The sequence below is a fragment of the Geotrypetes seraphini genome, chromosome 1, assembly GCF_902459505.1.
Source record: "Geotrypetes seraphini chromosome 1, aGeoSer1.1, whole genome shotgun sequence".
Taxonomy (NCBI): Eukaryota; Metazoa; Chordata; class Amphibia; order Gymnophiona; family Dermophiidae; genus Geotrypetes; species Geotrypetes seraphini.
The window spans coordinates 115839549-115911477 of NC_047084.1; the positions used below are offsets into that span (position 1 = coordinate 115839549).

At 44.0% G+C, this 71929-nt stretch overlaps 3 protein-coding genes across 7 annotated transcripts; all 3 read left to right on the forward strand.

Moving 5' to 3' along the window:
• Positions 1-4912: 4912 nt before the first annotated feature.
• Positions 4913-25164, forward strand: CCL19 (C-C motif chemokine ligand 19). Its single transcript, XM_033929245.1, has 4 exons — positions 4913-5107; positions 17534-17657; positions 22624-22717; positions 24084-25164. Exons 1-4 carry the CDS (start codon positions 5038-5040, stop codon positions 24111-24113), a joined length of 318 nt encoding a protein of 105 aa, XP_033785136.1. The 5' UTR covers positions 4913-5037; the 3' UTR covers positions 24114-25164.
• Positions 25165-39497: 14333 nt separating this feature from the next.
• On the forward strand, positions 39498-45960 carry LOC117356772. 5 transcript variants are annotated; one of them, XM_033936436.1, is made up of 5 exons: positions 39498-39700; positions 42476-43058; positions 43518-43610; positions 43752-43820; positions 43917-45960. In XM_033936436.1, the coding sequence occupies exon 5, from the start codon at positions 43935-43937 to the stop codon at positions 45315-45317; it is 1383 nt and encodes a 460-aa protein (XP_033792327.1). In that variant the 5' UTR covers positions 39498-39700; positions 42476-43058; positions 43518-43610; positions 43752-43820; positions 43917-43934; the 3' UTR covers positions 45318-45960. The 5 variants fall into 5 exon arrangements, with proteins under 5 accessions (XP_033792327.1, XP_033792319.1, XP_033792344.1 ...); XM_033936443.1 differs by lacking the exon at positions 39498-39700 and adding an exon at positions 40797-40813; XM_033936428.1 differs by lacking the exon at positions 39498-39700 and having other exon boundaries at positions 40770-43058.
• Positions 45961-51974: 6014 nt separating this feature from the next.
• On the forward strand, positions 51975-55584 carry LOC117356786 (extensin-like). Its single transcript, XM_033936474.1, has 2 exons — positions 51975-54813; positions 55070-55584. Exons 1-2 carry the CDS (start codon positions 54234-54236, stop codon positions 55432-55434), a joined length of 945 nt encoding a protein of 314 aa, XP_033792365.1. The 5' UTR covers positions 51975-54233; the 3' UTR covers positions 55435-55584.
• The last annotated feature ends 16345 nt before the right edge of the window (positions 55585-71929 follow it).

Sequence of the window (71929 nt, forward strand, 5' to 3'; positions counted from 1 at the left end):
TATAAAACGTAAGAATAGCCTTACTGGGTCAGGCCAACGGTCCATCTAGCCCAGTATCCCGTCTTCATGGAGGTCAATCCAAGTCACAAGTACCTGGCAAGAACCCAAATACAGTCAAACCTCGGTTTGCGAGTAACCCTGTTTGCGAGTGTTTTGCAAGACGAGCAAAACACTCAGCAAACTTTTGACTCGCAAACCGAGTGTTGACTCGATTTGCGAGCACCCCCCCCCGATAACCGGCATCGCTTCCCCCCCCGCTCGCAAAGGCCCCCTCGCTCCAACCTTCACCCCCACCCCCACCGCACGAACCAGCCCCCCCCCCGCCAGTACAACTTAAATTTACCCACCTCCCCATCTAGCACCAGCACCGGCACGCAGGCACAACTCGTGTGCCTAGAAGATCTTCCGGCTTCGGTTCATAGACAAAGCGTGCCTTTGTCCCGGCGCGCTTTTGACCTGACACCTCCGGCTTCTGCCTGCCTGCCTTGAGCATGCATCTGCGCATGCTCAAGGACTTCTAATTCTCCCTCTCGCCGAGATTCTCGGCGAGAGGGAGAATAGAAGTCCTTGAGCATGTGCAGATGCATGCTCAAGGCAGGCAGAAGCAGGAGGTGTCAGGTCAAAAGCGCGCCGGGACAAAGATACGCTTTGTCTATGGAACGGAAGCCGGAAGATCTTCTAGGCACACGAGCTGTGCCTGCGTGCCGGTGCTAGACGGGGAGGTGGGTAAATTTAAGTTGTACTGGCGGGGGGGCCGGTTCGCTTGGTGGGGGGGGGAGGTGCCGGTTGGAGCGAGGGGGCCTTTGCGAGCGGGGGGGGGGGAGCGATGCCGGTTATCGGGGGTGGGGGGGGGTGGGAACGTATCAAAGCGAGTTTCCATTATTTCCTATGGGGAAACTCGCTTTGATAAACGAGCATTTTGGATTACGAGTATGCTCCTGGAACGGATTATGCTCGTAATCCAAGGTACCACCGTAGTAGCAGCATTTATTGTATTGAATGAAACCGATGTCACCCTATGACTTTCATACTGCTATATAGGCAATGGTTGATTGTTGAGGCTTGACTACTGCAATGCCCTGTACCTTGAAATAACTAAGACGAGGTGCAGGGCATTGCAAGTAGTACAAAATGCAGCGGCCAGATTGATAACGGGAACGTCGAAATATGTTCACATCACACCTTCCCGTCAACAATTGCACTGGCTGCCAGTTGCATTCAAAATTCAGTACAAAGCAGTGATGATTTGTCGTCAATTTCTATATGATATGATCCCTGAACTCTTCAAGAGTAAGACGGCCAATTACCAACCGAAAAGATCATTGTGCTCTGAAAATTCAGTTCTCTTAGAGGCGAATGTCAATCCAAAATAGCTCGTATGTTGAAACCAGCGCAATAATCTTTTGTTGTGAAGGAGTAAAATTATGGAACTCCCTTGTAGGGCAAATACGGAAATGTGGTAATAGAGGTACATTTAGGAAACTGCTTAAAACACAATTGTTTGTAAATGTCTTTTTTTAGGCATTGATTTTTCATGATTGCTGATTTTATGAGGATTTGATTATTTATGTTTATTTGTCTTTTAATTTGTTTTAAACCTATGTATATAATATTTTGTAAACCATTTAGGCTTTAGACGGTATAGAAATTTTTAAAATAAAAGTTCCACTGATCCAGTGGCTTCTCCCATGTTTGTCTCAACAGCAGTTTATGGACTTTTCCTCCAGGAATTTGTCCAAACCTTTTTTTTTTTTTTTTTTTAAACCAGCTACATTAACTGTTCTTACCACAACCTCTGGCAATGCGCTCCAGAGCTTAACTATTCTCAGAGTGACAAACAATTTCCTCCTATTGGTTTTAAGAGTATTTCCCTGTAACTTCATCGAGTTTCCCCCTAGTATTTGTCATTTTTTACCGAGCAAAAAATCGATCCACTTGTACCCGTTCTACTCCACTCAGGATTTTGTAGACTTCAATCCTATCTCCCCTCAGCTGTCTCTTTTTCCAAGCTGAAGAGCCCTAACCTTTTCAGTTTTTCCTCAAATAAGGGGAGTTGCATCTTGGTCGCTCTTCTTTGAATTTTTGTCTAGTACAAGACACAGCAAATTCAATTCATACCTGTATATTTGCTGTTTGCATTGCTTGCGAAGGAAGCTAAAGTCACTTGGCTAGCCGAGTCTTCCGAAGGGAACCATCGAGGCTGAGACCATGCTTACATTACATTGTACTTGTTAACCGCATTACCAAAAGTTCTATTCGGTTTACAAAAAATTATTAATTATAACATATTCCATAGAAAGAATGGATTAATTAGTCAAATATTTAAGGAAAAAATAGTTTTCAATTTTGTCTTGAAATGTTTGTAAGAATCAGCGGAAAGCAGCAATGAATGAAATTCCTTTTCACGCGAAGCACCCTGGAATGCTAGAACATGATTAAGGAATTTCTTACTTTTACAGGCAGAAAGTTAAACAAAGGATGTGTTTTTCTACTATTTTTATGTATGGCTATATAATAAAGCTATCAGTCAAATAGACTGGAGCTGAGCCCTAGAGAACCTTGTGACAAAAACAGCCCAGCTTAAACAAAATCCGAGCCTCCACAGGCAACCAGTGAAGTTCATAATAGAACGGTGTTACATGGTCGTATTTTTTCAATCCGTAAATCAGTCTAACTGCTGTATTTTGAATTAATGATAGCCTTCATAGCTATTTCTGATAAGTAGACGATATTACAGTAATCAAGGATACTCAATATAAGTCATTGGACCAGTAGCTGTTGTTTGTCTGCTGTCATTTACTGTGTTAATCTCCTATTCCTAGTGAACTGTGTATGCTGAGAATAACAGTGTGGGTGTTTTAAATTAAGGATCATCTTTACAGTAAAAATCCCCTGGTCACCTAAGTATGTGCAGCTTTCCTTTCCAGCTGTTTGCAAGGGATCTTTTAGCCTGAGTACAAAAAAAAAAAAAAGACGTATAGGACCACACAGGTCACTTCTTCGAAGGTCTGCATGAAAGCTCCTTGTCTAATGCGTGTAACCTTTGGATGACTTGAAGGCCTAGTTATCAATCTGAGCTACCATTAAGATGTATTATTTTACCGTTACCTCATGTAATTTTATGCCATGAAACCTACTTTTTTACAGAAAGGGCGGTAGATGCGTGGGACAGTCTCCTAGAAGAGGTGGTAGAAAGAGACTGTGTCTGAGTTCATGAAAGTGTGAGAGAGGCACATGGATTTCTTAGGGAAAGGAGGAGATAGTGGATGTTGCAGATGGGCAGACTGGATGGGCCATTTGGCCTTTATCTGCCCTCATGTTTCTATAACCATAAAGCTCTATGACCTCACAATGCAGGTGTAAAGAGCCTTAGCCTATAAGAAGAGGAGATGCAAATGTTAAGAGCCTTAGCCAATAGGGAGAGGAGGAGACGGTGGATGCTCTGGATGGGCCATTTGGCCTTTATCTGCCATCATGTTTCTCTAACCATAAAGCTCTATGACCTCACAATGCAGGTGTAAAGAGCCTTAGCCTATAGGAAGAGGAGATGCAAATGTTAAGAGCCTTAGCCAATAGGGAGAGGAGATAGTGAATGCTCTGGAAGGCCCATTTGGCCTTTATCTGCCATCATGTTTCTATAACCATAAAGCTCTATGACCTCACAATGCAGGTGTAAAGAGCCTTAGCCTATAGGAAGAGGAGATGCAAATGTTAAGAGCCTTAGCCAATAGGGAGAGGAGGAGATAGTGGATGCTGCGGATGGACTGTATGGGCCATTTGGCCTTTAACTGCCATCATGTTTCTAAGAGGTTCTTTTATCAAGCTGCGGTAGGGGGGGTCTAACGTGTGTAATACCGCGCATTAAACCGCCTGCTGCGCTAGCCGCTAACGCCTGCATTGAGCAGGTGTTAGTTTTTTAGCCGACGCACTAAGCCCGCTAGGGCGGCTTGATAAAAGGAGCCCTAAGTTTCTAGTTACTAATAAGATGTGTTAATGGTAGCCCATGTGGATAACTTTCCCCTTTCGTATGAGGAGTTTCAATCTCTGGTCACCAGAGCTGCAATTGTGATGTCATAATGCCTCATTCCACCATCCTCAGCTGTGATGTCATAATGGCTGAATTGTCCTATACTTGTTCACTTTTATTGCATAGCAGTGATTTCACTTTCAAGAGACATTTTTTTTCTTTAAGAAGGGAGTTATCAACGTTGGCTGCCATTATGATATGTTATTTTACAGTCAACTCAGATTCCATATTATGCAATGAGACCTAGTTATTAATAACTTGGGTTAACAGTAAAAAAAAAAAAAAAATATATATATATATATATATATGTCTTAATAGTAGCCGACATTGATAACTTTTCCTCTTATTTTATAATTCAACTCCCCAGCAGATGGTAACATTCGGGGGCTGCATATTCCTGGTATGATATTTCTCATCCAGCTCTACGAGAAAATGAGTGATAATAAATCTGGCAGAGTCTTTTCTTAAATTAAATCATTCCAATTAGGCAATTATTAACCGTTTGGCTGATTATTTTCGGAGCAGTGCTCCACTGGATCCTGGAAACTGGGTCATGTTTTCCTAATCTGATCAGCTCTACTGTAAAAACCGTGTTTGAACAAGTACAGGCAATCCAGAGGGGGGAACTCTGTTTCCCTTCACATCTGGATCGCACCCAAAAGGGTTAACTGGGTGTGGGATGCTGGGAAACCGCCTAGTAGGGGATATGTTGGACTCAGTTCTCAGACAGCTCTGTGCAGAGTTATACACCTATGGAACGCTGCCAGACACTTGAAGTGTTTATTTTTGCTAATTTCCCCTCCCTCTGGCTATGCCCCCCCCACCCCCACCCCCAAGCAAGCTAGCAAGAAATGAAACTAAGAGCAATGCTCAGGCAGCATAAATAGAGGCAGGAGTTGCACACACAGCTGAGTGTCGGAGAGGCCAGCCAGGAAAGTCACAGATAAAACCCCCCCAGGCATCCTGCATCCCTTGCTCCAGCTGCCTCACCAGTTAGACTAGGTGCCAGCATGGCTCTCCGATTCTCCGTCTTCTGTCTTCTGATTCTTATCATCATCTGCTGCTGGAAGACCTTGCAAGGTAAGACTGGAAAGGATTGGGCTGGGAAGGGCCTCAATTGGGAACTCCACTAATATGGAACATGAGTGGCCAGACTTTAGGGTAGATATCCTGCAAACAGGATGGTTGGATAGGCTGGCGTGAGCTTGGCATTTGGAACCTAGGACAATCCCAGGTGGACTTTACAGTCTATGATCCTGAAATAAACTAAACTAAACCTTGGGTTTATATACCACATCTTCTCCACGGTCGTGGAGCTCGGCACGGTTTACAGGGGTTGGGCTAGAAAGGAACTCCAAGGGATTATAGAGATAAGAATAAAGAGAGTTTAGAGGGGCTTAGTGTACCAGAGAGGGAAGGAAAAGTGACATTTCTGAGAATAGCCAAGTTTTCAGATGCTTACGGAATAGTTGGAGGGAGCTCAAGTTACGAAGCGGGAAGGTAAGATTGTTCCAGAGCTCAGTGATTCTGAAGGGGAGGGAAGTCCCTAGTTTACCAACGTGGGATATACCTTTTAATGAGGGGAAGCATAGTTTTAATTTTTGGGTGGATCTGGTGGAATTAGGATTTGAGGAATTCCAAGATAGTGGAATAAAAGGAGGAAGGATGCCGTGTAGGATCTTGAAGGTTAGGCAGGCACGTTTAAAGTGGACCCTGGAAATTACTGGAAGCCAGTGGAGTTTGGACAGGAGTGGTGAGACATGGTCAAATTTACTTTTTGCGAAGATAAGCTTAGCTGCGGTATTCTGGATTAGTTGGAGTCTATGGAGGCTTTTCTTTGTTAGGCTTGAGTAGACAGAGTTGCAATAGTCCAATCTGGAAAGGATGGTGGATTGTACGAGGACGGCAAAGTGTTTTTGATGGAAGCAGGATCTCACTTTCCTCAGCAAAGAAGAGACAAGTTAATCTAATCATGTATTTTTAAAAATGAGTATCACTTATGGGCAGACTGGATGGACCGTTCAGGTCTTCAGCTGCCGTCATTTATTATGTTATCTGGCACAAACTCAAAGAGTTGCAACATTCCAGAGCTGAGATTGTGATGTCATAATGCCTCATTCCACCAATGCCTAAGAGCCAATCTCAGCAGTGATGTCACAATGGCTTGATTAGATGGCAACTTCCACAGTTGGAACCCAGGACAATCCCAAGTGGACTTTAGAATCTACGGCCCAGAAATATCAAAGAAGAGACAAGTTAATCTAATCATGTATTTTTATTGGGTATAACTAATGGGCAGCATGGATGGACCGTTCAGGTCTTTATCTGCCATCATGTACTGTGTTACTATGTTAGGGGGCTGCTGGCTGCAGATAATAATCCAAGGCTCTTATTCGAAATGCAAATGTTTGGGGACCAGAGAGCCGTCATGTCTTTTTGCTCCTCAATAGCTGCGGGGAGGGAATTTTTCAAGGACTCAGGTGTTCAAATCGCTACATCTGGTCAATCTAACTAGGTAGAGTTTCACAGGTGTGCAGACTTGATTTTCAAGTCTACGCGCGCCTTCTGCAACATGTTCTCGCCCCGCAGGAACAGCAGCTACAAGACGCGAAGCCTTTTCTGTGCCTCGCGCAACTCGTAGCCAATTTCCATCGTGAAATGACCCACTGCTAGCGCTGCTGTCTTGTACAGTATAGGGTTACCGGAACGTCCGGATTTCCCCCGGGCATGGCCTCCTTTTCGAGGACACGTCCGGACGGCTTTTCAAAACCCGGCACTTTGTCCGGGTTTTGAAAAGCTCCCTTGAAATCGCGTTGGGCAGAAGGGCATCCGCGCATGTGCGGATGCCCTCCTGCCCGACGAGAGCAGGCAGTGGGGGGTGGGGGAGGGGGGGGCGCTAGGGTTTGATTGGGGGCATGGATGGGTGGAACTGGGTGGGCCTGGGGGGATCCGGATTTTACTAAAGTAAAATCTTGAAACCCTAGTCTTGTAGCACTACTAGAGCACTAGACAGCCCCCTTAATAATCTATTAAAGAGCTACCAGGTGCCAGAATACAAAAATACCCCACACAAAGGGGCCCAACGCAGGAGCCAAGCACTGACAGCTTAGCATTCAACTTCCTAACACATATTTTGCTTGCCGTATATGAAAATAGACCTTGCATAAAGCGAGTGCATCAGATTCGTGCACGCACGGTTCTGTGCTAAGGGCAGCTAGAGATGCGTGCGGTTTGGAATAGAAAAACAGTACCGGTACACGTCTGTGCATGTGCATAACATTTTTACAATCCCTACTATTTTTGCGCAAAATGTGTGCTGATACTTTTTTTTTTTTTTTTTAGCTCAGACCTGGGCCCAGCTCTGGCTGCCCTTAGCTCAGCACCTGCTTCCTCATGTTCTTCACGGAGATCAGAAAAATGTTGTGGGTTCTGTATGTTGATAGTTAAAAAAAAAAGAAATGGGCATGAAACACTCAGAAACACCACCACAGGAGATAGGTCCGACTTTGCCTCCTTACATTTGGCATTAAAGCCCTGGCACTGTGCCATGCTTTGCTGCCTTCTGTGCACTCATCTGCATCTTTGCATCCCAGCTAATTGCCTCATAACCACCATTGTAAATATGTCAATCCATTTTTCATCCTTTCCAAAAGCAGAAAAACCAGACGCCACTCAATGAAATGATATGGAAATACTTTGTTTAAAAACAAAATAGTTAAGTTCTGTAACATGTTACCAGAGGATGTGATTGCAGGGGTTAGCGTAGCTGGATTTAAGAAAGGTTTGGACAAGTTCCTGGAGGAAAAGTCCATAGTCTGCTATTGAGACCGGCATGAGGGAAGCCACTGTTTGCCCTGGATCGGTAGCATGGAATGTTGCTACTCTTTGGGCTTCTGCCAGGCACTTGTGACCTGGGTTGGCCACTGTTGGAAACAGGATACTGGGCGTGATGGACCTCCGGTCTGTCCCAGTATAGCAGCTCATATGTTCTCACACAAATCCTCCGTATACAAAGTCTATGACATAAATCCTTTGAAAATAGATGTATATAAGAGGGTTCTTTTTTTAAAAATAATTCTTTATTCATTTTTTACATCAAATACAAAGTGCAAACATATGAACAATCAAGTAATATAACCTACGGCACTCTATTCCAACAAATAATATTTATTTATTCAATATTCTATACCGTTCTCAAAGGGGAGCTCAGAACGGTTTACATGGATTTATTCAGGTGCCCAAGCATTTTTCCCTGTCTGTCCTGGTGGGCTCACAATCTATCTAATGTACCTGGGGCAATGGGGGGATTAAGTGACTTGCCCAGGGTCACAAGGAGCAGCGTGGGTTTGAACCAACAACCTCAGGGTGCTGAGGCCGTAGCTTTAACCACTGCGCCACTCTAGAAATCAAAATGTAGTGAAAGTGAGCCAAGTATAGGACAATCAAGCCATTGTGACATCACTGATGAGGTTGGCTCTTATTGGTGGAATGAGGCATTATGATGTCACAATACCAGCTCTGGTTATCAGAGGCTTTAACTCTTTACACTTTATTTATTCACCTTTCTATATCATTCTCCCAGGGGAGCTCAGAACAGTTACATTAATTTATTCAGGTACTTAAGCATTTTTACCTATCCTGTCCTGGTGGGCTCATATTCTACCTAATGCACCTGGGGCATTAGGTGACTTGCCCAGGGTCACAAGGAGCAGCGTGGGATTGAACCCACAACCTCAGGGTGCTGAGGCTGTAGCTTTAACCACTGCACCATTCTAGAAATCAAAATGTAGTAAAAGTGAGCCAAGTATGGGACAATCCAGGTTGGCTCTTATTGGTGGAATGAGGCATTATGATGTCACAATACCAGCTCTGGCTATCAGAGGCTGAAACTTTTCACACTATTTATTTGTTCAATTTTCTCTACTGTTCTCCCAGGGGAGCTCAGAACGGTTTACATGGATTTATTCAGGTACTCAAGCATTTTTCCCTGTCTGTCCCGTGGGCTCACAATCTATCTAATGTACCTGGGGCAATGGGGGGATTAAGTGAATTGCCCAGCTGTGTTTGGCTCCACTATATTGCTCTTGCCCACCAAGGTGCCCCTCAGCTTACAGCACCTGGTATTCCCAGGTAGTCTCCCCTCCAGCCTCTGATAGTAAGAGCATGCCTACTCAGGGCGGCCAGGCCATAGGTGGCATTGGTAGCACCATTTTGTAAAGGCTGCAGATTGCGCTCCTCTAGGAAGCGAACACGGGAAGAGCGGCAGAATTCTGGGATTCTTTGCCTAGTGAAATACCGGGCTTTTTAGGAAGGTGCTAAAAACATAGGTCCTCTTTTACTAAGGGCTCCTTTTACGAAGCCGCATTAGCCGAAAAACTACCGCCTGCTCAAGAGGAGGCGGCTAGCGCGGCCGGCAGTTTAGCGCACGCTATTACGCGCGTTAAACCGCTGACGCGGCTTCGTAAAAGGAGCCCTAAGCCACGGTAGAGGTTTCAGAAATATTTTTGATTAAGCTGGGTGGCTATTATGATTCTATTTAACTCTTTGTAAATGATTTGTGGGTATGGCATTACCTTTTCTTGTAACCCGCTTGGAACTTTGTGGTTAAGCGGGATATAAATATGGAAATTAAATTAAACGTTTGCATATTGTTAGCTCCTATTAAAAAAATCCTTTTCAGCATCTGTGCGCCCACCAGATTGTGCAGAACAGCTGTGCTAACCCTGCACAAAGTCTCAAACACTTTATTGCATCGGATCCAAAGTGTCTTTGAATTTATTGATGTTTTTTGCGCTACTGGGTATATCAGGGTCGTTTCAAAAAGCTATGAGTGTAGTTACAGTATATCTATGGAAAACTATATCTATGGAAAACCTCTCATATACTGACAGACTGAAAAAGCTGGGGCTGTTCTCCCTGGAAAAGCGGAGACTTAGAGGAGACATGATAGAAACCTTCAAGATCCTGAAGGGTATAGAAAAAGTAGACAGGGACAGATTTTTCAGATTACGGGGAACCACAAGTACAAGGGGGCACTCGGAGAAATTAAAAGGGGACAGGTTTAAAACAAATGCCAGAAAGTTCTTTTTCACCCAGAGGATGGTGGATACATGGAACGCGCTTCCGGAGGCTGTGATGGGCCGGAGCACGTTACAGGGCTTCAAAGAAGGTTTGGATAGGTTCCTAGAGGATAAAGGAATTGAAGGGTACAGATAGGAGTAGCGGTAGGTTATAGGGATAGTCTGGGACCACTGCTCAGGCAATGGGCCTGATGGGCCGCCGCGGGAGCGGACCGCTGGACGAGATGGACCTCTGGTCTGCCTCAGCGGAGGCAACTTCTTATGTTCTTATGTTCTTAACTTGGGTGCCAGCATTTACGCCTGGCTTCAGCAGGCATAGATCTGGGACCTATAGCTAGGCATAGGCATTGCCTCTAAGAGCAATTCAATAGAGGGGGTGCCTTATAGAACATAAGCAATGCCTCCGCTGGGTCAGACCTGAGGTCCATCACGCCCAGCAGTCCGCTCACGCGGCGGCCCAACAGGTCCAGGACCTGTGCAGTAATCCTCTATCTATACCCCTCTATCCCCTTTTCCAGCAGGAAATTGTCCAATCCTTTCTTGAACCCCAGTACCGTTCTCTGCCCAATTACGCCCTTTGGAAGCGCATTCCAGGTGTCCACCACACGTTGGGTAAAGATGAACTTCCTGGCGTTCGTTTTGAATCACACTCAATGCTATTTGTTTTCTGGAGTTGAATTTTGAGCGCTATTCGTACATTTCCCTCCTAGGTGTATAATGTGTGCGTGAATGTTCGTATTCTCATCATGTGGACTCTGTATCAATGTGGTATCCCATCTCCAGACTTCCTTAATTCAATATCATGTAAGGAGTTACAGATAGCAGAACTGGACACTCTGCTGGGGTCTCAGCAAAAATGTATATATTATCATCTTTTCCTGGGGGGGGGTCATACCTTTTCCTTGCATCATTATGTTCTGGTTTTCACCATTGCCTTCTTGTCCAATCTTGTCCTCATCCATTAGGATCATCCCAGGTTCAGTCTCCTAATTGGCACCTCATCCCCTCCCCTCCAGGCAGACATTACTGGGTCAGACCAAAGGTCCATCTAACCTGGTATCCTGTTTCCACAGTGGCCAATCCAGGCCAAAACCCTAATAGTAGCAGCATTCCCCCATGTCTGTTTCAATAGCAGACTATGGACTTTTTCTCCAGGAACTTGTCCAAACCTTTCTTAAACCCATCTGTGTTAACTGCTGTCACTACGTCCTCTGGCAACGTGTTCTAGAGCTTAATTATTCTCTGAGTAAAAAAAAAAATATATATATATATATATTTCCCCATTGGTTTTAAAAGTATTTCCCTGTACCTTCATCCAGTGTCCCCCACTCTGTAATTTTTGATGGAATAAAACTTTGATTCACTTGTACAAGTTCTCCGACACTCAGGATTTTGTAGACTTCAATCATATCTCCCCCCTCAGCCATCTCTTTGCATTTCGATTCTTCCAATGCAAGACTGCTGTGTTTTGTGTTAAATATATTTACCAAATTCTTCAACATTCGTCATGCTTTCTTACAGTTCTAATTCATGGCGAACCACCTGTAATATGTCAGATCTTTCCTTTTACTTGAAATCTTTTTTTTATTGGTAAAGAGAATAACAACCCACAACCACACGTGACAGATAAGAATTGACACTTTTCCAACAGTATACAAAAAGAGGGTCACCCCCCCTAAAAGGACTGGACTCTGATGTCCTACTAGGTTACAAAGGGACCCAACCCCCCTCCTCCTCAAAGACCCCAGAGCAAAAGGAAACCAGGGTCAGACAGGGGGGGACAGGATGCAACTGCAGTCTGTTCAAAATTCGACTCCGACTCCTCAGAGACCAAGTTCGAACAAAGTCTCTTTCCTTTTAATCCTGAGATATCGCTCATGAAAATGCTGAATGGCACTTGGTTCAGATCTAATCCCTGAAGCACTCCGTTGATAACCGCTTTTCCTTGGCGTGGAGTTCATTTGCTTATAACAACCAACAGCTGTTAATTTTCCAATTTTTTTGTGAAGCATGAGGTCTTTTGTAATGTGAGGTCCTAAGCTGTAGCTTTGTTTAACTTAGACATAAATCTAGCCCTGACCCTAACTTCTGGCTGAACAGTGTAGTCATTTCATATTAGGCCCCAAATGGTTCAAGAACTATTAATCTAAACAAATACATTACATATTTTCATTTCTTTCATCTGTTGAATTATCTGCCTAGATGCCACGTGTACGAGATTGGTATGAACCATGCACATTCCCACCTTATAACTTAAGTGGCTTGTTTTAAAAATGGTCTTCACTTTGATATGACCCTCCTTCCCAGCCCACAGAATCTGATCGTAGATTGGAAATAGGGCCAGCTTTAGGGTGGGCACACAATGGCAGAAGAGACCAGGCCAGAAGAGGTTTGGCTCACTGGCAGAGTTGCTGCCTCTTCAGCCAGAGGTTGTGCGATCAAATCCCGGTGCTGTATCTTGTGACCTTGAGCAAGCCACTTAATCCTCCAGTGCCCACCGCTTTGAACGTCAGCTTTGAAATGCCAAGACCACCAAAAGGCAGTATTCAAGTCCCCAATCCCGTTCCCTTTCATCAAGTCCAGTATCCTGTTTCCAATAGTGGCCAACCCAGGTCACAAGTACCTGGCAGAAATCCAGAGTAGCAACATTCCAGAGCTGAGATTGTGATGTCATAATGCCTCATTCCACCAATGCCTAAGAGCCAACTGCATCAGTGATGTCACAATGGCTTGACTGTCCTATACTCAGCTAACATAAGAATTGCCATACTGGGACAGAGTGAAGGTGTGGCTCATTGGTGGAGCCAGAGGTTGTGAGATCAAATCCTGGTGCAGCTCCTTGTGACCCTGAGCAAGTCACTTAATCCTCCGCTTTGAACGTCAGCTTTGAAATGCCAAGACCACCAAAAGGCAGTATACAAGTCCCCATTCCCTAAACCAGGGGTCCCCAAAGTCCCTCCTTGAGGGTCCAATCCAGTCGGGTTTTCAGGATTTCCCCAATGAATATGCATGAGATCTATGTGCATGCACTGCTTTCAATGCATATTCATTGGGGAAATCCTGAAAACCCGACTGGATTCGGCCCTCAAGGAGGGACTTTGGGGACCCCTGCCCTAAACCTACCCAAAGACAGTACAACTGGCTGTCAGGTTTAATTTTTTTACTAGATTTTTGATAACCCACCTTTCTGTGGTACAATCAAAGCAGTTTACGTATCACACACAGGTATTTTCTCTGTCCCTAGTGGGTTCACAGCCTCAGGGGTCCTTTTACTAAAGCTTAGCTTGGACTGACTGATGTTAACATATGCCAAATGCCAGATAGCCCATAGGTATAAAATGGGACACATAGAAGGGTATTTTCAATAGGATGTCTATGTCTAAGATTGGATGTTTTAGGAAAGACGTCAAGAAATCCAGAAGAGAAAATGTCCATTCTCAAAACAGCAAGAAATCTTTTTTTTTTTTTTTTAATGACCTATGAAGAAGTTTTGGTCCTTAGTAAGTCTATCCTTTTTGGCCATTTTCAAATATAAAGCTGTCCACATGAAAAATGCACAAAAGCAAGTTTTCGTCTAGGCAGCCAGCAGTCTTAGCAAACTGTTCAGACAGCTGAGTATAGCAGAAGGGCTTTTCTAAGAAGGTCACGGTACTGAAGGGGATAGACTTGGTAGATAAAGACAAGTTGTTCACCCTCTCCAAGGTAGAGAGAACGAGAGGGCACTCTGTAAAATTGAAAGGGGATAGATTCCGTACAAACGTAAGGAAGTTCTTCTTCACCCAGAGAGTGGAACGCTCTTCCGGAGTCTGTCATAGGGGAAAACACCCTTCAGGGATTCAAAACAAAGTAGATAAAGACAGGTTGTTCACCCTCTCCAAGGTAGAGAGAACGAGAGGGCACTCTCTAAAGTTGAAAGGGGATAGATTCCGTACAAACGTAAGGAAGTTCTTCTTCACCCAGAGAGTGGTAGAAAACTGGAACGCTCTTCCGGAGTCTGTCATAGGGGAAAACACCCTTCAGGGATTCAAAACAAAGTAGATAAAGACAGGTTGTTCACCCTCTCCAAGGTAGAGAGAACGAGAGGGCACTCTCTAAAGTTGAAAGGGGATAGATTCCGTACAAACGTAAGGAAGTTCTTCTTCACCCAGAGAGTGGTAGAAAACTGGAACGCTCTTCCGGAGGTTGTTATAGGGGAAAACACCCTCCAGGGATTCAAGACAAAGTTAGACAAGTTCCTGCTGAAGCAGAACGTATGCAGGTAAGGCTAGTCTCAGTTAGGGCGCTGGTCTTTGGCCAGAGGGCCACCTCGTGAGCGGACTGCTGGGCACGATGGACCACTGGTCTGACCCAGCAGCGGCAATTCTTATGTTCTGTAGTTAATTTCACATTAAAAGTCCCAGGTACAGATGTCACAATATCTTGCTTATATTGTATGGTGAGCCCTCCAAAACCCACCCAAAATTTACTGTACCCACCTGTACACCACAACAATAGCCCTTATGCCTGTAGGTATCATCTTTAGAGATTCTTAATATTTTATCTATGTAACTTAGATAAATCGTTTTGGAAAAAATTGGTATAGAAGTTTTGAAAATAAATAAATAATGTAGATGCAGGAGGTTTTGGAGGGTAGACCATAGAATATACTGTCAGCAAGATATAGTGACATCGGTGCCTGGGACTCTTAATGTGAAATTCTCTGCAGTAACCCTTAGAACGCCCCTCTGCACTCTAGGCTCAGATGCCCGTGTTACCATCTGACGCTGCTTGGGCTGAGAACTTTTCAGCAGCCCCTTGTAATACAGGCTAGAACAGTGGTCTCAAACCCGTGGCCCGCCAGGTCCTATTTTGAGGCCCTCGGTATGTCTATCATAATCACAAAAGTCGAATAAAACAGTTTCTTGATCATATGTCTCTTTAGCTATAAATGACAATATTATTATTAAGACTTAGCCAAAAGGAAAGATTTAGAAACTATAAAGTTTTACCACAAGCAAAATTGTCATTTCTTTACAAAGACATTAACTATTTTTTTTCTGAGGCCCTCCAATTACCTACAAATCCAAAATGTGGCCCTGCAAAGGGTTTGAGTTTGAGACCACTGGGCCAGAATGTACTGCTCTTTTTCACATCTTTCGGTGGTGAGAGGGGGGTCAGTGACCACTAGGGAAGTAAGGGGGTTCAGTTTGGGTACCTTGTTACCATTTAGATCAGGGGTCTCAAAGTCCCTCCTTGAGGGCCGCAATCCACTCTGGTTTTCAGGATTTCCCCAAAGAATGTGCATGAGATCTATGTGCATGCACTGCTTTCAATGCATATTCATTGGGGAAATCCTGAAAACCCGACTGGATTGCGGCCCTCAAGGAGGGACTTTGAGATCCCTGATTTAGATGCTTTTAAAACAGGTCTAGCTCCAAACATCTAAAAAAAAAAAAAAGCCCAGGACCTTTTGTTAAAAAGTTTGATTATGCCTGACAGGCGTCTGTGTCCTAAGCCCGTCCTAAGCCCACCCAAAACATGCCTCTACCATGCCTCCTTAATATTTGGATGCACTGGAGACAAAACAACCAGAGATCTAGAAAGTCTGTTTTGCGAATGCCCACTGGGACAGACAGGGAAAAATGGTTGAGTACCTGAATGTAAACCCACTTAGGCCAGGGGTAGGGAACTCCGGTCCTCGAGAGCCGTATTCCAGTCGGGTTTTCAGGGTTCCCCAATGAATATGCATGAGATCTATTTGCATGCACTGCTTTCAATGCATATTCATTGAGGAAATCCTGAAAACCCGACTAGAATACGGCTCTCGAGGACTGGAGTTCCCTACCCCTGACTTTGGCTATAAGTGGTATATAAATACTTACATTAAATAAATAAATAAATCTTTTATGGCCATTTGCAAATATAAAAACATCCGAACAAAAAACCTATAAACAAGTCATTGGGATGTACAAGCAGCCAGCATCCTTAGCAAACTGGCCAACATCTGAGCAGAGCAATGTTTCTCAACGCGGTCCGGGAGTCCTCCTTGCCAGTCAGGTTTTCAGGACATCCAGTTAGAAGTTACCCGCACAGCTTGGTAGGTGCATGGCACAAAGTGTTATTCTGTGTATTACTAGATTTCACAGTTATTATATCTATATATTCTATTCATTAATAATTGTGTATCTAAAATTATTACGGTGATGTGCTCAGACCTATAACCCAATAAGTAGTGAAGTCACTACAATGAGTTTAACAAGGGGACCATCATTGCAACCACCTGTCCCCGACCCTCCCTAAATGAACTTGAACTTATTCAGATACTATATTTGTACTTATCTGAATGGAGAGGTTTTTGTTGTTGAACTTGGTCTAGTTAAATCTCAATGGTGACTGTGTTCTAACAGATAAAGTGGCGATTAAAATCCAAAGGTGATTATTTTTATCGTCATCAATTCCCGTCCCCCCGACTCGAGTTTCTTCAAATATAGTATCTGAATAAGTTCAAGTTCATTTAGGGAGGGTCGGGGACAGGTGGTTGCAATGATGGTCCCCTTGTTAAACTCATTGTAGTGACTTCACTACTTATTGGGTTATAGGTCTGAGCACATCACCGTAATAATTTTAGATACACAATTATTAATGAATAGAATATATAGATATAGTAACTGTGAAATCTAGTAATACACAAATTGATAGTTATTCACAGAGTAACACTGTATATTTCCCCATTATTGTTCAATACAAAGTGTTATTCGCCATGTCCAGTGCGCAAACCTACAAGGGGGCCATGGCCAGGGGTGGATAGTGGGAATTCCTAAAAGTTATGCGCGTACCAAATGGTCGGCGCATAACTTAGGGACAAGCATTTAGGCCTATTTTATGATGCACTGGCGCTAAACCTTTGCTATAAGGTGCACGCAGCTTCACGCTTAGCGTTAATTTTTTTATGCGCCATATACAGAATCAGGTCCTAAGTGTACAGTAAACTTGGCACTTCAGACCAGGATATTCCTTTTAGCATTTCCGTTCTATTCCTCTCACCAACGGCAGCGTGGACACCGCACACAAGGCTTCTCCTTCGATGCAAAATGGCGCCTTTCAGGTTAAAACCAAAGCTCTTGACCATCAGGAGTGTGCTAGTAGGAACATAAGAATTGCCGCTGCTGGGTCAGACCCGTGGTCCATCATGCCCAGCGGTCCGCTCACGCGGCGGCCCCTAGGTCAAAGACCAGCGCCCTAACTGAGACTAGCCATACCTGAGTACGTTCTGGTTCAGCGGGAACTTGTCTAGCTTTGTCTTGAATCCCTGGAGGACGCCTTCAGTATTTAGCCAGAAATTCACCAATCCTGACAAACTCTGCCTAATACAAACATCCTACATATGAGCCAGGGATTCAAGTCTTTTTTTTTTTTTTTTTCCCCATTTTCCATGTTTTTCTTTTAGTTTCTGGGAACAACATCACTCCAGATTGCTGTCTGAGAGTCAGCCCAACAGAAATCAGCGCTAATAGGGTGAAAGACTACCGACTTCAGACTGCAGAGAATAACTGTAACATCAATGCAGTAGTGTAAGTACCGACATATGTCTGCTTGTGCGTCATTGCGAAAAATGGAACCGATTCAGTGCTCTGGGCTGGTGAGAGTCAGGCCAATAGAACCTAATTAGGTCACTATTGAGACTCGGGAGGGAACGCTTTAAAAAGTCATAAATGTTTAGTGCCACTAGCCGGACATGCAGCGGTGGTGAGTAGAAGTGGAAACCACTTGCTGTTGGTCACAGCAATAGTCATTGCTGGGGTGGGACAGGATTTGCTTATTCTCGAATGGACCTTAGGTGACTGGATTCCTTCACAGAATACCTACAGTGAGTGGTATAGCGAGGGTATGAAGTACCCTGGGTGGTGGTGCTCCCCCGCACACTCCTCTCTGCGCCACACTTGTGCCTTCCCTTTCCCACCCCTGTATCTCTTAAAATCTTCGCCAGCCCGAGCAGCTTCTCCAGCCTGCCGCTCACGCTGGGCTTTCCCTCTGACCCACGACCCGGAAGCGATTTCAAAGGGAGCCAGGAGGGCGCGAGCATGGCTTGGGGAGTGGAGAGGTGCCAGTGCCCCCACCACGATGGTGTCCGGGGTGGTCTGCTACTACTCCTCTCTGCCCCATCTTACTAGGCAACTGCCTACAGTATGTGTTCGCAATTACGCCGACCGACTGTTGAACTTGCAAACATCTAAACGCAACAAGAAATGCACTAACTACACACAGCGGTGGGAATGCCATCTTTGTCCCACCCATGCACCGCCCTTGTGTAATAATAATAATAATAACTTTATTCTTCTATACCGCCATAGTCGAAAGACTTCTAGGCGGTTCACATTCGAAGAAGGCTGGACAATCAGCGAAGTACAGGATGTAAGAAGAGAGTTACATAAGAAATACCGTGTTTCCCCGATGATAAGGCAGGGCCATCAAATAAGACAGCCCCCCTTTTTAGAAAAAATTGTAAAATAAGGCACCCCCCCCCGCAAATAAGCCACCCACCGATACCTGCGCTTACCCGAATCGGGTGGTACGGTGGGTGACTCCGTGTGGTCCCTCCGTCTACCGCGGGGGTCGGCAACCCGCGGCTCCAGAGCCGCATGCGGCTCTTTTCCACCTTTGTCGTGGCTCCGGTAGTGTGTCACGCAGGCATGCAACTTACAAGTCCGGCGTCGCGGCGGGAAATAGCCATGCTGAGCAGTGAGCTCAGCACGTACACAGATGAAAGCCTTGCTTGCTGATTGGTCCGGCGGCCGTGCCGCCGGACCAATCAGCAAGCAAGGCTTTCATCTGTGTAGTGCTGAGCTCACTGCTCAGCATGGCTATTTCCCGCCGCGACGCCGGACTTGTAAGATGCACGCCTGAAAAAGAAATCATGCTGGCCGGGGTCGGTGTCATGCTCCGGAGATCTACAGCCTTCCTATCTCCCTCTCCCTTCTACCTGCTTCCGGCCACATCCCCTGCTCCGCGGCTCTCTTCGGCAACTCAGCAGCAGCGATCGACACAAGCTTCTGACGTCGGGGCCTACCCTCTGCGAGTCCCGCTTGTTTCAACTTCCTTTTTCCACAAAGGCGGGACTCGTAGAGGGAAGGCCTCGATGTCGGTAGCTTGTCTTGATCACCGCTGCTGACAAGTTGCTGAAGAGAGCCGCGGAGCAGGGGGGTGTTGCCAGGTGCAGGTAGAAGGGAGAGGGCCAGATGCAGGACTCGTGGGTGAGGGAGCAGAAGAGAGAGAGAAAGAGAGAGGGGAGGGAAACAAAAGGAAATATTTCATACTGGGCTGGGCCGGAGTGGAGGGAGGGTGGAAAGATTCTAGCTACAGGGTGCAGTAACAAAGGAAAAGGGGGGGGGGGGAAAGCTGAAAATGGAGATAGTGACACAAAGAAGAGAAAGGGTAAGCAGGACCTACTGAATAAGGATAGAGATACAGAGGGGACATGAAAGGGTAAATAAGGCATCCCCCCGAAAATAAGCCCTAGAGCATATTTTGGCCTTCCAAAAAAAATAAGACAGTGTCTTACCATCGGGGAAACACGGTAGATAAAAGAACAGCAAAAACAGCAAAATTACATCAGGGGAGAGAGAGGGAGAATATATCATTTAGAGGCTTCCCTTCAAGATATGCACCATGCAAGAGAGTCAACATGTAGGCGGTTCGCTGGCTTTGATGCCTATACATAGGCGCCTAGATTGGCGTGCCAGACCAATGTAGGTGCCTATATTGTTTAAAAAGCTTATTTGGTGCCGATAATTGCCAATTAACTAAATAATTGTAATTGATGTTAATTGCACTTCATTGGATGGTAGGCGCCTACCAGAAAGTAGGCGTGGTTAGGAGGGCAGATGTGGATATGTTTTTCATGTAGTTGCCTGTTTTGGACGTAGGCGCACTTGTTTCGGCCAAGAAAACCCTGACATAAGTAGGGTGCGTCTAAGGCAGTGGGCTCCTTTTAAAAAGGTGCGCTAGCGTTTTTAGTGCACGCAGATTAGCGCGCGCTAACCCCACACTACGTGGCTAGAAATAACACCAGCTCAATGCTGGCGTTAGCGTGTAGCGCTCGCTATTTTGCACTAAATGCCCTAACGCAGCTTAGTGAAAGGAGGCCAGGGTCTCTCAAACTGTGGGCCCCAAAGAGATTCCAGAATTTGACTTTATTTTTAAAAATTCCTTTCAGAAGTATACACTAGAATAGAAGATATATACATCACATACACAAGAAGAGTCTGTCAGTGTTGCGCACATCAGTGTGTGGAAGGATATAACTAGAGAAAACCAAAAAAACTCTGTGGAGTGACGACGTTCCTAAATGAACTTTATTTGAAAGTGTCAAAGTTCCAAAGGTCCACTGAAATCATCCACATAAAATAGTTCCATCCACATAAAAATAAATCATCCACATAAAAGCCTTAAAGGACCTAGCCCGCTAGAGATACAGGACCCAGCTCGGTCCGCGTTTCGACAAAAAGTCTTCTTCAGGGGTCCCTGGGAGTCCTATAAAGGTGAGTACGTGGGAAACAATTGTGTGGTGAGCCGGAAGTGAGACACTGCTTGCATTTGCAATGGAAATGCACTTGTCTGGGTAGTTATATCCTTCAAAAAACAAAAGGAATTGACCCCGAAATATCCACAAAGAAGAAAATCCAGAGAAAACCAAAAAAAATTCTGTGGAGTGACGATGTTCCTAAATGAACTTTATTTGAAAGTGTCAAAGTTCCAAAGGTACACTGAAATCATCCTCATAAAACAATTTCATCCACATTAAAGTAAATCATCCACAAAAGAGCCTTAAAGGACCTAGTCCTTTCCATTGCAAATACAAGCAGTGTCTCACTTCCGGTTCTTTTTCTACTTTCTCTCTCTCTCTCTCTTTTTCTCTCTTTTCCTTTCTTTTTTTCTCTCTCTTCCTCTCTTTTTTTCTCTCTCACTCTCTCTCTCTTTTTTTTTTCCTCTCTCTTTCTCTTTCTCATTAAAAGGCGTCATGTATGCAGGTAAATTAGGGAAATCCCATTTCTTCAAATTCACTGAGATTTGGAACAACCTCCCTGCCCCGCTGCGGAACCTAGACTCATTCCAATTATTCCGAAAGCATCTGAAAACCTGGCTTTTTTCCAAAACGTAAAGCGATCTATTTAAAATGTAAAGCTAGCTATCCTCTTCATAACCTCTAATTTCTTATTATGTCCTTCCCTCATTTATTGAATTACCTGTAAACCGTGCCGAGCTCTATCTTTATGGAGATGATGTGGTATGCAAACGTAAGGTTTCGTTTCTCTTCCTCTCTTTTTTTTTCTTTCTTTCTTTCTCTCTCTCTTTTCTCTCTCTCTCTCTCTCTCTCTCTCTCTTTTTTGCTCGCTCTATCTCTACCACTCTCTTTTTTTCTCTCTTTTCCTTTCTCTTTTACTCTCTCTTCCTCTCTTTTTTTCTCTCTCACTTTTTTTTTCCTTTCTCTTTCTCATTAAAAGGCGTCATGTATGCAGGTAAATTAGGGAAATCCATTTTCTTCAAATTCACTGAGATTTGGAACAACCTCCCTGCCCCTAGGCGGAACCTAGGCTCATTCCAATTATTCCGAAAGCATCTGAAAACCTGGCTTTTCTCCAAAACGTAAAGCGATCTATTTAAAATGTAAAGCTAGCTATCCTCTTCATAGCCTCTAATTTCTTATTATGTCCTTCCCTCATTTATTGACTTTACCTGTAAACTGTGCCGAGCTCTATCTTTATGGAGATGATGCGGTATACAAACTTAAGGTTTCCTTTAATTTAGTTTCTCTTCCTCTCTCTTTTTTTCCTCTCTCTCTCTCCTTTTTTTCCTCTCTCTCTCTTTTCTCCCTCTCTCTATCTCTCTCTTTTTTCTCTTTCTTCCTCTCTTTATTTTCTCTCTCTCTTCTTTTTTCTCTCTTTCTCTTTCTCATTAAAAGGTGTCATGTATGCAGGTAAATTAGGGAAATCCCTTTTCTTCAAATTCACTGAGCTTTGGAACAACCTCCCTGCCCCTAGGCGGAACCTAGGCTCATTCCAATTATTCCGAAAGCATCTGAAAACCTGGCTTTTCTCCAAAACGTAAAGCGATCTATTTAAAACGTAAAGCTAGCTATCCTCTTCATAGCCTCTAATTTCTTATTATGTCCTTCCTTCATTTATTGAATAACCTGTAAACCGTGCCGAGCTCTATCTTTATGGAGATGATGTGCTATGCAAATTTAAGGTTTTGTTTAGTTTAGTCTATTGCATGGTGCTTAGAATCGCTTAATGCGTAAATGGGCGTTTCTGTGGGCAGAGTGTGACTTAAATGCCGCTAAGCGCAATTCTCCCCAAACTGGGAGAAGAGTGTAGAAAATTGAATGAATGGAGACCATAGTACTACATTTCTGATATGAAGCTGCATCGTTAGGCTGAATTGCCAGCTTTTTGGAAATTGTCCTCTCAGTGTTCAAAACTTCATTTTCTTCCAAAGTGCTCTGCTTCAATCTTGCTTTTATATTTCTTTTGGGAATAGGTTCATTACTAAAAGGAACATCCGTATCTGTTCACCTCCTAATAAGAAGTGGGTGCAAAAGCTGATCGAGAAACTGAACATTCGCAAAAAAAAGGTAGGCATTATCTTCCAAAGATATCTTTCTTTTTGTCACTTCATCGTGCTGCGAATTGTCCCACCTGCCTGCAGCTTTATAACAGTGACTACCAGGGGCACAAAAGGCCTGGGCCCCCAATCGCCTATCAAAAGTGATTAAATGAGACAGAAGTTAGGGCACAGTGGGTCCCCCTCCTGTTGTGGGCCCTCGGGCATTGCCCTATCGTCTCAGTGGTCAGTTCTGATAGTGGTTAAAGCTCCAGCCTCAGCACCCTGAGATTGTGGGTTCAAACCCCACACTGCTCCTTGTGACCCTGGGCAAGTCACTTAATCCCCGCATTGCCCCAGGTACATTAGACAGAGTGTAAGACACTGGGACAGACAGGGAAAAATGTTCAAGTATCTGAATAAATTCATGTAAACAGTTCTGAGCTCCCTGGGGAGAACAGTATGGAAAATTGAATGAATAAATAAGCCTTCTTGTCATGTGCAGGACCCGGACCATAAAAATCCACCTGGCGCTATTCTCATCGGGGGAAGCCACTGCTTGCCTTGTATCAGTAGCATGGAATGTTGCTACTCCTTGGGGGTTCTAGAATCTTGTTACTCTTTGAGATTCCAGAATCTTGCTATTCTTTAGGATTCTGAACTGAATGTTGCTACTCCGTGGGTTTTGCCCAGGTACTAGTGACCTGGATTGGCCACCGTGAGAACGGGCTACTGGGCTTGATGGACCATTGGTCTGACCCAGTAAGGCCATTCTTATGTTTTTATGTCTTTGATGTCATTCTTTTTTGGAACTCTGGGCTCCAAACAGACCAGTGATCAAGTCTTTGATGCCACCATTCATATTGTCCCTGAATCCTGGCACCAAAGAGAATGGGTTGTCCCAACTGAGGCGGGCCTCTTGCAATGATTGTCCACTGCTTGCTTTGATCAAAGTGGGTCTCAGATATCTTCCTCCTTGGCACATTAAGTTCATTCTGTATAAAACAGGGATCTCAAAGTCCCTCCTTGAGGGCCGCAATCCAGTCGGGTTTTCAGGATTTCCCCAATGAATATGCATTGAAAGCAATGCATGCACATAGATCTCATGCATATTCATTGGGGAAATCCTGAAAACCCAACTGGATTGCAGCCCTCAAGGAGGGACTTTGAGACCCCTGGTATAAAAGAATTAGAACCGTATATCTGATAACTCAGGTTAACAGTAAAATAATATTTCTTAACGATAGCCGGTATTGATAACTTCCTTTCTTTTATTCACTACAGTTAATATAAAACTTCAAAAGTGTGCTCTACCATGTGAAAAGTATAAATCCAATGAACAGTAACCTTGTTGTGGAAATAATAACATCTGTCTCTATTTCCTTTTGAATTTTAAGAATGCACGTCATCATAAGAAGACTTATTGAAGAGGCTTGGGTTTACAAGGGAAGTGACGAGTGCTAGACGTTTCAGCGGAACATCTGAAGCCTTCGTTCATTTTAACTTGTCTACAGCGGGCAGCTTAAAGCCAAATCCATTGGAAATGTGAATGCATATACTTGGTGACAAGGGACTTGATTATTTCTTTAGCATCTTATCTTCTTTGGAGCTTTTTGTGACTTTTTAACTTTCTATTTACGCTTTCCAATTTAACATTAAAGGCCGCATTTGGGTTCAGAACAGAGAGGCACCACTGCAAATTTAAACAAACAACTACGATCTGGTAGGTAGATGTATATATGTAGAGAGAGAGAGCTGTCAACTCCGGTAGATGAGGAGGGTTCTCATAGGAAGAAAATTACGCCCTTAGAATGTGTGGCATCACAGTCTCAGATATTGGAATCAACCCATGATAGCCATTACGAAGAGTCACTTATTGAGAAGGGGTTAGCTGTGTAGTGCAGTAGTATGAGGAATCAATAAATAATTCTGACAAAATATTGGTATTAACGCATTAGACAATCACACTAAAACCATGTAAGTTCATTGGGATTAAGGGCTTCCCTTCTAATGACTATCTGAGTTTATACCGATTAGATACTAGACTGTTTTCTTACAACTGTTAGATGTAGGAATTTTCTGGGCGAAGGAGGGCTCGCCAACAATTTGCATTGGTTTCCAAGGAAGTGAGAAGGGCACATAACATGATTTGGAAGAGATTATAAGCAACAGCGCCCCATAAATTAATTTAGGAAACAGGCCCAGAAAGTTAATGGTACCATACCTCTCTGGGTTAACCCTTGGATACAGGAGCTAAATCTGCCCCTTTAACTCAAGAATCTTCACTCCCTTCCCTCTTCCACTACAAACATAAACCTCTTTACATGATGTTGAAGTCTCCAGAAACTGACTGTACTTCCCAGTAGTGCTGCCCGATTCAGGGGGAAAAAAATTGATTCGATTCGATTCAGCCTATTGAATCGATTTTTCAATTTGATTCGATTTTCCTGCCCAAGTGGATGTTTTTTTCAAATATCCTAGTGGGTTTATTTTATAGCCTCTTCACCCCTTTTATAGCCTCTTCACCAGCTTTGTCCTCTCCTACCCACACTGGCGCTGTGGTGTAAACAAAATAAACAAACAAAAAAGACTTTTCCTCTCTCTCTTAAATCCTAAGCTCACAAAATAGAAAATAAAATTATTTTTTCTACCTTTTGTTTCTGATCATTATTCAGATCTTATCGGTCTCCGGCTCCGGTTGTCTTCTGATAACTTGCTTACCAGGGTCTCCTTCTTTCTTCTTTCTTCATGCTAACCATCCATCTGCCATCTCTGTCCTCCCCTTCCGTTTCCCTTCTCTCCCCCTTTTTTTCATCTCCATCCACAGATCCATCTTTTCTGAATTACCCTTTCATCCTTCATCTCTCTCTCCTTCCTCACCACCCCAGGGTCCACCATGTCTCCCTTTTTCTTCCCAACTACCTCCTATCCAGTATCTCTATCCCCCCTCCACACCATCCCTTGTGTCCAACTTCTCTCCCTTCCCTCCCTAAATCCCATTGTCCACCATCTCTCTCCCACTCCTGTTTTTAGATCTTTATTTCTTCTATCCTTCCCCCCATCTCCGGCAGGGTAGTGAATTGCATTCGCTACCGCCGCTTTTGTCTGGCCAGGGAGGAGAGGAGAGAGCCTTGCTGCCGGGAAGGAGAGAGCCTTGCTGCCGCCGATCTGCACAGAGATCCATTCGGGCTTTCTCTCTGCCACCGGAGTCTTTGCTTCGATGTAACTTCCAGTTTTGCAACTGAATCGATTCGAATCGCGAATCGGGCAGCACTACTTCCCAGTGACCATCAAGAGTCACATTTACATTACTGAAGATTATTCTGGTTCCTTTTAGTACTCAAATTCACGTGCCAGTATTTGGCATGTAAAGGATAGAGTTATAAAACTGGACAATGAAAACACTATCCTCTACCAAAAGTCCAGTTCACCTCTCGCCACTCTGGTAAAGAGCGACTAAAATGCCAATCATCGTAAACAGCCCATGAGCTCAATAAACCCCAGTAGGTGAACTGTGACACCTCTTTATGCTAATTTGTTGCTGCTTTCTTGCTAAACAAGAGACAAGGAAACGGCTTGACTCTACCATACCCTACCAATACCATACAATTGCTTGTATTCCGCATTCTTCCAGAAATGATTCAACGTGAATCGCAATAAGAAGGTAACTCAACAGTAAGAGTAACGGAGATAGCAAAAATATTACAACTGATTCTACACCGTACTTTGTATACAAGAATGTTTAAGACTCTTATCAATCTGCATTTTGTTTACAAAGTTGCCTTGATCAAAAATCAAAAGCCTATAACTTGGAACCAAAGAGCGAATGTAATGCTAGCACGTAAATGAGTATCAGTAACTGGTATTTATTTACCGGCGTAAGATCTAAGGCGCCCTGCTACCAAGTACATGTCAAAGTCATTTAGAGTCCAATTCTATATATATATATAGCACCCCAAAAAATCAGTGCCAACTAGAATAGCACTTCATGCACTCCTATAAAATGCACATGCCATATATAGAATCATGCCTAACACCAGTGCGTGTCATACTTGGCCAAGGAAAACCAGGCTTAAATACCTGCACCTAAGTTGTGCACGGATTGGGCATGGATTCTATAACAGTGCGCACCAATTTTACGAACGCCCATGATCCATCCATGTTCCTCCCCTGGCCACTCCCCCTTTTCAGATTTATGCACTGGAAGTGATGTGCTCTTCGTAGAATGCGCCTATCATCTCCACAGGCGTTCTAATTAGTACCAATTAACGTCAATTTATAGGCTGATTAAGTTTGTTAAACAATCAAGCTCTGCTCACAAATGAGCTGCGTGCACAATTTAAGGCACCATATACAGAATTGGGGGGTTAGCGCATAACATGTGGGCAGAGCATGGGCAGGCCATGAGCATGTCGCCAAGCGACGAGCTCAATTTGTGGAAAACTATCATGACACATTGAAGCACGCCACCTCACACCAACCATTGGCCCCCCCGTAAGTGGCAGGGTCCAAATTTTGGCACAGCTACACAACTTTTGTGTCAGTATTCTAGAACAGCTTAGAGGCACCTAAGGGGGAAATTCTATAAAAGGCACTTAAAGTTAGACGTCTAACTTAATAAGTAACTTAATTGGCTTCAATAATGAGTTTTAACACGTTCATAATTGAAAAAAATAAAATTTACTTGGGAGAGAAGAACATAAGCATCGCCTCTGCTGAGTCAGACCATAGGTCCATCATGCCCAGCAGTCCGCTCCCGCGGCGGCCCTTCCAGGTCAATGACCTATAAGTGATCCTTTACTCAAAAAACATTTTGATCTGTATAGTATCCCTCTAATTATACCCTTCAATCCCCTTTTCCTTTAGGAAATCGTCCAATCCCATTTTGAATCCTAAAATCGTACTCTGCCCTACCACCTCCTCTGGAAGTGCATTCCAGGTGTTCACCACCCTCTGAGTGAAGAAGAACTTCCTAGCATTTGTTCTGAATCTGTCTCCTTTCAATTTTTTTTTAGTGCCCTCTTGTTTTAGTTGCCCCCGCCAGTCTGAAGAATCTGTCCCTCTCGACCTTCTCTATACCCTTCATGATCTTGTAAGTTTCTATCATGTCTCCTTTGAGTTTCCACTTCTCCAGAGAAAAGAGCTCCAGCTTCTCTAGCCTTTCATGATCTTATAAGTCTCTATCATGTCCCCTCTGCGTCTCTGCTTCTCCAGGGAAAAGAGCTCCAGCTTCTCCAGCCTTTCAGCGTATGAAAGGTTTTCCATGCCTTTTATCATTCTTGTTGCTCTTCTCTGGGTGCCTATCTTCTTAGGTAGGATTTTAGAAAAGAGGCGTCTATTGCATGAGGCCTATTGGCACCTAACCACAAAGTAGGTTTGTTTAGCAGTGGAGAAAGACTTAGGGCTCCTTTGATCAAGCCGTGTGTTAAACCGCCGGCCGCGCTAGCCGCTACCGCCTCCTCTTGAGCAGGCGGTAGTTTTTTGGCCAGCGCGAGGGTTAGCGCGTGATGAAACGTCGCACGCGTTAACCCCGCTAGCGCGGCTTGATCGCCCTTAGTCGCTGCTAAACTCGATTCTCTAAAGGACTTCGGTACCTATAATGTAGGCTTTTAAAACCCTGGCCTACATTACAGGTGCCTAAGTTTTAAGTTAGGCGCCGCTAAGCGCGATTCTGTAATGGGCGCCTAAGTGTGATTGACATGTAACAGACGCCTAACTGTACATAAGAACATAAGCAATGCCTCCGCTGGGTCAGACCCGAGGTCCATCGCGCCCAGCAGTCCGCTCACGCGGCGGCCCAACAGGTCCAGGACCTGTGCAGTAATCTTCTATCTATACCCCTCTATCCCCTTTTCCAGCAGGAAATTGTCCAATCCTTTCTTGAACCCCAGTACCGTACTCTGCCCTATTACGCCCTCTGGGAGCGCATTCCAGGTGTCCACCACACTTTGGGTAAAGAAGTCGCCTATATGTTTTAGGTGCCCATTACAGAATCTGGCCCTAAATGCCATTATAGAGTTGGCACTAAACATGCCCCATTGAATGCCTACACCTTGGCACCAAGTTATAGAATTGCCCCTAATGTCCTTACAATTGGTTCGCCTTCTCACCTGGAGAAACATACGCTGCGAGCAAATTCTACTCCTGATATTTTGCTTGTCTAAATTAAAAACGGATATGCCTCATATCAATTTGGATTAAGCCCTGTCTTAATTTCAATCTAATCTCCCACACTGCTAGTTGGTGACTCCAGTAAAAAAAACGGGACCTTTTTGTTGGGAAGAGGGTTGGATTCAGTCAGAGCGGCCGAGCTCTCTGGCTATGCACTGTTGCATGATTATTAACCCTGGCTGAATGACAATCGTTGCAGAGTTAATAGCAGAAACCCTCCTCAGCCCTGCTAGGTCAGACAACAGAGAATATGCTTTGCCAATAAAACAAGTGGGCATTTGCAAGAGTTTCCTTTACATACTGTATTTAAGCTTCATGCTTGTACTTCAGTTTTTTAAAAAAATTTCCCATTTAAAAATATCACTTTTCTAATTTTACAAAAATTTAGACTTTACTTTACATTGTGCCCCAGTGTTTCTGCAAATTGACGGTAAAGCCAAAGAAGATAACGTAGCAGTCTTGACTGTACAGGTATTTTGGCCCCTATACATAGCAAACATACAGCATTACACACTTCCTCAACCAGGTCACAACTACATCAGCAGGGGAAAAGTTTAAGAGGTAGACTTAAAAGAGAGGATGCGTTCAGGCACATAGGCGGCAGGAAGAAATTTCAGCGGAGCCTTGGGTTATCAACGGTAAAGGTGAAGAGGCACAGAGGGATGGCTGTGTCCACCTGTTTTAATTTATGCTTTTATTCTTCGCTGGTTCCGAAAAACTGCTGCTCTGTATTTGAAAAATCAAGCTTTAAGAAGAGTTTAAGCTTTAAGAAGGGGAAGGGTTAAAACGCGGACCTCACGGACCTGGCGGATCTAAACCCGCACGTCCTTAAAAATCTGAGGTCCGTGCTGCTTGTAGTTACTTTCTGGCTCTGACAGACCTCGGTGACAATTTAGCGCTGACGGATCCGTCTCAGCATAGGGAGGGAAAAGTATTAGGATCCGTCAGCGCTAAAATGTCACCGAGGTCTGTCAGAGCCAGAGACTAGTGCTAGTGCTGGAGCGGCTCCAAAACGAATCATTTAAACTGGTTTCCTGCAGCCCCTGTAAATCGGTTCTGACAGACCTCGGTGACATTGTAGCGCTGACGGATCCTAATACTTTTCCCTCCCTATGCTGAGACGGATCCGTCAGCGCTAAATTGTCACCGAGGTCTGTCAGAGCCAGAAACTAACTACAAATGGCACGGACCTCAGATTTTTAAGGACGTGCGCGTTTAGATTCGCGAGGTCCGCGTTTTACCCCTTCCCTTTAAGAAGAGTTTAAATCAGATTTAAGAAGAGTAGACTAATATAACAGGGAAAATCCAGTTCAAATCGCACTCCTGTTCTATGAGATTTTGGTCAAGTAGCTTAACTGCACTGCCTCAGTCCACAAACTTGGACTATGAACCCTCCAGGCACAGGGAAATATCTGGCCTAGCTGAATGTAATTCACCTTGAGCTACCACCAGAAAAGTGTGAGCTCCCTTTCAGAATCACTGAGCTCTGGAACAACCTTACCTCCCCTCTTAGGAATCTGAGCTCCCTCCAAATCTTCCGAAAACATCTGAAAACCTGGTTATTTTCAAAAATGTAACTCTTCCTCTCTCTGGTTACTCTGTCCTAAATTTTCTCTTCATTTTGTCTTTTCCTTTCACTGGAGTTCCTTTCTACCCTAACCCTTGTTAACCGTGTCGAGCTTTGCGAATGTAGAGATGATGCCGTATACAAACCTAAGGTTTAGTTTAGTTTAGCTATATCCACATAAATAAAAATGGAGCTCTGTAGCATCTCATTTAAATTTTCATTGGAGTCAGATTTCCGAAGCAGTTTTTCCCTCCATAGACCTTAAACAGAAGATAAGCCTCTATCGGACAGGCCCTTTTTCTTGGTTGCCTTGAGCTTGCTTGAATTAGGATCTCTTTGGTAAACTGATTGAGGCTCATTTTCAAAGCACTTAGACACATCAGTTTCTATTGTTAAAGCTATAGCCTCAGCTCCCTGAGGTTGAGGGTACAAACCCACGCTGTTCCTTGTGACCCTGGGCAAGTCACTTAAACCCTTCCCTACCCCAGGTACATTAGAAAGATTGTGAACCCACCGGGACAGACAGTACCTGAATAAGTTCACATAAACCATCCTGAGCTGCCCTGGGAGAACGGTATAGAAAACTGAATAAAGAAATGAAATTTGTGTTTCTAAGTGTTTTGAAAATGAGCATCTTAAGCTATACTCAAGAGATTGCAGCTTTATTTTCGTTTTAAAAAAAAAAAAGTTGTCAGCTGTTTTAGACTAGACTAAGACTAGATCTAGCTTAATTTAAATGAATAGGAAAGCCAGTGAGAGTAACGCTGAAGCACTTTCTATGTAGTACGAGGTACAATATGTGAGATCTCTCACCTGGCTTTCGCAGGGTGTTTTATTGCGGTGTACAAATCCTCCTGCCTAATCTGTATATGTGGAGCTATTTGAAAAGCCAACCCTTTGGGACTCAACCAAATCGGAGTTGATGTTCACTGGGCTATGCAGGAGATAAGGCTTGAATGTAAGGGTTAACCATGCCCATGCCAAGGCAACTCTAGTCACATCCCTTGAATGAAAAGTGATTATTCAACATCTCCCACGAAACCTTACAAGATGTAAATATCAAGAAGTATAGGAAATAATCTATAATCTTCACTAGTATACATAAAAAAAACACAAAGAATGCAATCTTATAAAGGTCTATAAATTCTGCAGTGAATAGAATTTGCTCATTCGTTCCTGGGAATATATTTGTCTAAAAAGCATGGGGAAAGCAAGATCTGATTTTCTAAGCTTTTCCCCAGACAGTATTGGACGGGAGAAAAGCCTGGTGACTCAAGCCCTTAAATTTAAATAAACCACTGTTTTTGTCTCTCTGTATTTTGAAATGATTTTTCCTTGTACGAGAAACGATTTTGTATGCAAGATAAACGCACAAATATTATCTATATATTTTATACTGTGACCTACAGTCATTTTTAATAAAAGTAACACAAACCAAATAAAAAGCTGGAACTGTGGTTTTTTTTGAGTGGTAGCCAACGACATTCAGTTTTCCATCGTTTTCGCAGTACCCAGAACTAGAACATGAGTCAGGGAGGCTTCTGTTGTCGGTGTGCTGGAAAAGGCCTTAGGTCCAGATTCTAGAACTGGCGCCAATTTCTTAGATACCAGTTGGTGCCCATACTTCCATTAAAAACGCCACCCAAACGGCATTTTTAATGGAGATTTAAGGCATATATCTGTGCTAGAATCACACCTATGTAGGTGCTTTACATTACATTCATTTCTTTTATCCCACCAATACCTTGCGGTTCTAGGCGGCTTACAAAAGGAAGAGAAACTTGGAGGACGTTCTTAAGAGATCAGATTCCACAGGTGACCCTTGAGGGGAGGAATGCTGGCCTAGTGCCTAACCCTCAGTAAACCTGGTTCTAAGAGGGAGGTTGTAGAGGATCTGCATTGAAGATCGTTTTCATAATACTATCTGCCCATCCACCCCTAGGCTTAAATTACTCTTATACTACTTCTAAATTACCCTTCCTCTCGTGTGAAGAAAGACTAAAACAGTTAGGGCTCTTCAGCTTGGAAAAAAGACAACTGAGGGGAGATATGATTGAAGTCTACAAAATCCTGGGTATAAGTGGATCGATTTTTTTACTCTGTCAATAAATGACAAAGACTAGGGGTCACTCGATAAAGTTACAGGGAAATACTTTTAAAAACAATAGGAGGACATTTTTCACTCGGCAAATAGTTAAGCTCTAGTAACGCATTACTAGAGGATTTGGTATGAGCAGATAGCGTAGCTGGTTATAAGAAAGGTTTGGACAAATTCCTGGAGGAAAAGTCCATAGTCTGTTATTGAGAAAGATATGGGGGAAGCCACTGCTTGCCCTGGATCGGTAGCATGGAATATTGCTACACCTTGGGTTTTGGCCAAGTACTAGTGACCTGGATTGGCTAACGTGAGAACAGGCTACTGGGCTTGATGGACCATTGGTCTGACCCAGTAAGGTTATTCTTATGTTCTTATGGTCATTTCCAGAAGATTACAAGGAAGCTATTGGCTGTAACATTTGGGGTGTGGTGATGGAGTGAGGATAATTGGTTGCATCAGGAGTTTGTCTTGACACGTTTCTTGAACAGCCTGGTTTTTATTTCCCTCCTGAAGGCCACCGAACGCCAACGTAGGCATGGTCAACAGTGGAAGTGGCATTAGGCGGCCCAAAGTGCCTACGTAGGTGTGATTCACGCAAAGATAGGTGCCGGAAATGTAGGCCCAGAAAACCCGGACCTACATTTCCGGTGCCTGTCTTTCATGTCAGCGTGATTCCGAAACTGGTGCCAATGCATGACTGACACACCATCGTCGGCCGCTTATAAGGCAGCTGCAGATATCGGCACTGGTTCGAGACTCCGGGTCTTAGTGAATAAGACACGTTGTGAATGGCCTAAAGCAACCCTGACAGGTGTTTCCATTATGATATAAACTACTGAGACCCCCCTGTCCCTCCAACCCAAGCTCAGCCAAGGTACTTCATTCCTGACGTGGAACCCCTTTCATTACAGAACTGAATGTCAACATACTGTATATCACTCCTCAGTCTTGTAGGTTGCACACAGACTAAGACTAAGAATGCCATAATACCCCTATATCGCGCCATGGTTCGACCTCATCTGGAGTATTGAGTTCAATTCTGGTCTCCTTATCTCAAGAAAGATATAGTGGCGCTAGAAAAAGTTCAAAGAAGAGGGACCAAGATGATAAAGGGGATGGAACTCCTCTCGTATGAGGAAAGACTAAAACGGTTAGGGCTCTTCAGCTTGGAAAAGAGACGGCTGAGGGGAGATAGGATGGAAGTCTACAAAATCCTGAGTGGAGTAGAACGGGTACAAGTGGATCGATTTTTCACTCCATCAAAAATGACAAAGAGCGAGTATAGCTGCAATTTGTCAAACCATACGAAAAACGGCTTGACAAATTGCAGCTATACTCGCTCGAGGAGCGCAGAGAGAGGGGGGACATGATCGAGACGTTCAAGTATCTTACGGGCCGCATCGAGGCGGAGGAAGATATCTTCTTTTTCAAGGGTCCCACGACAACAAGAGGGCATCCGTTGAAAATCAGGGGCGGGAAACTACGAGGTGACACCAGGAAATTCTTTTTCACTGAAAGAGTGGTTGATCGCTGGAATAGTCTTCCACTACAGGTGATTGAGGCCAGCAGCGTGCCTGATTTTAAGGCCAAATGGGATCGGCACATGGGATCTATTCACAGGGCAAAGGTAGGGGAGGGACATTAAGGTGGGCAGACTAGATGGGCCGTGGGCCCCTTATCTGCCGTCTATTTCTATGTTTCTATGTTTCTATGAATAGCGGACACTCGATGAAGTTACAGGGAAATACTTTTAAAAACAATAGGAGGAAATTTTTTTTCACTCAGAGAATAGTTAAGCTCTGGAATGCATTGCCAGAGGATGTGGTAAGAGCAGATAGTGCAGCTGGTTGTAAGAAAGGTTTGGACAAATTCCTGGAGGAAAAGTTCATAGTCTGTTATTGAGAAAGACATGGGGGGAGCCACTGCTTGCCCTGGATCGATAGCATAGAATGTTACTAGTCCTTGGGTTTTGGCCAGGTACTAGGGACCTGGATTGGCCACCGTGAGAACAGGCTACTGGGCTTGATGGACCATTGGTCTGACCCAGTAAGGCTATTCCTATGTCCTTAGTATATAGCGCTTATGTCTCCTGATGCATCCTCTGTACTTTTCTTTAGCCCTTCCCTAACTTGTGTTTATGCATTTATTTAAAATATTTATCCTCCCCCCTTTTACAAAATCGTAGCATGTTTTTTAATAAAAAAAGACATGCTTTCAAGACCTTAAAATCTCCTACTGTTTGTACCTTCCTTAAGACAAAAGGTAAAGAGTTCCATAATTTTGGGCTAGCAACAGAAAAAATGGTAGAACAATATTTCTCCAGTCATACATTCTGAAAAGATAGAATGTCCAATAGATGGTCCTGAGCAGATCACAGTAAACGTGCAAGCCGATAAACCTTGAGACTAGAAGCCAGGACCGCAGAAACATTTTGATAAAATATACAGTGGTTTACGAGCATAATTCGTTCCAGAAGCATGCTCGTAAACCAAAATACTCGTATATCAAAGCGAGTTTCCCCATAGGAAATAATGGAAACTCGCTTTGATACGTTCCCACCCCCCGAGGCCAGCAGCGCTGCTCTATCCCCCCCCCCCAAGAGAACCGGCATTGCTCCCCCCGAAGACCCCCCCTCGCGAATCGGCCCCCTCTCCCCCCGCGATCAGGCACCCTCCCCCCCCACAATCAGGCACCCTCCCCCCCGCGATCTGGCATCTGCGCATGCTCAAGGCCTGCGAGTTCACGTTCTCTCCAAGATTCTCGGAGATCTCGGAGAGAACGTGAACTTGCAGGCCTTGAGCATGCGCAGATGCTCAAGGCCCAGCACAGAAGAGGAGGCCGATCTTTGGGCACCGGCACCAACTCACAGGACATGCCAGTGCCAGTGCCAAGGCCGAGCTGAAAGTAAGAAGCAGATTTGGGTGGGTCTGGGGGACTTCAGGTCGCGGCGGGGGGATGCCGGATTGTGGCGGGGGGGGGGGGCCGGATCGCGGGGGGGAGGGGCCGAATTGGGGGGGGCGCTCGTAAATCGAGCCACACTTGGTTTCCGAGGCGCTGATTTTGCAAATGTTTTGCTCGTCTTGCAAAACACTCGCAAACCGGTGCACTCGTAAACCGAGGTACCACTGTATATATATTTTTTAAATTCTTTATTCATTTTTGATAACAAATACAAAGTGCAAACACATGAACATTCAAGTAACGTATCATATTATTCCAACAATAATATGATACGTTACTATAATCTATTCCAACAATAAAATATAAAACTGTTTTATCCCCCCCCCCCGGATATGTATCATGTTCATTCATGAAACAAAGGGAAATAATAGTAATAATAATAATAGTTCATATTCATATCTTAAATTTACTATGATGTCCCAACTGTAAAGAATTAATAAATCTGGCATAGGGATTCCCACCAGAAACTATAATTTAAGTTATCCCAACTTTTCCAGTTTTTCATGATCAATCGCTTGGCTACTCCTGTCATGATGAGGAGCAATTTGTTTTGATTTGCATTAATTGGTTTTTGGGGTAATTAAATTGTTCCAAATAATACTATATCATATGATAATGCTAGTGGAACGTCCAATATTGTGATAATTTGACCTCAAATGGATTTCCAAAATTTGAGTATCAAGGAACAATGATAGAGCAAATGATCCAGTGACCCTATATCGAGATGACAGTGCCAGCATCTATTAGATTTAGAACTGTCTAACCTTTGTAACCTAACAGGGTTCCAAAAAGATCTATGCAACAAGAAAAACCAGGTCTGTCTCATAGATGCTGAAGCTGTACATTAGAGAATGACACGGTGACCAAATTCATCACCATTCCCGTCCCCGCGGGAAACCATCTTCATGACATTCTTTAAGGAGAGAGGGAAGAATCAGAGTATGAATGGCCACAACCACTGACCCTCAAGCTTTGCTCTGAAGAATCCTGAGATTGAGCAGCAACATTCCAGAGCAGATATTGTGATGTCATAATGCCTCATTCCACCAGTGCCTAAGAGCCAGTCACATCAGTGATGTCACAATGGCTTCATTATCCTTGGCTCACATAAGAATCAGAGTATGAATGGCCACAACCACTGACCCGCAAGCTTTGCTTTGAAGAATGCTGGTGTAGAAGGACTGAGGTTGAAACAGACTCTACAGAATGACAGTCTCTGGTATCCAGAGCAGATATTGTGATGTCATAATGCCTCATTCCACCAATGCCTAAGAGCCAATCACATCAGTGATGTCACAATGGCTTCATTATCCTTGGCTCCCATAAGAATCAGAGTATGAATGGCCACAACCACTGACCCGCAAGCTTTGCTTTGAAGAATGCTGGTGTAGAAGGACTGAGGTTGAAACAGACTCTACAGAATGACAGTCTCTGGTATCCAGAGCAGATATTGTGATGTCATAATGCCTCATTCCACCAATGCCTAAGAGCCAACCTCATCAGTGATGTCACAATGGCTTCATTATCCTTGGCTCCCATAAGAATCAGAGTATGAATGGCCACAACCACTGACCCGCAAGCTTTGCTTTGAAGAATGCTGGTGTAGAAGGACTGAGGTTGAAACAGACTCTACAGAATGACAGTCTCTGGTATCCAGAGCAGATATTGTGATGTCATAATGCCTCATTCCACCAATGCCTAAGAGCCAACCTCATCAGTGATGTCACAATGGCTTCATTATCCTTGGCTCCCATAAGAATCAGAGTATGAATGGCCACAACCACTGACCTGCAAGCTTTGCTTTGAAGAATGCTGGTGTAGAAGGACTGAAGTTGAAACAGACACTACAGAATGACAGTCTCTGGTATCCAGAGCAGATATTGTGATGTCATAATGCCTCATTCCACCAATGCCTAAGAGCCAATCACATCAGTGATGTCACAATGGCTTCATTATCCTTGGCTCACATAAGAATCAGAGTATGAATGGCCACAACCACTGACCCGCAAGCTTTGCTTTGAAGAATGCTGGTGTAGAAGGACTGAGGTTGAAACAGACTCTACAGAATGACAGTCTCTGGTATCCAGAGCAGATATTGTGATGTCATAATGCCTCATTCCACCAATGCCTAAGAGCCAATCACATCAGTGATGTCACAATGGCTTCATTATCCTTGGCTCCCATAAGAATCAGAGTATGAATGGCCACAACCACTGACCCGCAAGCTTTGCTTTGAAGAATGCTGGTGTAGAAGGACTGAGGTTGAAACAGACTCTACAGAATGACAGTCTCTGGTATCCAGAGCAGATATTGTGATGTCATAATGCCTCATTCCACCAATGCCTAAGAGCCAATCACATCAGTGATGTCACAATGGCTTCATTATCCTTGGCTCACATAAGAATCAGAGTATGAATGGCCACAACCACTGACCCGCAAGCTTTGCTTTGAAGAATGCTGGTGTAGAAGGACCGAGGCTGAAATAGACACTAAAAAATGACATGGGATTATTTCCTGCGATTATCCGCGGGGACGGGAACGGTGATGAATTTTGTCACCGTGTCATTCTCTACTGTACATCTCATTCTCCAATTCCAAATTCATGGCCATTGAGACGCAGAAATCTGCTGCTTTGTCTCAATGCTCCAAATGTCTTTAAGACTTTTTTGGCTTTTTATTCACAAATTCAGATATTAATTTATACCACTGGGCAGCCTGGAAATCTATATATATCTAGGAAATTTCTTTAAAACTGGCATTATGTGAAAGTATCTTGACATTTCAAAGATCACCCTCGCGGTCGCTTTCTGCGCAATTTGTAAAGCTTTTGGAAGGTTCTATGAAATTTCCACATTCAAACCATTGCCATCTAAGATAATAATACCCTTAGCGCACATGCGCACTTCAATTTTTGTGGCTCTGTGCGTCCGTCGCTCTGTGGTCGGCAGAGAAATGTTGCAGAGTGTGGCGCGTGCGCACATTGGGAGCTGACATCAGGGAGAGAAGGAGGTGGCGGCGGCGCCGAGCTACGGAGCTAGGGGAGGGAAGGCCACAACTACTGCCGCTCCGTGGTCGCACAGCCTTCTCCTCTGCCTCCACTCTCCCCTCTGGGTGAATTTCCGGGTCGAGGATGAGGATTTGTTGGAGGCTGGTGGCGCTGCCGCAGAGGGGGTGGGATGGGCTGGGGGAGCGGTCAAAGGAAGGGGAGTGGGGCGCAGGCAGGGAACGGGAGAAAGGGAAGGAAAGAGACAGACAAGACAGCGGCCAAGGAGAAAGAGAGAGAAAGAGATAGAAAGACAGACAGCGGCCAAAGAGAGAGAGAGAGACAGAAAGACACACAGGCAGCGGCCAAGGAAAGAGAGAGAGAAAAAAAGAAACAGAAAGGCACATAAACAGTGGTCAAGGAGAAAGAGAGAGAAAGAGACAGAAACATACACAGACAGCGGCCAAGGAGAGAGAGAGAGAGAAAGAAAGAGATAGAAAGACAGACACACAGCGGCCAATGAGAGAGAGAAAGAGACAGAAAGGCACATAAACAGCAGCCAAGGAGAAAGAGAGAAAAGGCAGAAACATACACAGACAGCAGCCAAGGAGAGAAAGAGATAACACAGACAGTGGCCAAGGAGATAGAGAGACAGACAGTGGCCAATGAGAGAGAGAGAAAGAGACAGAAAGGCACATAAACAGTGGTCAAGGAGGGACACAGAAAGAAAGAAAGACAGACAGACAGCGGCCAAAGAGAGAGAGAGAGAAACAGAAAGAAAGACAGCGGCCAATGAGAGAGAAAGACAAAGAAAGACAGACAGACACATCTATTCTAGCACCCGTTAATGTAACGAGCTTAAAGACTAGTAATCAAATAATATACTTTCGCACAACTCTCAACCTGGAAAAAAGAGACTGTATTATTTTGAAAACAGGTTTTCTCATTGACAAAGAGGAGTCAAGCATTAACTCCCAAATTCTTAATACATGACCGAATAGGAATGGTAACATTGTCCACAATGAGATGAGAAGGAGCATCATAAGAACCAAGTTTCCAAGTGTAGTTAGTATTTGATATACCGCATTGGCAAATGGCATCTGTTCCCTTTCGTCCATTTTCCTATAATTGACAAACAGCTGAGAACATTTCTGAAAACTGGCCCGGTTGGGCTGATAACTTGGCGAATGAGGATTCTTTGAGAACATCTAACGTGAACTTTCTGGGCAGCTAAGTCAGATAAGTTTTTCATTTCTGCTGGTTTTGAGTCCTAACTTTGTTAGGTGCATAGCACTGCACTCAGACGATTATTTATTAATCATTTATTGCACTTCCACTTTATTGAAGACACGGAAATTATTATTTGTGCACAAGTGGGGTCTGTGATGGTGCACAGCGCTGGCTTGAGAAAGAGCCACGCTTCAATATCATGGTATTCACGGCACACCACTTATAAATATTTATTGTATACAAGTATTTTCCCTATTTTTAGGGTATCGTTTGGTCTGCAGTGCTATACACTTTTTTAAGTTTTATCTTTGGGGATTTTTTGTGCTTTTGACTATTTTGATATCTCCTGTGGGCACTCTTTTGTGATCTAATATAAACTGAACATCATCAGCATATATTCTGAACTGAGCACCCAGACAATGCATTACTCTACGGTGACAGGTCAAAAACGCGCAAGACAATCGCGCGCAGACAATCGCGCGCAGACAAATAAGCGCAAAGACAATTGCGCGCAAGACAATTCAGCGCAGCGACAACTCCGCGCAAGACAATTCAGCGCAGCGACAACTCCGCGCAAGACAATTGAGCGCAAGACAAGTCAGCGCAAGACAACTCAGCGCAAGACAACTGAGCGCGCCACTAGAGGCCGCTTGACCATCGGAGGACACGCGCACGTACAGCACGTGAACACGTCATCACGTCAACGTTGACTCTTTGCGTTTTCAACATAAATCACGTGAATGCATTTTCGTTACCATGGTTACGTTATCTCATGATATATATTCTCCGAACACGTCATCACGTCAACGTTGACTCTTTGCGTTTTCAACATAAATCACGTGAATGCATTTTCGTTACCATGGTTACGTTATCTCATGATATATATTCTCCGAACAGCATTTAAATACAAGTCACGTGAATGCATTTTCGTTACTATGGTTACGTTTCTACATTATATATGTCCTCCTTCCTTTCCCGCCTTCCTTTCGCTGCCTGACCGTGTCCGTTATAGGTAAAGATCTGGTTTTGCTGGTACTTGATCTATAACGAATATTTGTCTTGCGCGGATTTATCTCGCCTCTGGTGAGAGCGAACGTCCACATTTCTTCATTTACAGGTATGTTTATATTTACGCTTCACGCGCAAGAAAAGGGAGGGGGGGTATGGTTCATAGACAATTGCGCGCAAGACAATCGCGATCATAAAACTCAGCGCAATTGATCCTCAAGTTTATATAGGTATGTTGATATTTACATTTTCAGTTCTTGTATTGCGCGCAATTGTCTATGAACCAGTGATATTTACGCGCAATTGTCTATGAACCGCGATTTGGTCCCGTATTGTCTATGAACCGCGATTTGGTCCCGTATCTAAACGCACAGGTCCTTAAAAATCTTGTCTTGCGCGCAATTGTCTATGAACCAGTTTATATTTACGCGCAATTGTCTATGAACCGCGATTTGGTCCCGTATCTAAACGCACAGGTCCTTAAAAATCCGCGTTCTGCGCCACTTTTCGGGTCCCTGCCACATTTAGTCTCTGGCTCTGACAGAGTTGTATGATAATTTAACTCTGAAGGATCCTAATGCTTTCCCTTCCCCATGCTAGGATCCGTCAGAGTTAAATTCCCATACGGTGCCGGGTCAAAAGCGCGCCGGCGCGCCGGGTCAAAGGCGTGCCCACCCTATTGAGCGTAGCGCGCGACGCCGCGCCTTTCTAAATTACTGTTTTTAGGGCTCCGACGGGTTCATAGACGATTGCGCGCAAGCCGCGCCGCTCTAAATGACCGTTTTTAGGGCTCCGACGGAGGGCGAGGGGGGGAGAACCCCCCACTTTACTATAATGTGGAGGGTTACGACCCCCAAACCCCCGATAACGCCGGCGCGATGTCTATTAAGTAAACAGAAGGGGGTTCCCGAACAAAACCCCCCATCGGAGCCCCTAAAAACTGTAATTTGTTGCGGTTCGGCGGCGCGCCTTGCCTTAAATTGGCTTTCGTCTTTCGCGCCGTTGTCTATGAACCTTCTCATCCAGCCCTGTCAGGGGCAGGGACCTGAAAAGGGGCACGGAACGCGGATTTTTAAGGACACCCCGTCTTGCGCTTAGTTTTCCCGCATGTTAAAAGAGCGAGAAGGTTGAGGTATGGTATTAAGATTATGTATAATGTGATGATGGATATTAATTGGAAGCATAATTGGATGGAGTTATAGATTTTAAAAGTAATAAATATCTAAAAAAACTTGTTGGCATGAGGTAAAAACTCTTATGCCAGCAACACTAGTATCTGAATATGTTTAATTTGAGGATTGTATCATGATGTAATGATGCAATATTATTGGGTAAGTGCATGAGAAAAAAAAAAGGAAAATATCAGCACAGGAGTCACCATTCAACATATAAGTAATAATTTTAAAGTATCTAGTTTTGGGTACAATTCATTATGTCACATTATCAAAATGGAAAGAACAGTAACAATAAAAAAGGGAGACATTAACATCTTACTGTAATGAATATACACTATTTTCTATTTAAAGATACACTGTCTTATTGTTGGGAGGGTGTCTAAATTATACTATTATCATTCATATTGGGAAAAGTAAGAGTGGGGAAGTGGGTTGGGAAGGGAGGTACTTGATTGACATGTGATGTATTTCATTTTAATGTTTTGATTCTTGTACACATGATGTGTCATTTAAAATGAATAAAGATTTTTTAAAAAACCGAGTGTGCTCACGGTTTATAGTTTTATAAAGGCATTGGGTACCATTTTCTTTTGCAGGTATCATACATAAGAGGATATTCACATTTACAGGTATATGCATAGCTTCATTTTTTGGTTTTGCTAAATTGGAACAATAGGATAGGATAAATAGTCTGATGGTAGGGCTTATTGGGGTACACTTTTAGCCTTGGGTGTGTAGTGAGGGTGATTGTATACAATTGTTGTGGGTCCTTGTTTTGGGCCTCTCTGCCTTCCTTCTGTCTGCGATTAGGTATAATGACGTTCTTAATCCATGATGGTTGGCAAGCCAGATTTTAACTATTACAGGTATGATTGCAAAGGTAAGTACAGACATAGTGGGTGTTGTTTGTTATATCTATGTGCTAACCTTATAAATTTTAGTCTTGCAGTCATGTGCTGAGGGATATGAATTTGCTGAAACCCTAGTGTTGTCTAGAAGTTCAATCTTGGAGGCAACGTAAGTACAGAGGTATAGGGATTTGTATGTCCTATGTATATAATAACCTTATCTAATCTACTACTGAAGGTGACTACAATCAACAGAGGACATTCAAGAGACCACGATCAACAGAGGACACACATCTTCAGTGTTTTGCTGACAGGAATCGCACCCTTGCAGGTATATGGTGTTGTGCCATAGCACTGAACTTTACATATAGGGATTTGTATGTCCTATGTATATAATAACCTTATCTAATCTACTACTGAAGGTGACTACAATCAACAGAGGACATTCAAGAGACCACGATCAACAGAGGACACACATCTTCAGTGTTTTGCTGACAGGAATCGCACCCTTGCAGGTATATGGTGTTGTGCCATAGCACTGAACTTTACATATAGGGATTTGTATGTCCTATGTATATAATAACCTTATCTAATCTACTACTGAAGGTGACTACAATCAACAGAGGACATTCAAGAGACCACGATCAACAGAGGACACACATCTTCAGTGTTTTGCTGACAGGAATCGCACCCTTGCAGGTATATGGTGTTGTGCCATAGCACTGAACTTTACATATAGGGATTTGTATGTCCTATGTATATAATAACCTTATCTAATCTACTACTGAAGGTGACTACAATCAACAGACTACAATCAAGACACCACAGTCAACAGAGGACAGACATCTTCAGTGTTTTGCTGACAGGAATCGCACCCTTGCAGGTATATGGTGTTGTGCCATAGCACTAAACTCTACATATGTATGGCCTAACCTCACCTATTTGACCTTTGCATGTTTTTTTGTGTGCTGGAGATTGGTGGGGGGTGAACATTAAGTTTACATGCATGTTATAATTCTTGCAGGTACTGGTTCAGGGTTGAAGGTCGACTACAGTTCCTGAGGGTTTCATCGATATACTTCCAGTCTTACAGGTATGATGTTCTTTTGAGTAGTGCATTCATGATATAGGCAATTGTATATCAATTGCAAGTCAAAATAGGATAATGTTATTAATTGTATGGTTTCAGGAGTGATTTGACATAGACATGGAAGTAATAACTTCACAGCGTGGGAGAGAGCACTGGGTTAATGAGGGCTATCGATATCGGCGTGACCGAGTGATGGCAGACGGATCCACGTCCTGGAGGTGTGTGCGCCGTGACTGTGTGGGAAGAAGAAAGAGGCTCGTTGATGGATCTTCTGTTGAGATAACGGCGCATGTGCATGCACCCAACAATGCTAGAATTGAAGCTGATCGAATGATGGGAGACATACGTGAAAGAGCTGTGGCTACGGTTGAAAGGCCACGTCAGATCATTCATGGCACAACAGCTGGGACAAGTTTAGAAGCAGCTACATTATTGCCTGCATACACCTCCATGCAGAGAACAGTTAATAGAAAGAGAAATGCAGGCCATCTAGCAATGGGTAATCCCAGGTGCATAAGAGACATACAAATTCCTGAGCCGCTACAAAGAAGCACACGTGGTGAACAATTACTGTTGTGGGATTCAGGTGAAAATGATGAAAGACGCATATTCATTTTCACTACAGAATCTAATCTTGAGGTGTTGGAGCAACATGGACATTGGTTCATGGATGGGACATTCAAAGTTGCCCCCCATTTGTTTGTCCAAGTCTTTACCATCCATGCATTTGTAGACAATCGTGCACTTCCCATGGTCTACGTGTTGTTGAACAGTAAAAGGGAGGAGGACTATGAACGTGTGTTGAGGAAACTGCTGGAAACCAGAAACACGTTGGCACCATTGACAATCTTGATGGACTTTGAGAGAGCAAGTCTGCAAGCTGCCCGCACTGTATTTCCCAATGCTACAGTTTCTGGCTGCCTGTTCCATCTGGGTCAATCATTGTGGCGCAGAATTCAACATGAGGGACTGACCGCCAGCTATAGAGATGAGGAGAGAGTAAGAATGTTCACCAAAATGCTGTTAGCATTAAGTTTTGTTCCTGTGGATGATGTTGCTGAGTGTTTCCAGACCTTGGAGGAGAGTCGACCAGATGAACTGACCCTGGTGTATGACTATTGGGAAGACAATTACATCGGGAGATTGCGGCCAAATGGGAGACGGGTGCCACCTTTTCCTATTCATCTGTGGAATATGCGCTCCCGTGTGGAAGATGGACTGCCTCGGACCAATAATTCCGTTGAAGGTTGGCACCATGCATTTCAATCCTCTGTTGCATGCCACCATCCAACCATCTTTAAACTCCTTGAACATATACAGCGTGAGCAAGATCACACAGAACAGTTGCTTGCTCGATTCCAGGCTGGTAACCGCGCACCACCCAGCAGTAAGAGCACGTATGTGAGAGTGACGCAAAGACTAACAACGCTGCTGCCAACATATGGTCAAACACCTCTCTTTCAATATCTCCGTGGTATAGCACATAATCTGGAACTGTAGAGTTTGATGTTGAAGTTCAGGTTTTCCTGTTGCTATGCTACAATTGTGTGCACTTTGAGATTTGAAATTTGCTTTGACATGTCCATATGGTCTCCCAAGCACATATGCTGCAGGAACAGGAGAGACACTTTGAAATGTCTATGTCCCCCTCTCCTTTTGGTGGCCCGAAAGCTACAGGCCTGCAAACTGTTGTGCTCAGGATCTCTCCCCCAGGAGTTTCTCTGAAGCCCTCCTCTGACCCCTACCTATCCTAGTATCCACTGCTCTGACATGTGCCAAGCGTGAAGGTTTTTTATGCCGAGCAAGGTAACCCACTCAAGCATACTGTACTCGCTTTGACATTTTCAAGGTGTTGTGGGTGGTGTTCAAAGGCTTTTTCCTTCACGTAGGGAAGGTCAGATGGTGTCTTGGATGGAGCGGCTTCAGGGAAAGCGTCTGTGTTAAGGAAAATTTGAAAAACTTGAAATTGTACATTTCCTCCCTTGTTTTTGGTGGCCTAGAAAGTACATAAGCAGAAATGTCAGTCAGGTGCTGTCATGAGATTCAGAAAAAGACGAGGACCCAGAATGGGTTGACAGGGGTGCAAACCTGATGGTGGCAGTCATGTGTTGGCCTTTGCAGGACCCAGAATGGGTTGACAAGGGTGCAAACGTGATGGTGGCAGTCAGGTGTTGGCCTTTGCAGGACCCAGAAGCAGAGTCCCCCCCCCCAGCAGAATGTCAGTCAGGTGCTGTCTCTGAAGCCATGAGATTCAGAAAAAGATGAGGACCCAGAATGGGTTGACAGGGGTGCAAACCTGATGGTGGCAGTCATGTGTTGGCCTTTGCAGGACCCAGAATGGGTTGACAAGGGTGCAAACGTGATGATGGCAGTCAGGTGTTGGCCTTTGCAGGACCCAGAAGCAGAGTCCCCCCCCCCCAGCAGAATGTCAGTCAGGTGCTGTCTCTGAAGCCATGAGATTCAGAAAAAGATGAGGACCCAGAATGGGTTGACAGGGGTGCAAACCTGATGGTGGCAGTCATGTGTTGGCCTTTGCAGGACCCAGAATGGGTTGACAAGGGTGCAAACGTGATGATGGCAGTCAGGTGTTGGCCTTTGCAGGACCCAGAAGCAGAGTCCCCCCCCCCAGCAGAATGTCAGTCAGGTGCTGTCTCTGAAACCACTGCTCTGCCAATATCTCTCTCTCCCACTACTGTTGGTTAACTGCTCTGCCAACTGTTGCTCTCACTCCACAGATGTTGGTTAACTGCTCTGCCAATATCTCTCTCTCCCACTACTGTTGGTTAACTGCTCTGCCAACTGTTGCTCTCACTCCCCAGATGTTGGTTAACTGCTCTGCCAATATCTCTCTCTCCCACTACTGTTGGTTAACTGCTCTGCCAACTGTTGCTCTCACTCCACAGATGTTGGTTAACTGCTCTGCCAATATCTCTCTCTCCCACTACTGTTGGTTAACTGCTCTGCCAACTGTTGCTCTCACTCCACAGATGTTGGTTAACTGCTCTGCCAATATCTCTCTCTCCCACTACTGTTGGTTAACTGCTCTGCCAACTGTTGCTCTCACTCCACAGATGTTGGTTAACTGCTCTGCCAATATCTCTCTCTCCCACTACTGTTGGTTAACTGCTCTGCCAACTGTTGCTCTCACTCCACAGATGTTGGTTAACTGCTCTGCCAATATCTCTCTCTCCCACTACTGTTGGTTAACTGCTCTGCCAACTGTTGCTCTCACTCCACAGATGTTGGTTAACTGCTCTGCCAATATCTCACTCTCTCCCACTACTGTTGGTTAACTGCTCTGCCAACTGTTGCTCTCACTCCACAGATGTTGGTTAACTGCTCTGCCAATATCTCTCTCTCCCACTACTGTTGGTTAACTGCTCTGCCAACTGTTGCTCTCACTCCACAGATGTTGGTTAACTGCTCTGCCAATATCTCTCTCTCCCACTACTGTTGGTTAACTGCTCTGCCAACTGTTGCTCTCACTCCACAGATGTTGGTTAACTGCTCTGCCAATATCTCACTCTCCCACTACTGTTGGTTAACTGCTCTGCCAACTGTTGCTCTCACTCCACAGATGTTGGTTAACTGCTCTGCCAATATCTCTCTCTCCCACTACTGTTGGTTAACTGCTCTGCCAACTGTTGCTCTCACTCCACAGATGTTGGTTAACTGCTCTGCCAATATCTCACTCTCTCCCACTACTGTTGGTTAACTGCTCTGCCAACTGTTGCTCTCACTCCACAGATGTTGGTTAACTGCTCTGCCAATATCTCACTCTCCCACTACTGTTGGTTAACTGCTCTGCCAACTGTTGCTCTCACTCCACAGATGTTGGTTAACTGCTCTGCCAATATCTCACTCTCCCACTACTGTTGGTTAACTGCTCTGCCAACTGTTGCTCTCACTCCACAGATGTTGGTTAACTGCTCTGCCAATATCTCTCTCTCCCACTACTGTTGGTTAACTGCTCTGCCAACTGTTGCTCTCACTCCACAGATGTTGGTTAACTGCTCTGCCAATATCTCTCTCTCCCACTACTGTTGGTTAACTGCTCTGCCAACTGTTGCTCTCACTCCACAGATGTTGGTTAACTGCTCTGCCAATATCTCTCTCTCCCACTACTGTTGGTTAACTGCTCTGCCAACTGTTGCTCTCACTCCACAGATGTTGGTTAACTGCTCTGCCAATATCTCTCTCTCCCACTACTGTTGGTTAACTGCTCTGCCAACTGTTGCTCTCACTCCACAGATGTTGGTTAACTGCTCTGCCAATATCTCTCTCTCCCACTACTGTTGGTTAACTGCTTCTCTGAAGCCCTCCTCTGACCCCTACCTATCCTAGTATCCACTGCTCTGACATGTGCCAAGCGTGAAGGTTTTTTATGCCGAGCAAGGTAACCCACTCAAGCATACTGTACTCGCTTTGACATTTTCAAGGTGTTGTGGGTGGTGTTCAAAGGCTTTTTCCTTCACGTAGGGAAGGTCAGATGGTATCTTGGATGGAGCGGCTTCAGGGAAAGCGGCTGTGTTAAGGAAAATTTGTAAAACTTGAAATTGTACATTTCCTCCCTTGTTTTTGGTGGCCTAGAAAGTACATAAGCAGAAATGTCAGTCAGGTGCTGTCTCTGAAGCCATGAGATTCAGAAAAAGATGAGGACCCAGAATGGGTTGACAGGGGTGCAAACCTGATGGTGGCAGTCATGTGTTGGCCTTTGCAGGACCCAGAATGGGTTGACAAGGGTGCAAACGTGATGGTGGCAGTCAGGTGTTGGCCTTTGCAGGACCCAGAAGCAGAGTCCCCCCCCCCAGCAGAATGTCAGTCAGGTGCTGTCTCTGAAACCACTGCTCTCACTCTCACAGATGTTGGTTAACTGCTCTGCCAATATCTCACTCTCTCCCACTGTTGCTCATTTAATTTGAAGGGTGTGTATGGTCTTTCTTTTTCAAAGGTCGTATAGCAAAATGTGTGATTTCCACACATGGTGCATGAACAGATGATACACTTTAAATTGTCTATGTCCCCCACTCCTTTTGGTGGTCCAGACTGTTGTTTCTACTGTTTCACTTAAACTGTCTGTTAATTTGCTCCTGATGTTTTTTCACTGCTATAACCACATCCTTACTCACTGTCACTGATGTTTAACTGCTGTGCCACCTTTAATGGATATATTATTGCACACTTGTTTATGATTTAAAACGAATAAAGATATAATTCAGTATGTTGTACATAAAAGATCATGAATGGTGAACTGAAAGATTTTGTGTTGTTGACACTGCATTTGAACATATGTGTATTACATGTTTATCACATATGCAATATTTTAATAAACATTTACCAATGTTTAAAACATTTTGTTGTTTCTTTATGTTAGTATGACATTAATAACTATGCCATTAAATGTAAATTTGTATTGTACTATCCAACTAAGTAACACGTAAGGACACAATGGAAACAATTAAGTGTTAGAAAGAATTGCAAGTGCTGCATTTAAATTAAAATTTGTTTTTTTTTTTAACACTTGATGTAAGATTAAAACATGAATAACATTTCCTGAAATCATATTTATTCCGACATAATTAAATACATAATTTGCCATAATACAATAATAAGTCAAGGCTACTGGATTGTCCTTCATCCTATTTATTTGAGGCAACATTGATTTCTAAACTAATAATATATATGGACAATACAATAAAAGATGATCTAATGTCCCAGCCTCAAGATGATAGTGGCAATATTTTTTAGGCCAAAGTTGTGGCCATTGAGATGCATCAATTGAATGCTTAATCTCAATGCTCCAAATGTCTCTTAGACCATGTTTTGTTGTTTTATTTACAAGTCCAGCTATTAAGTTATACCACCTGAAAGCATAAAATATTGTGATTTATTTAGACCAAATATATGTTGCAATTGTGAAAGGTCAAGCAGTTTACTATTAGTTATTACATCCTCTAAAGAACATATCCCTGCCAACATCCAATGCTTCCAAATGAATACATCTGAAGTTCTTCCACTAAATGTACATTTTCTAAAAGGTTTATTTCATCCATTTTCAAGTTCACAATTCCAATAGAAAAATATAATTTTCAATTCCTTCATTTATGTAGGTTAAATCATCTCCTGTACAATTGACCTGGTGGCATATTATCAGTGCAGAGTGACTTAGATTCCATTTTCATGTTAACATTAGGTCACTTAACTTTAGGACAAAGATAAGAATGAACAAACGACCCGATACACACCTTAGGATAATGATACCTACTTTCTGCATTGAGCAGTAAAGCACAGTTACTTACCGTAACAGGTGTTATCCAGGGACAGCAGGCAGATATTCTTAACGCATGGGTGATGTTACACACTACTCACTAGATATTCTTACGTCCCACCCTCCTCCCCGGGTTGGCTTCTTAGCTGGCTTATCCTAACTGGGGACCACGCTCTCCTCCGTCGGGCGTGAAGGCACTCGCGCATGGTGCGGCCAACTAGAACTTTCTAGTTAAAAAGGTCTGTACCGGGGCTCCGTCAGTGACGTCACCCATGCGTTAAGAATATGCCCGACGGAGGAGTGCGTGGTCCCCAGTTTCTTCGTTTCCTCTGATGTTGCGGACCTTGTCCAAACTCCGCAAGGACAACGCCACCATGATTCTTATCGCACCTCGGTGGCCTCGCCAACACTGGTTCTCACTCCTGCTCCAACTCAGCTCCAGGGAACCCATTCTCCTTCCTGTGTTTCCTACTGTACTTACGCAGCAGCATCAGTCTCTACTGCATCCCAATCTGTCTTCGCTCCACCTGACAGCTTGGTTTCTCTCGGGCTGACCTCTCCAGAGAACCTATCTCAGCCGGTCCGCCTCATCTTGGACGCCTCCAGGAAGCCGGCCACCCTCCAATGTTACCATCAGAAATGGACCAGATTCTCCTCGTGGTGTCTCCGGCATCATCAGGAACCCACCTCCTTAGCGGTGGAAACCGTATTGGAATATTTGCTCTCGCTGTCCAATGCTGGCCTCAAAACTACCTCCATCAGAGTCCACCTCAGTGCCATCACTGCGTTTCATGAGCCCATTCTCGGAAAACCCCTCACGGCTCATCCTCTGGTTTCCAGATTTATGCGAGGGCTCTTCAATATCAAACCACCCCTCAAGCCTCCTCCAGTTGTCTGGGACCTGAATGTGGTACTCTCAGCTCTCATGAAACCTCCATTCGAGCCTCTTGCCACAACTTCACTTAGACTCCTTACCTGGAAGGTGCTTTTCCTGATTGCCATCACCTCTGCCAGGAGGGTTAGCGAACTGCATGCACTGGTTGACGACCCACCGTTCACTGTTTTTCACCATGACAAGGTTGTTCTGCGCACCCACCCTAAATTCCTTCCCAAGGTGGTCTCAGCTTTTCACCTCAACCAGTCCATTGTGCTGCCCGTCTTCTTCCCTAAGCCTCACTCGCATCCTGGGGAACAGGCGTTGCACACGCTGGATTGTAAGCGTGCCCTTGCTTACTATCTTGATCGTACCAGAGCTCACCGAACATCCCCTCAGCTATTTTTGTCTTTCGATCCCAACCGTTTGGGTCATCCTGTCTCCAAACGGACACTTTCCAATTGGCTTGCTGCCTGTATTGCATTCTGCTATGCTCGGGCCGGTCTCTCACTGGAAGGAACTGTCACGGCCCACAGAGTCCGAGCTATGGCTGCTTCTGTAGCTTTCCTCCGTTCCACGCCCATCGAGGAAATCTGCAAGGCGGCCACTTGGTCCTCAGTTCACACATTCACTACTCACTACTGTCTGGATGCGTTCTCCAGACGGGATGGACACTTCGGCCAATCTGTGTTACAAAATTTATTTTCCTAATGGCCAACCATCCCACCTCCCTCTTTGTTAGCTTGGAGGTCACCCATGTGTTAAGAATATGCTGCCTGCTTGTCCTGGGATAAAGCACAGTTACTTACCGTAACAGGTGTTATCCAGGGACAGCAGGCAGATATTCTTACGTACCACCCACCTCCCCGGGTTGGCTTCTTAGCTGGCTTATCCTAACTGGGGACCACGCACTCCTCCGTCGGGCGGGAAGGCACTCGCGCACGCGCGGTGCGGCCAACTAGAAACTTCTAGTTAAAAAGGTCCGTACCGAGGGCTCCGTCGGTGACGTCACCCATGTGTTAAGAATATCTGCCTGCTGTCCCTGGATAACACCTGTTACGGTAAGTAACTGTGCTTTCTCTGCATCCCTCTTCACAAACATATGTGATGTATGACTGTATTAATATATTAGGAGTGGAAAATGATGTGTAATAATTACAATAATTTACTCATGACTCCCTGATCTTTTTAAAATTAATAGAATTTTATTGTTCTTATGTGTTTCCCATATTCAAACACTGTAATAGCTTATTTATTTATTTATTTATTCAGATTTCCCATTAACGCTAATTGTGTTTCAATCAATTACTACAAAACTATATACTATAAAATACACACATACTCAATTAATATGTGCATTTCATCACTACAATGTAGTAAAATCTGTTTGACTATTGACCATTTAACACGTGTTTTAGATAACCAATAGCAGCGCTGAAAAGGGGAAATCTCACGATATTCACACAACATCGGTCATGTGACTGGTATTTAAGCTTTGCAATTAGGCCCCCCACCCGCATTTACAAATATCACCATTTATTCAGATTTCCCATTAACTCTGTTCGTCCGCATTTTTAACTTGCGCTCATTATACTAAAACCCGTCAATTGCGCACTGGGAAACTAATCCGTCAATTGCGCGAAAAAGTACTATAACTTTAGTATGATGATATACGTCATCATTATGCACTAATGGAGACAAGCTGATGTCATCACGCGTTTCAACACATATGCGCGCCATGCTAACGCTAATTGTGTTTCAATCAATTACTACAAAACTTTATATTATAAAATACACACATACTCAATTAATATGTGCATTTCATCACTACAATGTAGTAAAATCTGTTTGACTATTGACCATTTAACACGTGTTTTAGATAACCAATAGCAGCGCTGAAAAGGGGAAATCTCACGATATTCACACAACATCGGTCATGTGACTGGTATTTAAGCTTTGCAATTAGGCCCCCCACCCGCATTTACAAATATCACCATTTATTCAGATTTCCCATTAACTCTGTTCGTCCGCATTTTTAACTTGCGCTCATTATACTAAAACCCGTCAATTGCGCACTGGGAAACTAATCCGTCAATTGCGCGAAAAAGTACTATAACTTTAGTATGATGATATACGTCATCATTATGCACTAATGGAGACAAGCTGATGTCATCACGCGTTTCAACACATATGCGCGCCATGCTAACGCTAATTGTGTTTCAATCAATTACTACAAAACTTTATATTATAAAATACACACATACTCAATTAATATGTGCATTTCATCACTACAATGTAGTAAAATCTGTTTGACTATTGACCATTTAACACGTGTTTTAGATAACCAATAGCAGCGCTGAAAAGGGGAAATCTCACGATATTCACACAACATCGGTCATGTGACTGGTATTTAAGCTTTGCAAAAACGTCATAGATTCACAGAGAAGATGGCATCCTATGTGGGTTTCCGTGGACGTAAGCCCAATTTCTCCGAGCGTGAAGTACTCATATTAACTGAGTACTTCACGCTCAATGCTAAACTGCTTTTCCCCGTTAAGGGGAAAAGACGCAATATAGGTGAAATGGACAGGGCCTGGGGAGAACTTGCGCAGCTGTTCAACGCCCGCGCTATCACACCGCGCTCCGTAAGTATTTATCAAATACATGTTGTTCATAGACAATTGCGCGCTGACAAATTGGCGCGGATAAAGAATTTATTTTTTTGCGCGGAAGGCAAAAATGGATACGCATCTCCTGAAATCGCGCACTGCGTCATCATACATCTGCTGAAAAATTTTGCAGTTGATAATGGTGTCTCTCATGTACTTATTTGATTTAATTAGCTGTATTCCAGTCGGGTTTTCAAAATTTACATAATTATTATGCTTGCAATCTATTTCCATGCACTGCTTTCAATGCATATATATATATCATGTCTGCGCGATTTGTCCACGTGCTATTCTCTATGAACCATATATCATGGCTCACTCATGTCTCTCCATTATGTAATAGGTTGAGGATTTGAAGAAAAAAGCCCGCGAGCTCAGGCTACATCACCCTGCATGGGTCCGGGCTGTCCGCCGCAATCTGTACAACACCCCAGGTATGTTACAGTAAAATATCGGGTGGGTATAAGGTGTGCAGTCATAATATCTGTGTTGAACAATCATGTATTTTAAACATTGACAGGTCAAAAACTCGAAAGACAATCGCGCGCAGACAAACATTTTAAACATTAACAGTTTTTCATATACTTCTGACACTACATGCATTTATGTCTTCAGATGCGAGTGAGGAGGAAGAGGAGGAGGAGGATCAGGAAGAGGAGGAGGAGGAGGAGGAGGAGGAGGAGGAGGAAGACACCCCTATCCCTGACCGGCCGTTCCTTATCCCCCGCAGACGCCCCACCTCCCAATCCCCTTCCACCTCCGCCCAGTCCCATCCAACGTCCCAACCCCCTTCCACCTCCGCCCAGTCCCATCCAACGTCCCAACCCCCTTCCACCTCCGCCCAGTCCCATCCAACGTCCCAACCCCCTTCCACCTCCGCCCAGTCCCATCCAACGTCCCAACCCCCTTCCACCTCCGCCCAGTCTCATCCAACTTCCCCCCACCGACGCCCTAGACCACCCTCTAGGATCCCCCTAAAAAAACGCCCCAAACCCTGCCCTGCCCCTTCATTCCCAATGCCCTGTTCCCCCTCCCTCCCACCCCCTAAACCCAAGTTCTGCCTTAAACTTTTCCCTGAAATTCGACCCTCTGTCATCACCTCTCCCCCAGCCCTCCCACGTACCTCAATGAGTACTGCCTCAACCCCCATCCTGGACAGATTTAGCGACCTCTCTGTCCAGTCCGGTAAGTGTTATGATATTTTTATTCTGTAATTTTTGTACTGTAAAAGCTTTTATTCATTTTTACAACGTACATCAAGTGTACAATTAATAAACACATTTATGATTTAAGACATCACTTGAATTTTAATAATATAATATAAAATGCTTAGGTTTGTTCATATGTAACAAAAACAACCAAGTTTGTCTCATAGATGCTTCCACTGTACATAATTGTCTTTTCAATGTCCACCTGCTTTTCATGCTCTTTTTCATTACAGATATATTGGCATCCCCCTCCTCTTCGCCGCCTTTGTCAACATCCCCACTCCCCATTCAAAGCCCCAACCGTTGTTCCACCTGTTTTGCCCCCCTCCGACCCTCAACCAGAGATTGTGGGACCAACCCTGCAACGGCCACCACCCCTGTTGCAGCGACCACTATTGTGGCTCACGCTGCCACAAACACAGATCCTCCGCCCAGTTCTGTAACAGTGGAGGACATTTACACGGCGGTGGTTACCATCTTAGCAGGGGTGGAGCACATGAACGACTGTGCTGAAGAATCCGTTCGACACATTCGTCACGTGACAGGGGCACTGCAGGTCTTGCTAGAAGCACTTCGCGGTACCCCTCCCACCCCGTGAATGGCTCCACTGTTAACGAGGGAGCTGCACCCTCTTGTCACCACTCCTCCCTCCCCTTCTTCCCCCCCTGCCTCACTCCCTCCCCCTCCTGCCCTTCGCCCTCCCAGAAAAAATACAAAAAAAGTATAAAAACAACTCCCTCCCCTTCTTCCCCCCCTGCCTCACTCCCTCCCCCTCCTGCCCTTCGCCCTCCCAGAAAAAATACAAAAAAAGTATAAAAACAACTCCCTCCCCTTCTTCCCCCCCTGCCTCACTCCCTCCCCCTCCTGCCCTTCGCCCTCCCAGAAAAAATACAAAAAAAGTATAAAAACAACTCCCTCCCCTTCTTCCCCCCCTGCCTCACTCCCTCCCCCTCCTGCCCTTCGCCCTCCCAGAAATAATACAAAAAAAGTATAAAAACAACTCCCTCCCCTTCTTCCCCCCCTGCCTCACTCCCTCCCCCTCCTGCCCTTCGCCCTCCCAGAAAAAATACAAAAAAAGTATAAAAACAACTCCCTCCCCTTCTTCCCCCCCTGCCTCACTCCCTCCCCCTCCTGCCCTTCGCCCTCCCAGAAATAATACAAAAAAAGTATAAAAACAACTCCCTCCCCTTCTTCCCCCCCTGCCTCACTCCCTCCCCCTCCTGCCCTTCGCCCTCCCAGAAATAATACAAAAAAAGTATAAAAACAACTCCCTCCCCTTCTTCCCCCCCTGCCTCACTCCCTCCCCCTCCTGCCCTTCGCCCTCCCAGAAAAAATACAAAAAAAGTATAAAAACAACTCCCTCCCCTTCTTCCCCCCCTGCCTCACTCCCTCCCCCTCCTGCCCTTCGCCCTCCCAGAAAAAATACAAAAAAAGTATAAAAACAACTCCCTCCCCTTCTTCCCCCCCTGCCTCACTCCCTCCCCCTCCTGCCCTTCGCCCTCCCAGAAAAAATACAAAAAAAGTATAAAAACAACTCCCTCTCCTTCTTCCCTCCCTTTCCATCCACCCCCCTCCACACTCCCACCCCTTCACATCCATTCACACCATACCCACCCCACTCCACCCACAGTCTCCAGCATCATGACTCGCCTGCCTCCTACCGTCTCGTGGGATCTTCAGTCCTCCTGTGAGTGTCTCTCTATCTCTCTCTCACTCTCTCCCTCCCTTCCTCCCTCCCTCTCTCTCCCTTACCACAGTGTTTTCTTTGCCCTCCAGCCTCCTGTGTCGCAGCAGTGGTGACTACAACTTCACAATTCATGTCTCCAGCATCATGACTCGCCTGCCTCCTACCGTCTCGTGGGATCTTCAGTCCTCCTGTGAGTGTCTCTCTATCTCTCTCTCACTCTCTCCCTCCCTTCCTCCCTCCCTCTCTCTCCCTTACCACAGTGTTTTCTTTGCCCTCCAGCCTCCTGTGTCGCAGCAGTGGTGACTACAACTTCACACTTCATGTCTCCAGCATCATGACTCGCCTGCCTCCTACCGTCTCGTGGGATCTTCAGTCCTCCTGTGAGTGTCTCTCTATCTCTCTCTCACTCTCTCCCTCCCTTCCTCCCTCCCTCTCTCTCCCTTACCACAGTGTTTTCTTTGCCCTCCAGCCTCCTGTGTCGCAGCAGTGGTGACTACAACTTCACAATTCATGTCTCCAGCATCATGACTCGCCTGCCTCCTACCGTCTCGTGGGATCTTCAGTCCTCCTGTGAGTGTCTCTCTATCTCTCTCTCACTCTCTCCCTCCCTTCCTCCCTCCCTCTCTCTCCCTTACCACAGTGTTTTCTTTGCCCTCCAGCCTCCTGTGTCGCAGCAGTGGTGACTACAACTTCACAATTCATGTCTCCAGCATCATGACTCGCCTGCCTCCTACCGTCTCGTGGGATCTTCAGTCCTCCTGTGAGTGTCTCTCTATCTCTCTCTCACTCTCTCCCTCCCTTCCTCCCTCCCTCTCTCTCCCTTACCACAGTGTTTTCTTTGCCCTCCAGCCTCCTGTGTCGCAGCAGTGGTGACTACAACTTCACAATTCATGTCTCCAGCATCATGACTCGCCTGCCTCCTACCGTCTCAGCTCCCACATCTGGACTTGGCTTGCCAGCTCTCCTTCGATGATCAGAAAAATCTGACATCATATCTATGATACTTTTAAAAATACATTTTAATATACAACTTATTGAAAATAAAGGACAACTGCGTACTGGATAAATGCAAAACCTTATCAAACATAAGTGTTAATTTACATGGCTGTGTCAACTAGGTAGAATTTGTAATGCTACATGATTGACACCTTATCTTGTTTAGAGATGTTCTTAATAGAGTATAACACTTATCATGCTTAATCCTTTAAGTATAAATTAGATGAAATGCATTGAGGTGATATGTTAACATCTTTCCTTTCGTGCACACAAAATGTGATAGATGTATAAGGTGTACACCTGACATAATTTTAGTCACCCATCTCCCTGTATGCCTCTTGTAAGGAGATGCACATTTAGTTTGCTTTAAATCCTGAACTACTTACCATCAATAAAACAGGGGCACTGGTCTCCTGACGTAATAGCATGTATTTAATACGTACTTCCTGAGTGCTGTGTCAAAGCACTAGCATTGAACAGGTGCGCCAGTTTCCCCCAGACCCAATCGATTTCACCTATATTTCTAACTTTCCTCTTGATGGGGAATAGCAGTTTAGCATTGAGCGACATGTACTCAGTTAATCAGAGTACTTCACGCTTGGAGAACTTGTGTTTTGGCACACAAAATCCATAATAGGAAGCCATCTTCTCTGTGAATCTATGACATTTTTGCAAAGTACTCAGTTATTCTAAGTACCTCACCACAATTGTGGCTCACACTGCACACAGACACACACACACTGACTGAATGAGAGCCAAAGAGTCAGTTTTCTCCACACTATGTCCATTTTTCAAATGTTCCTGTGCTTGATGGGGAAACAATACTTTAGCATTGCACAAAACATACTCTATCTGGACTAAATTTATGTATGTTTCTCTATATATGATCTTTTAAAGTTCATAGCCTTTTACATCCTCCAGTTCAAACACTGAATCTCAAGCATACAGAATACTTTTCTTTCTGTGAATTTATGCTTTCGCCCTCATCATCATCCTATTTTTAGACCAATTTCAAAATCTTTTCAATTTCAATATTCTTATAATAATCTTTATCATTCAATGTTATTATTTGCTGTTCACATCATGTTTACTTGTGTTCAATAATACTTACTTTGCATTTAACTTTGCCCTGGGAGATCTATGTTATCCATTCTATATGTTCACTGTATTATGCTTTCTTCAATAATACAGTTACTCAGAAATAAAAACATTATAACACAACTATTGATTCCAGAATTTATTTTACACTCACAAACTCCAATGACATTATGAACTTATAATGACTAACGTCATTTAACAAATTGTTTATTATTGTCTTTTAACATATTAAAACACTTCATAAAATCAATAACTAGAAAGCTGCAAACAAATTGTGGACAGTTTTGTTTGGGTTTTATTCGGTGGGGAGGGGCAGTGAAGCTTGTCTTTAATCTTTGAAATCTGTTGGGCCTGAAGACAACTCAGCGTGAAGACGACAGAGCATGAAGACACTTGTAAGTTTGAACATGAATAACGATTTAAACAAACAAAGAAAATGACATAATGATCGTCATAAACACTTAAAACATATATTATGTCATATAACGATTATTAAGCTAATTCAGCTTTACAAATTTTTACAATTCATACAACAAACATATCATGCAAGACAAACAGAAATAATGAAACTTAGCATTTGACAGATGGATCAGATGAATAGACACTGCAGGCATCAGACTATGGGCATTTCATTATGACCCCAATGCAAACACCCACTATGCCCATTTACCTTCCACTATTACAGGTCTCACAGTCCACAATTAATGTGTCTGGTAACGGGACAAAAACACCTGGGGAAAAAATTTGGAACTATCCCAAAATCTGCAGCCTGGAACTGGGTAACCTGGCCACCCTGTTACTTTGATTTATTAAACTCTTTTTTCCAATATGAGAATGACACGAACTAAATTCACCATCCTGTCCATATGAGTTATGTAGCTGTCCTTGTCCCTCTCCCATTCCTATCATCTCTGCTTTAACAGTGTCAGGTCAAGACCACACCAAGACAAAGGCCGCTGAGCGCAGGGCAGAGGCATGTGCCTAACAAAATTAATAATGCATTTTTAAGGTCTCCAAAATAATGAGGGAAGTTGCCTTGCCTCGCGCTGAGTTGCTCGCGCTCAGTTGTCAGTTGTCTCGCGCTCGATTGTCTGCGCGATTTTGTCCGCGCGCGATTGTCTTGCGCGCAATTGTCTATGAACCGTTTTGAGCTCAGTTGCTCGCGCTAAGTTGCTCGCGCTCAGTTGTTTTGAGCTCAGTTGTCTTGCGCTCAGTTGTTTTTGAGCTCAGTTGTCTTGCGCTCAGTTGTCTTGCGCTCAGTTGTTTTTGAGCTCAGTTGCTCGCGCTCAGTTGTCTTGCGCTCAGTTGTCTTGAGCTCAGTTGTCTTGCGCTCAGTTGTCTTGCGCTCAGTTGTTTTTGAGCTCAGTTGTCTTGCGCTCAGTTGTCTTGCGCTCAGTTGTCTTGCGCTCAGTTGTTTTTGAGCTCAGTTGTCTTGCGCTCAGTTGTCTTGCGCTCAGTTGTCTTGCGCTCAGTTGTTTTTGAGCTCAGTTGTCTTGCGCTCAGTTGTCTTGCGCTCAGTTGTTTTTGAGCTCAGTTGCTCGCGCTCAGTTGTCTTGCGCTCAGTTGTCTTGCGCTCAGTTGTCTTGCGCTCAGTTGTCTTGCGCTCAGTTGTCTTGCGCTCAGTTGTCTCGCTCGTGCACATTCATGAAAATAATTTGCGCTCAATTGTCTTGCGCTCAATTGTCTTGCGCTCAGTTGTCTTGCGCTCAGTTGTCTTCACGCTCATTTGTCTTGCGCTCAGTTGTCTCGCGCTCGATTGTCTGCGCGATTTTGTCCGCGCGCGATTGTCTTGCGCGAAATTGTCTTGCGCGCAATTGTCTATGAACCTTACTCTACACAAAGGCAAGAATATATTGAATAATGTAACAGGCACGATCCTTGCTGCAACCCAGAAGGGCAATCGAACTCTATTTTGAAAGTCTGCATTTCAGGGCTAAATACGGTACTCGATGGGGCCAATATTTAAAAGGAAGGAATCTGGACTGGAGTAGATCCTATCAGCTAAGAAGTAGACCCGTAGAATCCAAAAAAAAAACACCGTGGACATCGATGTTGCTGATGTAAGAACATCCACAACGTGAAGAGGACCCTACCCAGATAAGTATTGTTGAGAAGGATTTGCAGATCTACCTTCAAGGCCGGCAACTGTTGGTAACAGAGGCTGCAAGATAGATGGGCGGGTGGGGGTGGCGAAGTGGTCACAATATTAGACCTAATGCTTACACATGGAAAAAATGGTTGCATTCACCATGAAAGCAGACATGAGGCCAATGACCATCAGACAACACAGTTTAATATAAAAGCAAACACTGAGGGAAGACTATTGTAGGCCAAGGAGGAGTGGAGCAGCTCTAGCTTAGTGCTTAGACATGGGGAAGCCACTGCTTGCTCTGGATCAGTAGCATGGAATGTTGGCACTCTTTGGGGTTCCGGAATCTTTTGTTACTCTTTGGGATTCTAGAATCTTACTAACTTTAGGATTCTGAATGGAATGTTGCTACTATTGGGGGTTCCAGAATCTTGCTACTCTTTGAGGTTCTGGAATCTTTTGTTACTCTTTGGGATTCCAGAATCTTGCTATTCTCTAGGATTCTGAATGGAATATTGCTACTCTTTGGGGTTCCGGAATCTTTTGTTACTCTTTGGAATTCCAGAATCTTGCTATTCTTTAGGATTCTGAATGGAATGTTGCTACTCTTTAGGGTTCCGGAATCTTTTGTTACTCTTTGGGATTCCAGAATCTTGCTAACTTTAGGATTCTGAATGGAATGTTGCTACTATTTGGGGTTCCGGAATCTTTTGTTACTCTTTGAGGATTCTAGAATCTTGCTGTTCTTTAGTATTCTGCATGGAATGTTGCTACACTTTGGGGTTCCGGAATCTTTTGTTACTCTTTGGGATTCCGTAATTTTGCTATTCTTTAGGATTCTGCATGGAATGTTGCTACTCCTTGGGTTTTGGCCAAGGACCTGGATTGGCCACCGTGAGAACGGGCTACTGGGCTTGATAGACCGTTGGTCCAGTAAGGCTATTATGGTCTTAAGTTATGGTAGCATTCTGAAACGGAATCTGGGAACCCAGATACCACTACAGATTGTGCTCTCACCGCGCAGTATCAGGGTGCCTAAAAGGAGGCCCCCACTTAGAGAATTATCCCCCACGAGGGCACACATTTGCTCCAATTGTTATAGTACCCACCCCCCTCCAAGATGCACAACAGGGACTCCAAAAAGTTAGGACACATTGTTAAAAGAAGGAACTAGAAACATGGTGGCAGATAAAGGCCGAATGGCCCATCCAGTCTGCCCTTTCACATCATCCTCTTCTCCCTAAGAGATCCCACGTGCCTGTCCCACGCTATCTTAAATTCAGAAGCGGTCTTCATCTCTACCACCTTCACCCGGTGACTATTTCCATGCATCTACCACCCATTCTATAAAGAAGTATTTTCTTACATTTCTCCTGAGCCTATCACTCGTTAACTTTATCCTATTCCCTCTCATTCCAGAGTTTTCCTTCATTTGAAAAAGACTCTCCTGTACATTAATGCCATGAAGATATTTAAACATCTCTAGCATATCCCCTCTCTCCCATCTTTATTCTAGATCAGTGGTTCCCAACCCTGTCCTGGAGGACCACCAGGCCAGTCGGGTTTTCAGGATAGCCCTAATGAATATGCATGGAGCAGATTTGCATGCCTGTCACTTCCATTATATGCAAATCTCTCTCATGCATATTCATTAGGGCTAGCCTGAAAACCCGACTGGCCTGGTGGTCCTCCAGGATAGGGTTGGGAACCACTGTTCTAGAGAATACATATTAAGGGCTCTAAGGGCTCCTTTTACTAAGCTGCGCTAGCGTTTTTAACGCTCAATGGAGGCGTTAGCGTCTAGCATATGCACTAAAACCTCTTGCGCAGCTTAGTAAAAGGAGGCCTAAGTCTTTCCCCGTACGATTTATAACAGAGACCACTAACCAATTTTGTAGCAGTCCTCTAGACCGACTCCATCCTATTTATGTCTTTTGAAGGTGGGGTCTCTAGAATTTCACCCAGTTTTTCAAATGGGGCCTCACCAGAGACTTATACAATGGCATTATCACCTCCCTTTTCCTACTGGCCATTCCTCGCCTTATGCACCCAAGCATCTTCCTGGCTTTGACCGTCAACTTTTCTATCTGCTTTGCCACCCTGAGATCATCAGACACAATCACCCCCCAAAATCTCGCTCTTCTTCCACACACAGACATATTTCGCCTCCTATGCTATACCGTTTTCCTTTATTTGTGGAGCCCAAGTGCATGACCCTGCATTTTTAACATTCAATCTTAGTTGTCTCCAAGCAGATGCAGACTATCATTTTTAGGACCTAGAAGAGTTTTATAACAGTGATGGCTTGCATCTGTTCCTATGAAGTCCAAAGCCCCCTCCCTTATGCAAGCTCTCTTTCCTTGCTCTACTGAGAACATGTCACTCTTACTGACAATTGTAAAGACCTTCTCTCGATTAACTCTTTTTTTTTTCTGTGCTGACTTGATTCCCAACCAGATCATTTGTCCTCAAATGACATCAAGCTTGACTTCTCTTCTTTAGGCTCCAGAGATACTAGGAATGCATTTTTCTTTTTCTTATTATTTTTATTAATAATAATAAAAAAAATGTATAGCCCGCACCTTCCAATATTTTGCACCATCCAATATTTAAGACAGGTTACAAATGTACATAAACAATATTGAGAACAATACAGAAATGTAAAATAAATGTTAGCAGTACATAGATTAAATTCAAGAGTGAAATTTGGCAGCTAACATTTAATGCTAAGAAATGCAAGGTTATGCATTTGAGATGAAAAACCGTACAGTTTAGGGGCTGAAGAACTTTTGTGCATGAAAGAGGAGCAGAAAACTGAATAAATAAATAGAGTGAAGAGTTTCAGCCTCTGATAACCAGAGCAGGCATTGTGATGTCATAATGCCTTATTCCACCAATAAGATCCAGCCTCATCAGTGATGTGACAATGACTCGATTGTCCTATACTTGGCTCACTTTTACTAAATTATGATTTCTAGAGTGGCGCAGTGGTTAAAGCTACAGCCTCAACACCCTGAGGTTGTGGTTTCTAATCTATGTTGCTCCTTGTGACCCTGGGCAAGTCACTTAATCCCCCCATTGCCCCAGGTACATTAGATAGATCCACACTGCCCCTTGTGACCCTGGGCAAGTCACTTAATCCCCCCATTGCCCCAGGTACATTAGATAGATCCACACTGCCCCTTGTGACCCTGGGCAAGTCACCCAATCCCCCCATTGTGAACCCTCTAGGACAGATAAGGGAAAATGCTTGAGAACCTAAATAAATTCTGAGCTCCCCTGGGAGAACAGTATAGAAAATTGAATAAAGAAAGAAACTGTCCCTGTTTAGGGGAAAGCACACTGAAAGGACTTTTCTTTGCACAGCTTCTACTGCAGCACTGACACACACTCGGGATATCGAGACCTCACCACTTTCTCTTGCACTGACTGGCTCTGTTTTTCAGGCTGCAATCTTTCCTGTGTGCGTTTAGCTTCATCAGGCAGTCTCTCTCTCTCTTTCTCTCTCTCTCCAGCTCTTCCCAGTTTCTCCAGACATTCTTTCTGGTCTTTCTTAAATCTGCTGTTCCCGCCGCACCTCTTGTGACCAGCTGCACTGCTCTGGACAGCTTTCAACAGGGCTTTGCTTCCCGGCAGCTGCATTGGTTGGACTCTCTCTCCCACTACTGGAGCCCTTTCGGCTGGCTTCTGTTCACCCTGGTTCTCTGTGGCTCTTACAGCTGCGGCTCTTCTGCACTCTTCTCTCACTTGTGCTAGGCCTTGGTGATTCCAAGGGTGCTATTCTGAGATGCGGCATCAGAAATTTGCAGCTATAAAGGGCTCTTTGGATCCTTCACTAAGGTCTGTGGCCTGCCCACTAGAAATCAGAGTGGATTTATTTGCGACAAAACTCCCCTGCAGGAGTGGCCATAGCCGTGCAGGCCAGGGACCAGTCAGAGATTTCATGTGGAGAATTTAGGATTCTGGTATTTTAGTGGATAAAGAGAGCCACACAGTAAAGTCCCTCTTCCGGCCTTACGCTGTAATTTTCTGTGGCTGAGGGATCCAGTAGTACATTGGAAAGAGGTTGTCTCAGTTGTGTATTTTATACTTGTGAACCTGTTTATTATTTTGCTATGCCTGTGGGTACTGGTCTCAGTCCCAGGAAGTGCTGAGTTTGCGCCAGGGAAATTAAATAGACAAATTTCTGGGACTTTCCAAACCCTCTGCAAAGTCCTTTAGCCGAGTTTTACAAGCTCAAAAACTGTTGATAAGAGCCTCTGGGAGAAGAGCCACAAAAAAATTTACAGGTATAAAATTCAGGCTTGATTTCACTAGGGTCACAAAACAGACAGACTTTGACAATGCATGGGCGTGACCCCAATCCATAGGAGGATTACTCCAAAATGCTGCAGATCTGAATTTTGTTCCTATTTTATATGGGTTAGGAACCAGCACTGAAAGAACAATTTAGCAGGTTTGTTAAAAAAAAAAAAAAAACCCTCACTCGGCTTACCCCACTACTCAAACCCCCCCACCCATATACATTACATTACATTATGAAATTTCTATTCCGCCATTATGCGGTTCAAGGCAGATTACAAAAGAGTTATAAACGGTGGGTTACAATGGAAGATCATTGCCCAATCCCCAAGGCACTGATCACCGAATCCACATACAGATATGCACCTGCTTGGAATAGCTCGGGCTTGTACACAGGGGGTGAGTCTGTAAAGTAAGCATTTTCCAAGGGCTTTCGAGATACATATTCGTTTTACACATTAGTTTTGTGAAATCTTCAACCGCCACCGTGTTTGAATGTTGGGGCTACTGCTCATTCCATTTAGAATTCAAGGAGAAATATCAAACTTTTAGACCAGGGGTAGGGAACTCCGGTCCTCAAGAGCCGTATTCCAGTCGGGTTTTCAGGATTTCCCCAATGAATATGCATGAGATCTATTTGCATGCACTGCTTTCAATGCATATTCATTGAGGAAATCCTGAAAACCCGACTGGAATACGGCTCTCGAGGACCGGAGTTAACTACCCCTGTTTTAGACTATCAACTATTTCCATTGGTAAATGAATCCAAATATGAACAAAGATCCTCCGGATCGTCAAAAGATTTAGTTGTATTATGTATTGTGACACGCATACACAGGGGAGATTCTGTAAAAGGAATTGTATACACACATTTATTTTTAGTATTTTTTATTGATATATACATGTGACAAAAGTCTTTTATTCATTTTTAGTATTTACACTATACTGCTTATTACCTAAGGGGCTCATAATCAAAACTTAAACACGTCTAAAAACCCGCCCAAGTCGGCACTTGCTTGTCCTAAAAGACAGGTTGTCCAAGTGACGATAATCGAAACAGTTTTTTGCATGTATCCAAGGACTGAATCCTGCTGTGCACCCAGAGCTGAAAGGGGCATTTCTGGAGGAGTGTTTAGGGCGGGATGTAGGCAGGATGTGGGCCGACCTAGACTTAGCTGTCCTGCAGGGATAATCGAATGTTTGACGAGACTTCCTAGGCCAGGGGTGTCCAATGTCGGTCCTCGAGGGCCGCAATCCAGTCGGGTTTTCAGGATTTCCCCAATGAATATGCATGAGATCTATGTGCATGCACTGATTTCAATGCATATTCATTGGGGAAATCCTGAAAACCCGACTGGATTGCGGCCCTCGAGGACCGACATTGGACACCCCTGTCCTAGGCGAAACTTGTACGTTGTGAGTTAGATCAGTGGTTCCCAACCCTATCCTGGAGAACCACCAGGCCAATTGGGTTTTCAGGCTAGCCCTAATGAATATGCATGAGAGAGTTTTGCATATAATGGAAGTGACAGGCATGCAAATCTGCTCCATGCATATTCAATAGGGCTAGCCCGAAAACCCGATTGACCTGGTGGTCCTCCAGGACAGGGTTGGGAACCATTGAGTTAGATGATGTAAAAGGTGTAAGTGCCAAAATGTTATCCAACATGACCAGATAACTACTGCAGGGACAAAGTAAGACCCACAGACACTCCCCCCCCCCCCACCCCGTGTTCACTGACCCTGTTGCACCCCCACAAAGTTCAGAATAAAAACGTACATACCTGCCTCCGTAACTTCAGCACCTGCTATAAGAAAGCCTAGTAGAAATGCACAGAGGTGGCTGGGGGATGGGCTAGTGAACCATTACATTCACAGTGGAAAATGTGAGCCCACCAAACCCCCCCTCAAAAAAAAAACAAACCCAACTGTACTGCCATATAGGTGCCACCTGCAGCCATAAGGGCTATTGGGGTTGTAGTCAGGTGGGTATAGTGGGGTTTGTGGGTATTTGGGGGGGCTCACCATAACCTATAAAGGAGTTTTGGTGAGATGTTTATGTGGCACCATTTTTGTGAAGTTCACAGCAGTGCCCCATAAGGAGCCTCTCTGCTCTGTTGCCCTGTCTGGGTGGCCAGTCCATCACAATGCTGGCCCCTCCCACATCCAAAAGGTCTTGTTCTGGGCTTTGTACGAATTTTTGGTTGAGAATGTGGTAGAAAGACAGACGTAGTGGCAGTCTGGACAATCAAACGCCTGGACGCACAGAGAGATGATTTTCGGTAAAAACAAATGTTTTTGATGTACTTTGTGAGAATGGACATTTTGCTGCTGCTGACTTCTGCCCTACATCCAAATTGGACTTAGACATTTCTTTTGATTATGGCCCTCTAAGTGGTTAATATTCAGGAACTCAAGCATTTATTCCCAATCTTTCCCAGCGAGCTCACACTCTAATGTACCTGAGACAATGGGGGATTAGGTGACTTGCCCAGAGTCACAAGGAGTAGCATGGGATTTGAACCCACAACCTCAGGGTGCTGACATTGCAGCTCTAACTACTGCACCACACATTTCCACCTAAAGTGTACAAACCATACTGGTAAAGATACTTAGGGGGTCTTTTACAAAGCCACAGTAGCGAGTCAGCAGCAGCAAATGCACCAAAACCCATTCAATTCCAACGGGCTTCAGTGTTTTTACTGTGGCTTTGTAAAAGGGGCCTGTAGCCCTTTCAGGACCAAGGGACATATTTGTCCCATAACTTTAAAATCCTATAAATTTTGATTGGGATAGTCTACAGTTCTAAATTTGATATGTACGGATTCCATATGATACTGCCTTTATGTAAACAAACTGGTTCCGACATTCATTCATTAGCGTCGTTGCCAGATTGACGAGAAGATTCACTTGCCACACTGTCCATAAGCCAGAAGTGTGATTTAAAAAAAAAAAAATAATGATATTTCACAAAAAAAATCAATTTTTTGGCATCTGCAAGCCCTTTTTACCATAAAAATGTCGTCAAAACCACAAAAATTGGCCTACGATCCTTATGGTCCTGAAAGGGTTAAATAGTCAAGCAGATCCATACTCAGACTGGAAAAGCGTCATGAGTGGAGTGCCACAGGGTTTGGTGCTTGGACCTGTGCTCTTCAACATATTTACAAACGACCTGGGGAGGTTGTGCGAGGCTATGGTGCTGATCGGTTTGGCTCCTCCACTGCCTTCCCAGGCTTGACCTCTAATTCATTTCAAATCCAACTGAAAAGTTTCAGTCTGTGGGTATATACGCTAGAATATCTGCCCGCAAGAATTGGGAGGAAAAAAAAAAGATATGGCGACTAAATCTCTACGAAAAGAGAAGGATAAACCCAGAGGAGGGGATTGTAAAATGGCGGATTTTTCAGCGTCGGCTACTTCTTCTTCATCTCAGACCGGAGGTGCATGGACGGCACCGGAGATTATGGTGGAAATTTCTGCAACAGTAGAGGCTTCGTTGGATCTTAAATTGAAACCACTACTAGATAAAATTATCAAAGTGGGAGATCGTGTGGCAGTTTTAAGTAGAGATGTGGTGACGACTGAGCAGCGTATTGATATCTTTGAGACTGACGTGACACAGATCAGGTCGGAGAATCAGAGACTAAATAAAATCTGTCAACAACTTGAAGAAAAGGTGGATGATTTGGAGAACCATAGCAGGAGGAAGAATTTGAAATTAATAGGCTTACCGGAGTCTATTCTGGATAAAGACTTGCGGTGTTTTCTTGAATCCTGGCTGAATGCCCAATTGGATTTATCCCCGTGACGCTGGCCCTTTGAAAGTGGAAAGGGCTCACAGATTGGGGGCACAGCGGGATGTGAATCAACGGCCTCGGGTGGTCATTTTGTGTCTATTGAATTACACTCACAAAGAAATGATCATGAGAGCACTTAGATCCAGCAAGAAATTGGATTATCAGTCCCAAAGAATTTTATGCTTCCAAGAACTGAAGGCCAACATTGATAGTTTGACTAATTTAATAAAGGAGAATCATGAACAACAGGAATTTGAAAGGAAACATGATGATTTGAGTAAAAATATGAACATCTTTAGAGATTCTGTAAAACAAACAAAAATTAAAAAGTTAAAAAGAGATGAGAAGGACTATAATGAAAATCGAGTAGATATATGGTTATTCAGAAAAAATAGAAATGTTGTAGGACAACCTTTTGAAGATAATCAGACATCGACAGATACTGCCTCAAGTACGGATGATAGTTTGACTAGACATAATAGAGGACAGAGGAATTTTGGGGGGCGGCGTCAACGAGGGCACTCCAGACAACGAGGAGCACGAAGGGTCGACTTTCAAAATCAAAATTAGGATCAGATGCAGGGGTCACCCAGACTACAAACTTGTTCTCAACAACAACTATAACTGAATCAACGGTTATCAATATTTCCAACATACCATGTTCCTCCACCCAATTGGGGGCTTTAAATTTAGGACTTGGGTTTGTCCCAACGCCTCAATATGACACCTTTGAATCTTGATTGGCCATCTATAGGTTTCTACGTATACTTCAGTCGAAAATTTACTTTTCCAAACATGAGTGCAGTACTGATGGATCTATTATTAGATCTAAATCTCAATGGTGTCCCCCTGGTCCATTCCATCCCCATTTTATAACATTTAGAGATCTAGTCCTGCAAGAGTTGGGAGAAATAGAGGACTAATACTGGAAGGGCAATAAACATTAAATTACAACATTTGAGGAAATTTGTGCGATTGAACAACTAGGACAAGATACAAGAATTATCATATCAAGGGCAGACAGTTATACAATCTAAGGAATTGTATAATCAAGAAGCTTATCGACAGCTTAATAATAATTTTCATTATACTCGTCTATTGTATAACCCTACTGAAGAGATTAAGAGGGAAATTGATGAATTATTAACTCCATGCCTTAAAAGCAACATGATTATGTGTAAAGAATATGATTTTTTGAGGGAGAAACATCCTATAACTCCGAAGATATATTTTCTCCCTAAGATTCATAAAGATCTACAAGCTCCTCCAGGACGTCCTATTGTTTCTATAAGGAACTCCGTATTGGAACTGTTATCAAAATTTGTAGATATATTTTTAAGGGAAGAAGTGAGCAAAGTTCGGTCTTATATAAAAGATACTACCCATATGCTATTAATGTTATCAACTATAACAGAAGTGGGAGACGAATGGACATTAGTGACCTTAGATGTGGCATCGTTATACACAATTTCAGCAGATTGAGCATTACAACTACTGAGTGAAATTTTCAATCATAAATCTTTACACCCTAGAATTTCCTCTGAATTTTTGATGAGTCTAGCCGAATTAGTATTGACCAGAAGTTATTTTTGGTATAATGATGAGTTTTTCCAACTAATTCATGGAATAGCCATGGGTGCTTCAGTAGTCCCATCGATTGATACACTATACATGGCTGACATGGAGGAAAAATATATTTATATCTCAGAAGGGTTTAAAAATGTGATAATTTGGAAAAGATTTTTGGATGATGTCTTTTTTATTTGGAAAGTATCTAGACAAGAACTGGATCTCTTTATCGAATGGCTCAATAGTCTGGATTCAAACATTAAATTCTCTGCCACTATTAACTCCCAGGAAATAGCCTTCTTAGATTTAAAGATAAAGAAAGATATGGGTTTAAAACCACACTGTACTGAAAAAGTACCGACAGAAATAGTCTCTTACGGTATCACAGTTATCATCCTCAAAGACTAAGAGACAGCCTCCCTATTAGTCAGTTTTTGCGACTTAGACAAATTTGTTCCTCCTTTGAAGATTTTAAAGAACAAGCGAAAATTATGAAGATTAGGTTCCATCAACAAGGATACCCAAAAAAAGTGATACGGCAAGCTTACATCAGAGCGTAATTTGGGCAGCGGGATCTATTGCTATAATATCATGAGGAAAAAGAAGATTTGGGGCTAATCTTTGTTCAGAAATATACCGCCCTGGTACCTAAGATCAGTAAATTGATATTAAAACATTGGCATGTGGCCAGTATGGCACTTCTGGACCTCAGTACCCCTATATGTTCATATAAGCGCACTAGGAACATTGGTGAGATAGTAAAAAAGAGTCATCAGAGTCCTGAAGACTCCAATGGAGATGGACATAACATTTGTGGTAGATGTCAATGGTGTGCCTTTGCTATGATTGGAAACTACTGGACACATCCAACCACGGGAATAAAATATTACAATTGAGGTTCCACCAATTGTGACTCTACATATGTAATTTATCTCATCCAATGTCCCTGCAACAAAATCTACATTGGAAGGACCATTCGATCTATCAAAGTGCAGTTGAATGAACATAAATCCAGAGTGCGCATGGAACAAAATACTGCCCCAGTTAATTGGTCATGCCTGGTCCAATATTAGATGGAGAATAATGGACTCTGTATCAGTAAACTAAACTAAACTTTAAGTTTATATACCGCATCATCTCCATGGATGTTGTGGAGCTCGGCATGGTTTACAAGAACTTAAAATATAGGAAGAGAAGGAAAAAAAAGGTTTACATGAACTTATATATAGAAGAGAAGAGTAAGGGGGGATAGAATTACATTTTAGTGAAAAGCCAGGTTTTCAGTTGCTTGCGGAATAATTGGAGGGAGCCCAGTTTCCGCAGCGGGGTAGTAAGGTCGTTCCAAAGACCTGTGATTCTGAAGAGAAGGGATTTTCCCAGTTTGCCTGCATAGCGAATACCGTCTAGAAGGATAATTTATACCTTTGGGTGGGTCTGGTAGAGTCAGGACTTGAGGAGTTATAAGATAGTGGGATTAAGGGAGGAAGGATGCCGTGAATGATCTTAAAAGCCAGGCAGGAGCATTTGAAATGGATTCTATAAATCACTGGGA

Excerpts from the sequence above, each read along its gene's own strand:
- LOC117356772 (XM_033936436.1), top strand. The coding sequence starts at position 43,935 with ATGGAAGTAATAACTTCACAGCGTGGGAGAGAGCACTGGGTTAATGAG.
- LOC117356786 (XM_033936474.1), top strand. The coding sequence starts at position 54,234 with ATGTCTTCAGATGCGAGTGAGGAGGAAGAGGAGGAGGAGGATCAGGAA. Across the intron at positions 54,814-55,069 it reads CGACCTCTCTGTCCAGTCCG|ATATATTGGCATCCCCCTCC; the intron begins GTAAGTGTTATG and ends TTTTCATTACAG.
- CCL19 (XM_033929245.1), top strand. The coding sequence starts at position 5,038 with ATGGCTCTCCGATTCTCCGTCTTCTGTCTTCTGATTCTTATCATCATC. Across the intron at positions 5,108-17,533 it reads CTGCTGGAAGACCTTGCAAG|TTTCTGGGAACAACATCACT; the intron begins GTAAGACTGGAA and ends TTTTTCTTTTAG. Across the intron at positions 22,718-24,083 it reads TGAACATTCGCAAAAAAAAG|AATGCACGTCATCATAAGAA; the intron begins GTAGGCATTATC and ends TTGAATTTTAAG.